This window comes from Mauremys mutica, chromosome 2 (genome assembly GCF_020497125.1).
Source record: "Mauremys mutica isolate MM-2020 ecotype Southern chromosome 2, ASM2049712v1, whole genome shotgun sequence".
In the NCBI taxonomy this organism is placed as follows: Eukaryota; Metazoa; Chordata; order Testudines; family Geoemydidae; genus Mauremys; species Mauremys mutica.
The window spans coordinates 187,403,829-187,475,917 of NC_059073.1; the positions used below are offsets into that span (position 1 = coordinate 187,403,829).

Sequence of the window (72,089 nt, forward strand, 5' to 3'; positions counted from 1 at the left end):
TCCAGTCTTGATATGAAGACATCAACAGATGGAGAATCCATCACGTCCATAGTTTGTTCCAGTCGTTATCATCACTGTGGGGTTTGTTTGTTTTTTTTAAACAAAGTCAATTTTCTAATTTTAATTTGTCTGGCTTAAACTTCCAGGTTATGTCTACACTAAGAAATTAGGTTCAATTTATAGAAGTCGATTTTTTAGGAAGCAATACAGTTGATTGTGTGTGTCCCCACTAAGCTCATTAAGTCGGCGGAGTGCATCCACAGTACGGAGGCTAGCATCGACTTTCGGAGCGTTGCACTGTGGGTAGTTATCCCACAGTTCTCGCAGTCTCCACCTCCCATTGGAATTCTGGGTTGAGCTCCCAATGCCTGATGGGGCAAAAACATTGTCGCGGGTGGTTTTGGGTACATGTCGTCAGTTGCCCCTCGCTCCATGAAAGCAATGACAGACAATCATTTTGCGCCTTTTTTTCCATGCTTGTGCCATATTGCTTTCAGCAGATTGTGTAGTAGTACTGCTAACCATTGTCATTGAAAGATCACTTCCACTGCCACTCTGCTCTCCTGCTGTGGCCTCAGATGGTGCAATAGGTTGGAAAAACTGGTCTTCCAGCCACCGCTTCTGCTGCCACTCTGCTCTCCTGCTCCTGTCTTGATTGATAGTGAATTTCTCCATGTTGGCTGTCATGGGCTCCCGCTTCCGCTGCAACTCTGCTCTCCTGCTCTCATGAATCCACCTCACAGGTCCTCTCATCATTCTCTATAAATATCTATTCTCGTGGCATCCGTTATCAACCACCATTTCTGCTGCAACTCTGCTCTCCTGCAGACACCATACCATGGCAAGCATGGAGCCCACTCAGATCACCGTGGCAGTTATGAGCATTGTAAACACCTCACACATTATCCTTCAGTATGTTCAGAATCAGAACCTGAAAAAGCAGGCAAGGAGGCAACAGCAGCGTGGTGATGAGAGTGATGAGGACATGGACACAGGTGTCTCTCAAAGTAGCAATGGGGCAGGCTCATGCTGTGGAACGCTGATTCTGGGCCTGGGAAACAAGCTCAGACTGGAGGGACTGCATAGTGTTGCAGGTCTGGGATGATTCCCAGTGGCTGCGAAACTTTCACATGCATAAGGGCACTTTCATGGAACTTTGTGACTTGCTTTCCCCTGTCCTGAAGTACAAGAATACCAAGCTGAGAGCAGTCCTCACAGTTCACAAGCAAGTGGTGATAGCCCTCTGGAAGCTTGCAATGCCAGACAGCTACCGGTCAGTCGGGAATCAATTTGGAGTGGGCAAATCTACTGTGGGGGCTGCTGTGATCCAAGTAGCCAACGCAATCACTGAGCTGCTGCTTCCAAGGTTAGTGACTCTGGGAAATGTGCAGGTCATAGTGGATGGCTTTGCTGCAATGGGATTCCCTAACTGTGGTGGGGTGATAGACTGAACGCATATCTTGGGACCAGACCACCTTGGCAGACAGTACATAAACCGCAAGGGGTACTTTTCAATGGTGCTGCAAGCACTGGTGGATCACAAGGGACATTTCACCGACATCAACGTGGGATGGCTGGGAAAGGTACATGATGCTTGCATCTTCAGGCCCTCTGGTCTGTTTGAACAGCTGCAGGAAGGGACTTATTTCCCAGAACAGAAAATAACTGTTGGAGATGTTGAAATACCTATAGTTATCCTTGGGGACCCAATCTACCCTTTAATGCCATGGCTCATGAAGCCGTACACAGGCACCCTGGACAGCAGTAAGGAGCAGTTCAACTATAGGCTGAGCAAGTGCAGAATGGTGGTAGAATGTGCATTTGGACGTTTAAAAGCGCGCTGGTGCAGTTTACTGACTCAGTTAGACCTCCACAAAACCAATATTCCGATTGTTATTGCTGCTTGCTGTGTGCTCCACAATATCTATGAGAGTAAGGGGGAGATGTTTATGGCAGGGTGGGAAGTTGAGGCAAATTGCCTGGCCGCTGATTTACGCACAGCCAGACACCAGGGCGATTAGAAGAGCACAGCAGGGCATACTGCACATCAGAGAAGCTTTGAAAACCAATTTCATGACGGGCCAGGCTATGGTGTGAGAGTTCTGATTGTTTTTCCTTGATATTAACCCGCCTCCTTGGTTCACTCTACTTCCCTGTAAGCCAACCAACCTCCCCACTTTGATCACCACTTGCAGAGGCAATTAAATCATTATTGTTTCAAAATCATGCATTCTTTATTAATTCATCACACAAATAGGGGGATAACTGCCAAGGTAGCCCAGGAAGGGTGGGGGTGGAGAGAAGCACTGGGTAGGGTGGTAGAGGAGGGAAGAACAAGGCCACACTGCACTTCAAAACTTATTAAAGGCCAGCCTTCTGTTGCTTGGGCAGTCCTCTGGGGTGGAATGATTGGGTGCCCGGAGCTCCCCACCCACCCCATGTTCTTGGGCATCTGGGTGAGGAGGCAATGGAACTTGGGGAGGAAGGCTGTTGGTTACACAGAGGCTGCAGCAGTGGTCTGTGCTCCTGCTGCCTTTCCTGCAGCTCAACCATACACCGGAGCATATCAGTTTGATCCTTCAGTAGCCTTAGTAGTGCATCCTGCCTCCTCTCATCACGCTGCCACCACCTTTCCTCTTGCTCCCGCCACCTTTCCTCTTGCTTGTCCCTCCTGTCCTTGCGTTCATTTTCTGCTTTCCTGGCTTCTGCCATTGTTTGCCTCCATGCATTCTGCTGAGCTCTTTCAGTGCAGGAGGACTGTATGAGCTCAGAGAACATTTCATCACGAGTGTGTTTTTTTGGGGGGGTTGTTTTTTGTTTTTTTTTGCCTTCTTAGCTGTGCTAGCCTCTGGGATGGAGACGATAGGGGGAGCATTGAAACACTTGCAGCTACGGGAGGGAAAAAAGGGAGAGTATTCTTTAAAAAGACACATTTTAGAGAACAATGGGTAGACTCTTTCACGGTGAACCAAACTGTTAACATTACATAGCACATGTGCTTTCAGTACAAGTTTGCATTTTGCCTCTTCTATTGAGGGCCTGCCGGTTTTCGGAGGGGCTGCTGTTTTCGGGTTAACGTGCAGCACAAACCCAACTAATCCCTCTCGCCTGCCTCCCCCCGGGATGATCGCTTCACTCCTCCCCATATTGCGTGTCTAACAGCGGGGATGATTTCTTTTCAGCCACAGGCATACAGCCCAGCAGGAACGGCCACCTCTGAATGTCCCCTTAATGAAATTTCTCTATTTCAACCAGGTAACCATGAATGATATCACTCTCCTGAGAATAACGCAGAGAGATAAAGAATGGATGTTGCTTGAATGCATTCCAGTAGCTGTACTGGCCGCGAATGCATCCCAAGTCGTCAGGGTTAATTAATCATTAAACACGCTTGCTTTTAAACCCTGTATTATATTTACAAAGGTACACTCACCAGAGGTGCCTTCTCTGCCTTCAAGGTCCGTGAGCCCACCTTGGGAGGGTAGGAAAGGTATTGGCTCCAGGGTGATAAACAGTTCCTAGCTGTCGGGGAAAGTGGTTTCTCCGCTTGCGTGCTGTGAGCTACCCTCCTCCTCCTCATCATCATTATCTTCCTCGTCCCCAAAATCCTCATCCCTGTTGCATGAGACTCCCCCCTTACAGGAGTCCATGAACAGGGGTGGGGTAGTGGTGGAGCACTCCCTAGAATTACATGCAGCTCATCATAGAAGCGGCATGTCTGTGGGTCTGACCTGGAGCGGCCGTTTGCATCTTTGTTTTTTTGGTAGGCTTGCCTGAGCTCCTGAAGTTTCACGCAGCATTGCTGCGGGTCCCTGTTATAGCCTCTGTCCTTCATGCCCTTGGAGATTTTTTCAGATATTTTGGCATTTCATCTTTTGAAACGGAGTTCTGGTAGCACGGATTCATCTCCCCATACAGCGATCAGATCCCATACCTCCCGTTTGGTCCATGCTGGAGCTGTTTGGTCACCTCTGCTGATGATCTCTGCATGGTCACCTGTGCTGATCAGTTTGCCGGGCTGGCCAAATAGGAAATGAAATTCAAAAGTTTGTGGGGCATTTCCTGTCTACCTGGCCAGTGCATCTGAGTTGAGAGTGCTGTCCAGAACAGTCACAATGGAGCACTCTGGGATAGCTTCCCAAGGCCAATACCGTCAAATTGCATCCACATTACCCCAAATTTGACTCAGCAGGGATGATTTCAGTGCTAATCCCCTCATCGGGAAGGAGTACAGAAATCAATTTTAAGAGCCCTTTAAGTCGACAAAAATGGCTTTGTCGTGTGGACGGGTGCAGGGTTAAATTGATCTAATGCTGCTAAATTTGACCTAAACTCTTAGGGTGACCAGATAGCAAGTGTGAAAAATTGGGACAGGGTGTGGGGGATAATTGGCGACTATATAAGAAAAAGCCCCAAATATCAGGACCGTCCCTATAAAATTGGGACATCTGGTCACACTAAAATCTCTCACTAGAAAACATTTTCTCCAGCCCGCAAATATTTGTGTGTTGCTTTTTTCAGTAGCCTCTCCAATTTCTTAATATTCTTTAAAAAATGTTGATGCCAGACTGTATGCAGTACTCCATTATCAGTCTCACCAATGCTGTGCATAGAAGTAAAATCTCCTCCCAGGCCCTACTCCTACTTACTACTCCCCAGTTTATACATCCAAAGATTACACTACCCCATTTTTGGCACAACATCACACTGGAGTTCATGTTGGGTTGCTTGTCCAACATGACCCATAAATCTTTATCAGAGTCACTGCTTTCTAGGAAACACTCCCTCAATCTGTAGGTATGGCCTGTGTTCCTTGTTTTTAGATGTATAACTTTGCCTTTGGCTGTATTCAAATGCATTTTGTTTACATAGGCTAAGGTTACCAAGTGATCCAGATCCCTCTGTATGACTTTCCTGTCCTCATTTATTTACCATTCCTTCAATCTCTGTCATCTGCAAATTGTAAGAGTGATTTTATATTTACTTCCACATCTTTGACAAAAATGTTGAATACCATCAGACTTAGCACTGATCCCTGCAAAACCCCACTAGAAACACCCCCATGTGATGATTGCCATTGACAACTATTTTTTGAGATCTGTTTGTTAGTTAGCTCTTATTCCATCAAATGCGGTGCTTTATTCATATCACATCGTGCTAATTTTTAAATTAGAATGTCATGCAGTACTAAGTCAAATGCCTTACAAAAACCTCAGGATATCCCAACCATTCAGTTACCTTTAATAACAAATCCTGTAATCTCATCTAAAAATAAAATCAAGTTTGACATAATCTATTTTCTATTCTCCATGAAGCCATGTTCGCTGGTGTTAATTATAATCCTATTCTTTATTTTTTTTCATTGAATATCATTTCAGCTTTTCAATTATTTTTACTGGTATTGATGTCAAACTCAAAAGCTTATAGTTACCTGGTCATCTTACTTACTCTTTTTGAAAATTGGAATGACATTAGCACTCTTCTAGTTGTCTGAAATTTTCCTGGCATTCTAAGATGTATTAAAAATGAATGTCAATGGGCCAGAAACTGTATGGCTGAGTAGATAGAGCATTGGACAGGGACTCCAGTGACCTGTTTTACAGTGTCAGAATGGTCTAAGGTGCAAGACTCTGTCTTGCTCTCAAGTGGGTGTTCTGGTCTCTGGATTGAGGAGTGGGTTCAAATCTTTAAAAGGCAGCAGGTTTAAAACAAACAAAAGGAAGTATTTTTTCACAGTATTTTTTCACACAATGCAGAGTCAACCTGTGGAACTCCTTGCCAGAGGATGTTGTGAAGGCCAAGACTATAACAGGGTTCAAAAAACAACCAGATAAATTAATGGAGGATACGTCCATCAATGGCTATTAGCCAGAATGGGCAGGGATGGTGTCCCTAGCCTCTGTTTGCCAGAAGCTGGGAATGGGCAACAGGAGATGGATCACTTGATGATTACCTGTCCTGTTCATTCCCTCTGGGGCACCTGGCATTGGCCACTGTCAGAAGACAGAATATTGAGATAGATGGACTTTTGGTCTGACCCAGTATGGCCATTCTTATGTTATGTAGAAATCACCTCAGCCAGCCCTTTTAGGACAATTGGGTGCAATATCCCTCATTTGAGGCTGCTGTTTTAAACAATGTTTATCTCTAGTAGATTTTGTTTAACATCCTCTTTGGTTACCAGTGGATTGGAAAATATTTCATTTCCTCATGTGATACAAATATATCAACTTTCTTATTTACAAATACAGAATAGAATATTTATTAAAACAACGAAGAGTCCAGTGACACCTTAAAGACTAACATTTATTTGGGCACAGGCTTTCATCAGTAAAAAAACACGTCTTCCGATGCATGGAGTGAAAATTACAGATACACGCATAAATATATATTGGTACATAAAGACAAAGGAGTTCATGTGCCAATATATATTTATGCCTGTATCTGTAATTTTCACTCCATGCATTGGAAGAAGTGTTTTTTTTAAACCCATGAAAGCTTATGCCCAAATAAATCTGTTAGTCTTTCAGGTACCGCTGGACTCTTTTTTTCTTTCTTACAGACTAACACGGCTACAGAATATTTATTGAACACTTATGTCTTTTTATAATTATGAACAATTTTACCATCTCAATTTAATAATGGGCCTATCAGTTGTGAAGATTCCACCCCCATATACTTTAACATCTCCTTTTTAATGTCCTAAGCCCTACCAGACATGTTTTCCCCCTAATGTCTTTTGCTTTCCTTATCACTTTTCTACACTTTGTAACAATAAGCACTCATCACCATAGTACCTAAGTACTTCCCAGGCATTAGGTCTGCATGCTGAAGCACCTAGTAAATAGCAAGAATCTTTTCCTTTCTCTGATAGAAGAATCTCTGCTTTGCATATTCATGTTTTCTATCTTCTGCTGATGTAAATCCAGAATAACTCCGCTGAAGTTAAATATCAGAATTTAGTGTTCTTTATCATTTGCTGGGAAACTAGGAAGTGAAATGCTAATACTATTTTAACCATTTGTACTAGTCATTCTGTAATACTCCTCAACTTAATTCCCAGGTTAATTAAAAAAGAGGCCAGCTCAGTATACTAAAATCATGATAAAATATCTGAAATCATTATTATCTGTGCTAGTAGACACACAGAAGAGGAGTATATTGAAACAGAAGGTTGTTTAAATCATTAAAGTTTGTCTGTTGAGTGAACAATTCAAGCAAACTTCAGTTTATGAACAGCTAAAGGTGACCTGCAGGTGTGTGTAAAGACTAACACACTTTCAGTGCTGAGACATAAAATGATATTTCTGAGAGACAAAGTAGGTGAGGTAATATTTTTTTTTATTGGACCAGCTTCCGTTGGTGGAAGGATTGAGTTTTTGAGCTTCACAAAGCTCTTCCTCTGAGAAGGTAACCAGAGTGACATAAACACAAGGTAAGACAGATAGTTAAACATAAGGGGTTCACACATGCAATAGGAGACCATTTAAAATAAAGTGGGCAATTAAGGGTAAGAAAGCAATAGAGTGTGTTACAAATTGTTGTAATTAGCCAGAAACCAATTTCTCTGTTAAGACTATGTTTTTTATTGTCCAGCAGAGATATAAATTTAAGTTCCCAGGCTCATCTTAAATTCTTTCTAGTATACATTCTGCCTGGTTCAGAATAACTATTCTATCACTGCACAGAAAGTCCTGGGATAGATGTCCAGGGAAGTACTTTGGCAAGGCTAACTTATGTTCTTCAAAGAACCTGAGCCCAAATCTCCAAAATGGCTTAATTGCTAAAATATTCAAAAGCGACAGAGTCCTGTGGCACCTTATAGACTAACAGAAGTATTGGAGCATAAGCTTTCGTTGGTGAATATCCACTTCGTCAGACGCTAACACGGCTACCCCTCTGATACTTAAAATATTCAAGACATTCAGAGAGTTCAGGACTGCATGAACTCTTAAAGTCAAACATTGATAAACTTATTGCCAAATAACTTTGTTTAAACACTTTTTAAAATGTCTCAATGTTAGTTTGTGTAACAATTGCCATTTCCTTAATCTTAAATTTAGATACAATGCACATATGAGAATCATTACTAATTCACATTTACTTGGCTCAATAGAATTTCTATTACCTCCATTTCAGTAGTGCCATTAAATATCAAGTTGCTGCATTGCTAATTTCAAATTAGAGCTGAGTTAATAATGAAGCTTCTTTTCTTAATTATATTTATTAGAAATTTTGAAATATTGGAGTAATAGCATAGCAATGAGGCAAAAGAAAGTACAGCAGGCATTTACATAAAGGGAAGGGAGTGTGTATAAGTTAAATATAAAAAGAGGCATAAATCCAGAGTCATAACTCCATAGCTGAACAATGAGGTACAATTCCACTTTTATAGGTCAGTGATCCTCACATCTTGAAGGAACTGACAGGTAACTCAAGGGATATTATTTCGTTATTACTATAAATACACTGCATGAGTAGTTGCAAATGGGAATAAGCTCCTTCCCTCTGTGCCCTCCTGTAGAAGCACAGCAGGGAGCAGCAAGGGGAAACAAGTCACTGGCATGCTGCATCACCAGCATGTGACCTCCCTCAGGAAGAAGAGAAAAGAAAGAACACAAAGGTCTGCCTTCTGCTCCCACTGAAATCAATGGGAGTTTTGATGTTGATTTAAGTGGGAGCAGAATAGAGCTGAGGGACTTTACAGTAAAAAATATCCTTTCATCACACCCTGAGATCCGATTATCTCCCACTTCTTTGGTTAATGGTTATTGCCTCTGCCTATTCTAGTCATATTCTCTCTTCTTTTCCTGTTCCTGTGACTCGGCCAATCCCTACTTATGTATCAGAGAGAATCTTTTATTCACTCAACAGTGAAGGTTCTTCCATATAAAATTGGTGCCACTTGAACATTTTTGTACGAAAAGTTTTCCAAATAATCCACATATGTGGGGACCATCTGGGGTTGTGTGCAGATCCTGGTAAATTTTATATTAACTTAAATGGATATTTTAATCATCAAAGTTTCATAAACAGTTGTTTTCAGGCTTAGAGCTGCTGTTCTACCAGCCTATAAAGGCAAAGAATGGGAAATCCATCAAAGCTACATCCTGTGACTGTTTTATTGTATCAGGATCTTGCATCAGGGCATGATGATGTTTTGTCATAATGACGCCATATTGAAAAAACTTACAAGCATGTGCAACCTATGGTTCAGTATGTGTTCTGTGTCCCTTTCTGTGACTGATCCACAGGGGAGGATTCTGATACAGTTCCCATCTATGTGCCTTTCAGCCTAGACCCTCAGAAGGAGGACATTAATTGGTGTTTCATGCCTGAACGCCTGTGCAGATCTGAAATTGGTGACACAAACATTTTCCAGACCTTAGTCTTTTAGCTCAAGATGTAATGGATCAGGCTTTTTGCTCTAGATGTCCCTAGTTCCAGCCTGGGGATGGCCAAGACAATGTAATTGTGTATACAAACCCTCCCATCAATATGGCAAAAATATTTCTTAACATTATTTGAGAACCCGCCCAAGGTTTTGTAGCTGAGAATCGGTACAGATATATTCACATGCCCATCTGCAGTCATGGAAGTGGGTACTAGGTCCCACAACCCCCGTTCCCTCTTTCCCCCCTTGCTTCCATATAACTGCAACAGAACCTATCCACCCAGCAGAGAGCTCCACCTGCCTCCACCCAGCAGGCTCAGGCCTGCCTTTCTCCTTAGCGCTCTGTCTCCACAAAATCATAGGTGCACTTGGCTGCTCACATTTAGGTGGTGATACACATGCTAACATCGGCTTCTTTATAGTCAGCATATATTTATCCTTTGATCTGAAGCCTCACTTGTAAATCACAGTATACTAGCTGAATCCAGCTGTTTTTTTGTGTATACAAAGGCTGATCCAATGCCCAGTGAACTCAACAGAAGTATTTCTATTGATTTCAGTGGGTGTCAAATGAGCTTTTGTCCTATGGCACCTAACATCTTTCAGTTTACTCACTTTTTCTCATATTCAGAAATTGGCCTTTCTTGTCTAAATACGTTCAATAAACTCCAGCATGAACCAGTACTTAAGAGATAGTTTAGCATTAGAAAACTCTGAAACACCTGTGAAAAACTTATTGAAAAGGTATATTTAGCAATAACAGCCAATTATCTTCATTACAATGTCTCTTAATATTTTCTGTTATTGCCTTTTCGCACATTAAATCACAGTGCTTGGAAGGAAACAATTGTTTCTAATTTCTGCTACATTTCATTTCTTTTTAGGCAGTTTTTCAGTTAGAATTCCATTTCCCAGGAAACAAACATTAATCAAGTTTGTGTAATGCCTCTTTCTTTTCCTGTGCAACTCCTAGGACATGGAATCATTAAGATGATAAATCACTTGGTTTTTTTGCCAAACAAGGAGCAGTGTTGTTGTTTTGCAGTTGAAGGGTACAGTTAAAATTCCGTTTTACATCTAGTTAAGGAGAAATAGTTTATATGTTTTTAATTATTATTACTCTTCAGAGAAAGCTGCTGATGCAGCACAAGCAAAATTCTTTTTGAAGAGCCTCTGTTACATCTACCCCTTATTATATCTCTTTTGAAAAAACATAATAGAAGCGTTTGATATGCTAGTAAAAATATTTTATAGTGAGACATATAGCCATATATTGGTCTTCATTGTCTGCAGGTGGGGTTTCCATTAAAATCACAAATGCAGTGAGCTGTAATTATTGGGGTTATTCTGTACCCCCAAAACACTGGGGTGCAATAGCATATCTGATGTACCACTTCTCAGAGGCTAGGCATTGTAGTTGCTAGCCCTGCTAGGTCCCAGTAGCCACTCAGATACATAGCTAAGGGAAAGGATTTTGCTAGGGCTGGAAGGAAAGAGGAGAGGTTGCAAATACTGTAGGTGCAGAGGCTTGCACAGTTACAGGTCAAAGAGGGTTATAGTAGATCTTTTTTTGGTCTCTGGGGCAGTCCAATTGACAGTCAGGCCTCTTCAGGGCTAGTGCCAGGGTTTTCCAGGCCCTCTAAACTAGCTCCCTGCCTAACCACTGCTGCTCCCCACAAGTCCCACGTAGGCCTGCACCCAGAGCCATCCCTTGGGTAGGGCAAATCGGGGTGACCACTCCAGGCCCCGTGCTTTGGGGGCCCCCATGCTTCAACATCACGGTGTCAGATGGGGTGAGGAAAGAAGCTGTTTGTCATGAGCAGAGCAGGCAGAAGCAGCCAGTGAGCAGGAGGCAGTGTGGTGTGTCCAGCCCCGCCACCCCCGCCACTGCCAGGCCAGCTGCACCCACAGCTCCCCCACCCCGTGTGCCCACCTCAGCCCCACAATTATTCAAATGCAGAGGCCAGGGAGTGGGGGGGTCCTAGCCCAGGTTGGGCAGGAGGCAGCATACTGGGTGATTTGTCCAGGCCTCCTCACCACCCTAGGGATGGCTCTGCTTGTACCAAGCTGTAACATCCAGTGCTCACAGCCTGTTCCACACATGGATCTGTGTCTGTTCCTGCTTCTAACTTTTTTCCAACTCTCTTCTTGCCATGCTGCTCAGTGGCTGCTTCTTTAGCTTCCAAACAGACCCCGGCCACTTCCTGTTCAGGACCTTTTCCCTTACTTGTCTAGGGCTAAGGGTAGTGCAGTGGGGAGGTGGCTGATGGGACCTGTCATTCCCTGCTTTGCAGATTGTTATATTTGTTTAGTGAGGAACACATGTAATCACTCAGTGGCAACAATAAACTTTTTTCTTTTCTTTTTTTTTCAGGAGCAGGACACAGATGAACTGTGTAATAGCCAGGAGAACGCTGAACTCTTTTCCTCTATAGACAACAACTTGTGGTACTAACAGCAGCACGCCTGGTGAGCACATTCATCTGTGTGAACTATAGCACCCCCAATGCATACATAACATACATCCCTTCCCTCTTAGCAACACAATCATCCAACCATCATAGGTGCTCTCACCTGCACTGTGTTCTCTCTGCAATGCTCTCTGTAATGCATGGTCTTTTTTTTACTGTGAGTCAACATGGACCTGTGGTGAGATAGGAGAATTGTCCCCTCTGAGAAGCACCTTCAGCAAGCTCAGAGACTAGAGGTGGCACTGAAAACAAAGAATCCATGGTTGGCTCTAAAGGAGACACATCTGAAGGATCCTCTGGAGTAAGGTTGCTCAGAGATTAATGTTTTCTTAGCAGGTCAATGTGGCTATGCCAGACTTATCCATTTGTGGTCTGGACCTTGGTCCAGCTTTGTAGCTTTTAATGAAGCATTGAAAAATTCCAGGTGCAATGGAAATTCCAAACTGGAGCACTTAACTCGAAATGCTCTTCGATGAGACAGAATCATCTGGACATCTGTAGCATTGTTGTCAACTATCAGTTATTGATATGCTTATGAAAGGTCAAGTTTTGCAAAGACTCCTCCTCCAGCAAGAACAGGGTAGTTGGTTAACAAAAGGCACTGAGTTAGGGTGCTGTCTGAGTGCCCAGTTCAAAGTGCATTTATAATCTCCACAGATTCATACATTTCTGTTTGGCTTGAGTATGGGTACTATCGGCATAGCCCTTTTCATATGTGTAACAGAATCAAAGATTCCCTGTGCAAGGAGATGCTCTAGCTCTGCATCAATCTTTGAATGTAGGGCAGATGGTATGTTCCTGACATTCATATGGATTGGCATGACTGCCGAATCCAGATGGAATGACACTGGTGGTCCCTTGTAAGCTCCCAGTCTTCAGAAAACATTTGAGGGAGTTTGTTGATGATCTTTCTTAATTGCTATTTGTTGAGACCATGGATGCCATGCACGCTGACTTTCAGTGATGTGAACCACTTCATGCCTACAAGGTTTTCACAGTGACCTTTCTTGACAATGAGAGGCAATCTTTCACAGAAAAAGCCGTAGCAAACATTCACATCAGAGCTTCTGATGAGGTCGACATTTTGTCCATTGTAGTCCCGAAGGCTGTATGATGGATGTGGAAACTTGGGAGGACAATGTGGAAAAAACAAAAACAATGTGTCCTCATTGTTGATTGAAACAGAGTCAACTTCTATTCTCACTCAATGCCATTGATGGATTCTGTCACGAACCTTTTAGAAACTCAAGATTCCTTGTCGTGGATGCTCTGAATGGGATGAAGATTCTTGACATCATTGTTGAATGAAGTATAGAGGTTGTTTGATTCTTGAGAATGAGAATACTTCTTATGGTTCTTTTGCTTCACACTGTTGACCTTTGATAGCCTCATTCAAGGTGACCTTTCTTCTCGCAGAAATAGCACTTGATGTTTTTGAATCTTCAAGCAAAGTGTTGATACTGTCCTCATCAGCCTAAGCAGATGTTCGGACAATTAATATTGTCCAATGACATTAATGTGATTTGAGTTCCTATTGTTTCATTGAGTTTGTAGAAAGATGATCATCTTTCTGATCCTGATGGACAGCATTCACATTGGTTGCCACAACAGGAATTTCCTTATTTTTGGTGGCCAAAGACTTTTCCTGTGCAATGGAAAATGTTAAATTCAGCTCAGCAAGGAGACAGCATTGAAGTTCTTCATCTTGAACTCCACAGACAAAGCAATCTCACAGCATGTCATTGAGAAAATTACCAAAGTTACAATGTATGGCGATGTGACACATCTCGGCAATCTAGGCGGTGAAGCCCTCATGAGCTCATTGATTTCATTTATGAAATTGAAATAGTTGAACACTGACAGATGGCATAGGTTACCCCGCTCCTGCCTGGAGGGGTTAAAAACAGCCCGGGAGAGGGCTGTGGCTGGGGCAAGCAGCTCCAACGCTGATTGGGGAAGCAGCCTCAGCTGGAGTCACACCCCAATCAGGGCCCAGCTGGCCCTTATAAGAGGGCAGTGGGCCAGGAGCAGAGAATCTCTCTCTGCCTGTAGAGAGGGAAGGGCCTGGCTGCTTAGGAGCTCACAGGGTAGCTAGAGTGGAGCAGGGCTGAGGGAAGGCCAGAGGAGCTGGGGAGCTCTGGCCTAGAAACCGCCCAGGCTGCAGGCCTTGTTAAAGGCCCAGAAGGGTACTGGGGTTGCAGAGGGCAGCCCAGGGGTAGGCCAAGGCAGCAGGTCCAACCCCCCATTGCCAATAATGAGTGGCCTTTACAGACTGCAGTCTCCCCAGTGAGCGGGGGCTAGCTGGTGACTGGCAGTAGCCACTGAGATGAGGGGGTGACAGGGGCTTGGGGGTTCCCCTGAGTGGGGAAACCCAGATTGGGGGTTGCTGCAGTGGGCAGAACCCCATGGTAAAAAGCACCAAGGTCCAGGAGGGACACGGGGGCCAACAAGCAGGACACCAGCCTGAAGAGGGTGCTCCAGAGCTGGAAAAAGAGTTAATTCCCAGGAATCCAGCAGGAGGCACCTCAGAGGTGCGTCTCACACTGTTACAGCCTTCAACAAAGTTATGATTTCATCGTATGCCTTGGTCTGGGGCAACGCAGGTGCAATGAGTGATTGTATAATGTTGAATGTCCTGGCCTTGCAGATGATCAAGAGACCAGTCCATTTATGGTTGGAGTCGATCATATTTGCTTCAAAATAATAAGAATGTTTTTCTGAATAAGAATTCCATGATTCAGGTTGACTTGCTTCAAAGTTCTCCATATGTACCAACATGGCCATTTCAAGTTGTGGGTTAACAACGTTGGTTCAGATTCCAAGACGGCAGCCTTCTAACTAAAATGTTTGCTGTTCATTCTTGAGATTATGATTTTCTACTGGGTGTGGTTCCAGAATCTTGCTGCTTGTCTTTAATTTTCAACAGTATCATATCCTTGTCACCAGAAAAATTATTTGTGTAGTGAAGGACATTACAGTCAGCAGCAACAATGAACTCTCTTATTTTGGTTTTGTCAGGAACAGGAGAAATACAGACACACTGCCCACTAGGCAGGAGGAAACTGAATTGGACTCAAAGTGAATCCTTTCTTTTCTAGGCAACAACTCCTGGGTACTAACAGCAGTGCCCCGGTGAGCTCATTCACCAACATAAAGCACAGCGCCCTTTACGCAAACATAACACAGGTCAGACTCAGAGCTTTCTTCAAACTAGAGATTTTTAAAAAAAATAGATGATACACTAAACTAACCAATTCATTGTCATAGAGCATTTTCAGGGGATTCTGAAAATATGTATGAAAAGCAAAATGACCACATCTTTCCTATAATAATTCATGCTGGAAGTCCATTTTGTATGGAATGCATTTCACCTAGTATTTACAATAAGGCAATTTACCTAGTAGTTACAATAAGATCTCAGACTTATCCTATAACTTCAATGCCATGACAAATTTACCTTTCTTAACATACCCATTCCTCAGACAGGTGCCTGCAGTTCTAGTACGTAGCGGGCCTTATTCCAGATTACACATGTTTGATGCTGTTGTAACTCCATTGACCTCAATAGACCTACTTTTGAATTATACCAGTGTAAGTGAGAGGAGAATAAGGTCTAATATTTTTATGTATTTATTAGCTATTTCATTCTCTTCAAAAGAAAAACTTACAGAACGGGAACATATAGGCCTAGAAATTCTCTTGTAATACTGTCAGCAGACCCTCCCATTCCTAAAAACCTGATCCTACAAAGTCTTACTCACATGCTCAAAGGCACTGAGTTCAGTGAGATTACCGATGAACACAATGTTTCGCATGATCCTTTGCAAGATCTGAACCTTAAACCTGGTCAGAGTGCCGAACTCAGTGGAGAATGGGAGTTGAGCTTTGTATTTTCAGTTTATTCCAAAAGTTGATGTAGAAAAAATTGAGTGATCTTTTCTTCTCCATATTAATAATTGTACAGTGAGCTAGTCCATTATTTGTGTCACTGACTTCCTTTGTACTTTGCACTTTCATCATTGCCATGTTGTTTACCAATAAATCAAGGAAAGAGCTCATTTTGGTAATATAAGCAGCTTTATAAACTCATTTTGGAATAACAGTTTGCAAAATAAATAAATACATTTTAAAAAAATGTGTATTCCAAGTGCTATTTGTTGGGATTAGTCATGGAATGTTTGGGAGCTTTTTGTAGTAATAAAAACTAGAATGACACTCACAGGAGAGGGCTTGCAAGGTGATCATGTAAGACAATTTTACACAGGGAAATATTGAAAGAAGTTTTGGGTGGAGGGAAGGAAGACCACAATATGCAATTCTCCTAAGCAATAATAAATTGCCTATATAGAATTAATGATCTCCAGACATTTCTTTTAAAAGACTTGAAAAGAACTAATTAATGGAGCACATTTCAAGCTAAGCAAATTGCAATGATAAATGGCATTACTGGAAGCTATAAATGCAATTTGTAACTGGAAGAAAGGAGCAAAACATCACTCAGAACATTAAGGAACACAATTAAGCAAAACATTTGGAAGCACTTAATTACATCTGCAGAGGATAGTTAAGTGAGATCTGGTGTCTTGCATTAGTAGCAATATCAACCCTTCAGTAAATTGCTTAAGCATAAAGAAAGTAGACTATTTGCTGTCAAGATAACATTTGATTTGGCACATAGGCAAAATATTCCTGTATTGATAAATTGTGCAGACCTCTGAGAAAGATAAACAGATTCTTAGTAATTATAAAGTTTAAATCATAGGAAGAAAAGAGGACAAGAAAACACATACATGTTTTGTTTTCTTGTTCAACTAAATGTCGGTAGGAATAATGATTACACACCTAACCTGAACCAGTAGAAGGAATATGGAGTAGATTCTCACTCAGTTATGGCTTCAACCTGCAAAGTGCTAAGAAATCCAGCCCTAATCCAGGCAAACACTTAAACACATGGGTAATGCCACTGACTTCACAGTCACTTGTAAATACTCCCCTCCCTCCATCAGATTGTCTGCAGGAACTAAACCTGGGTACCCAAGAGGCAGTATAAAACTCATAAACCTTGCTCTATGTATGGTCTCACCACCAGAGGGGGACAAAGAGCCACATTATGGCAGTGGGAGTTAACTCTTTTCTGGTTTGGAGGCAGAGTAAACCTAGCAGGATCCAGCCCTTAAGAAGGTATAAACCAGAAGTTACTCTATTGAAATCAGTGGGTTTATGCTAGGGCAAAACTGGCATGAAAGGAGATCAGGCCCTATGTTTCCGAGAACTAATGGAGTGATGAATGGTATCTTTCTGTTTCTGGATGGTATCTTTATTAAAGATTGGCCTTTAATGGTGGTTGATCATTATAATTCTTTGTCCTATTTTATCAGTGACGGGGGAGTGAATTTATTAGCACATTGTATCATCTCATAAATTCTCTTTCAATTTATTTTTCTTATTTAGGGATATTTTCAGTTAGTACACAAGCTTATGTACAAATATGGGTTTTAGTTGGTCAGTTATATGTACAAGTCATGAGGGCCTCCTTCCACAGGAAAACTTGGTGAAGGGGACTAAGAGGGAGGAAAATTCCAGGAAGTTCACCTTGTAGCGTTTTTATCCCAATTGTTCCAGTGAGGAGCTGAGATTCCATTCCCCACTCTATAGTGCATAACACGCTGTTTGGCCAGCCCCAGACCCCACAGGATATTGAGTACATCTTCACAATGGCTCGGTGGGAAGCAAGTCTATTGAGTAGATGCCTAGGCGATGACTTGTCTTTTCACTGTGTTTCCAGTTTCTCTGCCTATATTTTCTACCCCCAAGTTATGACTCTTAAACTCCCTGTTAGGAATGGAGTTTAGCTGCTTCTTGATGTGAATGTCATTCTAGGAAGAAGTCAGCCAGGAAATCCTGTCCACGGGATTCATTGCCAGTAGTTTTTTACAGAGATATTTTTGTGACATCTATTACCAGCCTTAAAATTAGAATCCTAATTCTAGTTCTAGTTATGAATATCTCTGACTGATAGTATTGTTAAAAGAGAGAGAGAGAGAGAGTATCCCTCCCCCCCTTCAGATTGTAATGATTGTGAAAGGTACTGGTTTGACATGAAACATCCTTTGTGTAACCAGGCTCAGAAGCAACACAAGTGCCTTTGCAGCAGCTTGGCAGTATGACTCAGTTCCTTTCTGGAGGGACCACATACTAGGAGCAGTACTGACAAACCAAAGTGTTCAAAACTCATGAGTCACCCCCTCCAACCCTCACCCCCCAAAATTCTGCTGAGATTGGCTTTAATATAATAAACTTTTTTAATACACATATTCTGCCTACTCAAAAACATGGGTGCCAAATTTTGAATCTCAGATACTGTCACTGATTTATAGAAGCCCTTTGCGCACTTTCAATATTGAGTATTTTGAATCATAAGTGGACTCTCAAATAATGGTAATTTGTGAAGCTCCTCCCACACACATCAAAAAGCCAAAGTTCACCTAAAATTGTTTAGTGAATGCCATACAAGCAGTTCAGTAGCCAAGCAGTTAACAGCATACTGTCTAATCCTTGCTTCTCAATCTCCAAATATTTACTTATTGTTTTAACATCTTCCATTAAGTGTCTAGTGATTTTGCTTTTATCTGATATAGTGATCATTTTGAAAATATCATTGTTCCCAATACTGGTCTTAAGATAATCAGCTGATCAACAGGGATAAAGCTGGCAATGTATTTTGCTTGCTTAGCGTAATATAGTAATATTTCTATTATATTTTATTCTCCATGGGAATGGATGTGACCTGTGCTCATACTGCATTTTATATTATGCTGCAATTGTAAACGTATCTTTTGCAGATTGGTAGAGAGGGAAACCTGTAACACACTCACTAGTGGGCTACACCTGCATTGGGGTATCGTTCCCCAGCTAGATACATGGCTCATGGGACCCTTTTGTACCACTCCTGTCCTTTTACATGGCATAAAGGGGCCAGAGCAGAGGTGAGGCTCTCACCTTTTAATGACATCTAGTCAAACCCACTTTCTGATACACAATGCTGCCCAATGGGAGATCCATATTAGAATCCTGATGTTTGCAACTCCAGATTTCAGCAGTGCTTGTGAGGTGATGCTTTTAATTCCAAGAGATTGGAGGGAGGGAGGCAATGTTGTTATAGTGTCTAACCCTACTGGCCAGATTAGAAGAGAAGCAGGTGTTTGAAGAGGACCTGGTTCCTTACCACTGGCTCAGAAATGTTGACCTAACATAGGCTTAGTACAGGAAATACTCTTGCAAGTGAGTGGTTGCTCTGAAGGAGCAGTTATTGGTTGGAGAGAGATATATTTACAGAAAAGCAGAAGATGGTTTACAAAGTTAAACTATCAAACAACCCCATTATCCGGACCTTGAAGTATGTCTATACTCCAATGTAAGACCAGGATTAGTAGAACTCGAGTTAGAAGACCCTGAGTTTGTTAATCTAGGGCTTGAGCATCTACCCCATTTGTAACCCCAGGTTGAGGATTGTTGAACCCTGAAGCCCCAGTGTCTACACTGCATTATGCGGATCTGAATCCAACCACCCATATCCCAGACTTCCTAGTGCCATCCCAAACTGTGGGTGCTCTAGCCCTTTGTTTGTGGTGCAGTGTGGGAAAACTTGACTGTTCACCAAACTTGACTGTTCAGGGGAGAAAGAAAGTCAGCCTCTGGGATTGTAAGATACTTTTGGCAGAGTCCCAGAGCACAAATCCAGTGGAGCTGTGTCTACATTGCAAAGCAATAGGACTTGGACCCTGGGTACCAGCTTGTCTCAGGTTTGATTAAGTTTGAGCCTGAGTTTGAACCCTAGGCTTACATAACCGTGTAGACATGCCCTTGGATGCTATAACTGAAATGTGTTCTATTGTGGGAGACCAACCGTGGGAGGAAACCAAAGAGCAGTTGGAAATTCTCCCTTTTAAAAAAATGAATAGAACTGTCTGTTTCCTTTGTTTCCAGTTACTTCAGGTGTGATCTTGGAGTCTGGAGAAAGAAACTAGAGATGAAGGTCCAGCCCAGCTGCCTCTACTACAAGCATAAGTAGAGGAAAAGAAGGACAGGAGCCCATGAAAGTATTGGAGCTGCCATCCAGCTGTGGAAGAGTAAAGTGCAGGGAAGAAAGCCACTCTGCAGTATATCCAGAGGAGCAGAAGGCAAGAGGAACCAGTGGGATGCATCTTCAGAAGTTCATATACTTTGCATAAACTTTAGGTAAGCTTTCAAACATTTACAGATTCTTCCAAATATGATCTGAACTTTGAACCTTTGTGGGTTTACCTGCTTCTATGTAAAGTGCCCCTACGTCAAATATAAAATAGCTGCTGAACCTGACACCACTGTGCAATGACTGTTGACTTTTTAATAGTGGCCACTGTAAGATAAATATCAAGAAGCAGAAAAAGTGAATAATGTTGACTAGGACCATCACATTATTTAAAGTAACTTTACTCAATGACTAATGCTTTAAAATATTTATTTTATAATTATTCTATATATTTACATTTAGTACATAATTATTTTTGCAGATACAAAAAAAAAGACAGTGGAAAATATAAACAATCTGATGCATAAGCTTTACATTAGCAAGTCTATCCCACATCTTGGGTACCGTTTTAATTTATTAATTTATTCAGATTTCTAAAATATTTTTGACAAGTTGCTGTCTAAAATTCCAAGCATCTTTCACATAAACTGCAAAAACAAATAATCTGGGGTTTAACCTTGGGCTATAACAGTAGGTTAGGTTCAAAATGCTACTGCATAACTATATTTATAGCAGCTTTATAGGATTTTATAGTGATTAAGACACTTGATTGAATATTGTTGTCCATGCATTTCATAGATCCTACAAAGTGATGAATGCCCATCAGATACAATTTACAATTACTGTGTATTTTCTTCTGTCTGAGTCATGTAGGATTCTGTAGACTTATTTGGAATTATAGAAAAATTACATCAGATTTGTGTTTTATTTCAAGTTGTTTGACACAAGCAGACAGGATCCAGGTCGACAACTTGTTTTAATTACTTATTAAGCTAATTATTGATACCCTGTGTTTACTTTCATGGTTTTAAGGACTTTGAATTGTTTTCATTTAGAAGTTTAGGCAGCCTGAAGTTTCTCTGAAAGTTGTCATAAGTACCAGCTGTCATGAGCATTCATTCTCTTCTCCCATCATTTTAATAGCTACATTTATAGAACTGGGGTTTAGCTCTCTGGTTCATCAAATTGGTATCATAATTCACAGCCAATCAACAAATTAGTGCTTCCAGATTTACATTTAAAATCATGGGAAACTCTCATAACTATAATGGGATGAAGGTTTTATCTGTTTTAGCAATTATATTTTGTAATGCTGAACTAACAATAATTATTCTCTCAAAAGAGTTCACTTACTTGGGAAGGAATTGCAGATATTAAGTTGCGTTCCAGTTAGGGCTAAATCACAGATGAACTGGTCTTGAAAATTCATCCTGTCATCTCCATCCTGACTTTGGTCCATGCTGATGTTTTGAACGCTGTAATTCTCCTTTGTTTGCCCCACTGCCATATGTTACCTCCACATCCTACTACTCCAGTCAGTTCAAAATGCTTCTGTCTAGACAAGTATCAGAGGGGTAGCCGTGTTAGTCTGGATCTGTAAAAGCAGCAAAGAATCCTGTGGCACCTTATAGACTAACAGACGTATTGGAGCATGAGCTTTCATGGGTGAATACATCCGATGAAGTGGGTATTCACCCACAAAAGCTCATGCTCCAATACGTCTGTTAGTCTATAAGGTACCACAAAACTCTTTGCTGCTCTGTCTAGACCAGGGGTCGGGAACCTTTCAGAAGCGGTGTGCCGAGTCTTCATTTATTCACTCTAATTTAAGGTTTCACATGCCGATAATACATTTTAATGTTTTTAGAAGGTCTCTTTCTATAAGTCTACATATTATATAACTAAACTAGTGTTGTATTATAAAATAAACAAGGTTTTCAAAATGTTTAAGAAGCTTCATTTAAAATGAAATTTAAATGTTGATCTTACGCTGCTGGCCCGCTCAGCCCGCTGCTGGTCTGAGGTTCTGTTCACCTAGGCCGGCAGTGGGCTGAGCAAGGCCTGCGGCTGGGACCCCAGCTGGCAAGGGTCCATCACCCAGAACCCCAGACCAGCAGTGGGCTGTGCGGGGCCAGCGGCCAGGACCCAGAGGGCTGGGGGCAGAGGGCTGGAGTCAGGGCTGGGGGCTGAGTATGTGGGGGGGTGTAGGTGTCAGGGCAGAGGGGGGAATGGGTATGGGTGGGAGTGCCAGAGTCAGGGCTAGGGTTGTGGGGGGGGGGAATGAAGGAGTGAAGCAGAGGGCTGGGTGTGTATGAGGGAGGTACAGGGCTCAGGGCGGGGGCCTGGGGTGTGTGCAGGGCTCAGGGCAGAGGGCATGGTGTATGTGTGGGGGGGTCAGGGGGGCAGGGCTCAGGGCAGAGGGCTGGGTGACTGCCCCCCTAAGAACTCCCAACCCCGCTGCTCCTTGTGCCCTGACTACCCCCTCCTGGGACTCCTGCCCCCAACTGCCCCCCAGGACCTCACCCCCTATCTAAGCCTCCCTGATCCTTGTCCCCAGACTGGACCCTACCCCCTACCTGTTCCCTGACTGCCCTGACCCTTATCCACACTCTCGTCCCCAGCCAGACCCCTGGGACTCCCATGCCCCATCCAACCACTCCCCGCCCCCTGACAGGACCCCCAGAACTCCCAACTCATCCAACCCCCGCCTGCTCCCTGCCTGCGCCAACCCCTCTCCACACCCCTGCCTCCTGACAGGACCCCCAGAACTCCTGACTCATACACCCCCCAGCTCCTTGTCCCCTGACCACCCCCTCCAGAGACCTCCCCGACCCTAACTGCGCCCCCCCAGGACCCTCCTTGCTTCTGGTTCCCTGACTGTCCTGACCCCTATCCACCCCTTGCCCCCTCACAAACCCCAGGACTCCCATGCCCCATCCAACCCCCCCTGCTCCCTGACTGCCCCATCCAGAGACCCCCACCCCTAACCACCCCTGGGACCCCACCTCCCCATCCAACCCACCCTGCTCCCTGTCCCCTGACTGCCCCCACCCCTATACAACCCCCCAGCCCCAGACCCCTTTCCATGAGGCTCCACACAGAGCTAGATACGCTGCTCCGCAGGACCACACAGCCCCGCCCCTCCAGTTGAGCGGGGAGCATGTCTGCCTCCCCACAGAGCCAAACGCTTCCCCGCAGGTGTTGTCAGAGTTGTTGTTAGAGTGGTACCGGTGTGGTGCTCTGCTCTCTCCAATGTTGATATCACTCGGCTGCGTGCGTGTGTTCCCTCTGTGTGCTGCCCCAGCTCTGCGCAGATAGCTGGCACAGCAGACCCGACGAGAACCCCCAATAACCACAGAGTCCAGTAAGATGCAAAGCCACGTCGGCTAGGTTTATTGTGACCTCGGACACAATTGCAGATCCCTGTAGGTTTCTTAGCCTAACTCAGGGCATACTATGAGAAAGTGCCTCTTGGCAATGGACCCGGCTCAGTCAGTGGCGGGACTTTCCACTGCCCCCTAGGCCGGACAAAGACACCGCCCCAGGGATGCATTCTTATACACAGATACAAACAAGTTACACATCACACCTGACGTATGCTTCCACGTAGCAAGGTACAACCCCTCTACGTATTAAGGTGCCGCCTTCTACCTTGTACATGTTGGTTCGATCAAAACAACTCTATCCATCATTTTACCCTTTTTCCCCTATCATTGGGATGGGCCAACCTGTTCTTTATTATCCGTGTGGAATGTGCAAGTATGTGAAAGTTCAGTACCTTTTAGGTACATATCAGCCCTTTCCTTGCCAGCTTCTGTGAGCAGGGCCTGCCTCTGGCTCACAGCTTAACTTTGCTTTATGTTAGCAAAGTCTTGACCATTACTTTAGTTCAGGCCTCAGGCCTCATACCGGGCCTCTGATACCAAGGTTTATATCTTAGGGCCTCCTCTTACTACATTCCCCCACTTTTTGTCTTTTTATGGGGAGGATGTTTACCCATCGTCCCGGAAAAGCATAATGCATGGACTAAAAATAACCCAGTGGGCTAAACACTGTTATGTGGTTACCTTATTTTACCATCCATAAACTCATGCCCCATCTGTCTGTTTAGTCTGCACATTCCCTCGTACGACTGGCAGACAGTTTTCATTATCCAATTCATTTAGGCCGTTATGGTGGGCCTGGGAATGTTAGGCCCGGGACCATGACTGAGGAATGTAATATTATGATTGAGCCTTAGAGGCACTCCCAAATAATTAATATATATGAATTATATGGATATGCCATATATATTTGTAGTGTGTATGGGCATATATGTATAGTATGTATGTGTATATATGACCCCACCTTATATCCAAGCATAACCACGTTTTTCCAGTCTGCTGGTGTACTTTGGCCCTTTTACTTTTGTGACACAGATAGAAACACACTCTTATTAGGGCAATTCCAGTGACTATCTCTCTTATTATTAGTAGTAGGCTGAGTGTTTTGAAATACTGGGATCGGGATTATGATAGTGTGTCCCACAGTGTATATGAGAAGTAAAACAGAAATTTGGAGTAGTTACACTACCACTGAGGCCTTTATATATGAATATATTGTAATTAGTTACTACACAGTACTGTCCATTCATGTTATAGGTTATCCTTAAGGCTGGTTGTTACCCTCTGTTTAGCTTTACCGGGCAGGAAACAGAAGTGGGTAGCTTCTCTGTTCCATTGGTTGATGTAGATCCAGTTGTTTTTTATGGATGCTGTCTTCCAGATAACCTACTGAATGGACAGTAACCAATTTATCAAATATTGCTGTGTCAGGATTTAATATTGGTACCCAGACACTGAACAAGATTGTTTTGAATAACATGTGCCTCAGTTAGGATGCAGTGTCACTGACCTAAATTATGACTGGTACTAAAAGGGAATTTGTTTACCCAATTTGTAGTTACTATGTAACTTAGTTTCTTTACGAATTTTTTTTTCTTGCCTTCATGTTGTTTGCTGTCATTCGTTTGTTGATTTGTACCTGTGTGTTGGTTAAACAGTTTAGCAGGTTATACACATTGTACATGTTGTACAGCAATGATACAATACAGCAATAATATAGCAGTACAATGATAATACAGTAGTACAGCAATAATACAGTTGTTTTTACACAGTAACCAAGTTGAAATTAAATGACAGTTTTCCTGGTCCAGCTAGTGGTTTTTAGCTGATTGTTAAATTAATTGTCCATATATGGTAGATAGAGGTGTATTTGACCAGTCTCGTATTTATAAAACACTTCATTTTTCTTTTCTTGATGCTTGGGGGTTTCTTCACTGTATACAGATATGAACTGGTGTCTTCAGGGTGTGATATTTTCTGGCATCTTTGGTCTGTGGGATGCAACTTAAACAACTTTTGTTAGTTAACATAGTAAAGTTTTTTGTTTGTTTGTTTGTTTTCAGTAACCCAAACTTAATACACAGTTTTAACTTACTTTGTTTACAATGTAATAAGAACAATGTAATAGGGACCGAGCCTTTCATAACACAAGCTATACTTTTGCAATTGTTGTATAGACATTTATTTTTATTTTGGGTGCATTACTAATATTTAATACTAAATGTAATGCTTAATGGCTAAAATAAATGTTCATAATCTTCCATGAGAAGGTGTATTGCTTTCCCATGCTGAACACTTTGTTTCAGCAAAAGAGTTAGTAACATAATTTTAACTAGCTTTTTAGAGTTAATTTGCTTGTGATACCAACTTCATTCTTGTTATCTGTTTAGAAGCACAAACCTTAACAACCATTGCTTCCCATTAACACAACATAACAAAAGAAAAGCATATAAAATTAAACCAACTATAAAATTAAACCAAAATAAATTTTAAATATAGATACATGCAAATACTTTGAGGGTATTTGAGGGTATACTTTCATGATGCTCTGCTATGTTTGGGAGCCAAAGGTGGAAACCTGTTGAAACTGTGAAAACCTGTTGAAATTGTTTGGTTAGCTTTATGCATAAATTGTTATTTTAAAACATTTTGGTTATGACATTCTTATAACTATATTTAAAAGTGCAAACAAGTTTATTAAAAGCCTAAACAAGAAATTGACATTTTGTTAATATTTTCTTTACCTTATCTTTAATGTTGAGGTTTCCCCTTACATTTTTTCTTTGAATAACAATTTAAAAAAAAAACTTTAAAAAAACAAAACTGTGATTGATAAAAGAGAATTCTTTTTGTTTGCAATTGTTGAGGCAGAAATATATGTACATATATTTGTAACTGAAACATTTTTGAACTTTGCACAAAAATTGGTGCTAATACTACTATGATAAAATTGGCTCACCTGCCATCTTTGGCATGCGTGCCATAGGTTGCCGACCCCTAGTCTAAACAATCTTTCTTTACCACCATTTTGATCATGGTCTCTCCTCCTGATACTTCTTCACTGGCTCCCACTTACCTCATATGCATAGATGTCTATAATTCTCCCCCTGCCTGCATCTCCGTTCTTATATGCTCCTACAGTCTCTCCTATTTGCTACTCTCTGCTCATGCTTGTCACCTCCCTACTTCCTTTGTCTTCTTTATCCACTCATACTTCACTGCCATCGCTGTAATGGAGTGTGCTGAGCCTAATAACTCCTTGGCTAGTGGCACCCACCCTTAAAGCAGTGGTTCTCAAACTTATTTGATCACTCCCCCACTTCTTTGTGTCTGTAGTAGCTTGAGCCCCCTCTGGGCTCCCAGGCAAGAGCCGCCACTCTCCCGCTGCCCGGCTCTTGAAGGCAGAGTGGAGAGCGGCAGCTGCTGGCTGGGTGCCCAGCTCTGAAGGCAGTGCCGCTGACAGCAGCAGCACAGAAGTAAGGGTGGCAATACCATACCATGTGACCCTTATTTCTTCGTTGCTGCTGGCAGTGGCGCTGCCTTCAGAGCTGGGTGCCCAGCCAAAAGCGGCCGTTTTCCAGCTGTCCAGATCTGAATGTGTGCAGTGCATTTTTTCCCCCCTAAAGCTTCTCATGACCCTGCCCCGAATTCATTCCATGTCACCCCAGAGGGGCATGCCTCTCCCCCCCAATTTCATAAACTCTGCTTTAAAGGGCTCAACATGCTCCACTACAACCCCATCCTTCTCATTAATGTACTGCAACCTTTGTCCATCTTCATTTTGGAGAAGCCACTGAATCCTCCTTCATGAAGCATTCGTGCACTAGTAGACACTCATCACTCTGTGTATGGCATATTTAGACTTACTTGTTCTGCCATCCTCCTCCTGTTATACTATAAAAACCCTTTGGGGAAGGAATCTGCTATCAATGTGCCACTTTCCCGGCATTGTAGGCACTGTGTTGATTTGCAGTTTTCTATACATGCATTGATATAATTATTTAACAATGATTTTTATCTTTATAGGATTAAGTATTGTCAAGTGTTGTACATGAGAGCTAAAGTATAAAAACACACATTTCAAGCTACAATGTGCCTCATTGTTAATAAAAGGAAATACTCTGAACAATGGTTATCTTGTACAGATAAGAGATTTACAAATTGGAATATTTATTTACACTTCCATTAAAACAAAATTCAGTGCATAGAATAACGTGTTGATCTGAAACCTATGATTTGGTAAGGAAATGTAAACACAAATTATATCATATAAAATGGTATTTAGTGCTTTTGAAATGTGTCAAACTGATGACATTTCATTAGAACATGCTGCAAGTCTAATTTAACATTTGGGGTCTCCTTCCCTTGTTTTTGCACGTGCTATCTTTCCCTTCCTCTTACCCCATATATATCACATTTTGTACCATTAAGGAATTGATCCCTTTCTCTGTGTCATATCCGGTGCCTGTTGAAATCAATGGAAAATGTTGCATTAACATCAGTGTTGCAGGATCAGGTCCTTTGATGATGGGCTTGTTCTGAGAGCTGTCAAATTTCTTTCTATGGTCACTTCCAGGGTTCAGTCTGATTGAGCATTTGAACTACTTGTGGTTTTTTGAATTATGTGTATTTTGGTTTTTACTGTATGATGCTTTGAGGCCTTATAACAGACACCTTCTAAATTAATAATAAAGCATTAATGACTACTCAGTGGAACATCTTAGTTAGTGGCAGAACAAGGGATACCCTTGTATGTACTGACATATCAAATTGAAACAAATATCTTGTATTTAAAAAAAAGAAAAGGCATCAAATTCAGTAGTACTGAGCTAATGGAAAGAGCTAATATGATTGATTGTTAAATGGCTGAAAGGTTTGCTCCGAAAATATGAATAATGACAAATTATAAGGACTTCTTTTGTAGTGCATCTTGTTATTGCAGTGATTCATGCTGAAAAAATTGTTCGCAGGCACCTAACAAAGCTGCTGCTTGCTTCTAGCTTTGAGTTGGTTTACATTTTTTCCACATACTTGAGCTTGAAGTAGAAAATATGTCACTGGTCTTTACAACTTGGAAAGTCTGTTTTATTTTTTTACTGAGTAAATATTGCCTTGTTTCACAGAGTATATCAGTCAAGCATATCATCTGATTTTATAACAAAGACTACACCCATTTTCCTGTTGGCATTTTAGGTTGAAGTTCATTAACATTTTTATAGGTACAGTAATTAATATTTTATTTACTGAATTTCCTCATCCCTTATTTTGGCTTCACTTCATTACAGAAGATGTACATGGTAAGTTTACAAAATTTTGGGACAGAGGGAAACCATGAAATTTTCATCTTCAATTTAAGGTCAAATCAAAGTTCAAAAGCTTTACTGAACTACCAGATTAGCACTGAGCTCAATTTAAGGGGGAAAAAAACTGAAGGAAACCCACGATGCCAGAAAAATGTGAGACACTCATTATAGGACATAACTAATAAATGTTTATTTTACAAACAATACACCTAAAAAGCGAAAGAGGAACTAAGGGCAGAACTTTTAATTTCAAGTCTGAGTGTCAGGAAATAAAAAGCTAATGCTCTATCCTCCCCTTTATATTAAACAAAAAGAAAGACAGTAAACTGTGGAAACTGATGCTAACAAGAGAGGCGTTAAGAAATGTTTTTTCCATCTGTAGAAAATTTCACCATTTCATCAAAAAAAGAAAAATGTCCCCACAACTACTGAAAACTGAAACATTTTTTGCAGAAAGAAAACAATGCAGTTTTCAGCCAATTTTTTTTAAAATGTTTATCAGTTTTCCAGTGAAAAACTGGAAGAAATTCAAGGAAAGCAAACACTTTTCACAAAAAAATTAATTTAGTCAAAAATTAAACTCATACAAAAAAATTAAAACTAAGTTTTCCACCTGACAAGTAATATTTCATAACATGAAGCTATTGGACACATGAATGTCAGTGTCTTCACCCATACCAATGGGAACATCACTTGGGGACTGAATCTCATGGACCAAATCCCCTCCCCTCCCCCAAAAGCGACAAGACTTCCAGCAGTAGCAGCATAATGCTTAAGGCATCCCTCTAGATACAGCTTCTTGTATTATAAAGCAGAAGTATTTTAAAAATTGTTTATTTTATTTGAACCCAATTCTGCAGCGCTTATTGATGAGGAGACATACCTGCTACTATGCAAATAGTCCCACTAATTTCAAAGGAACCACATGTGTAGTAAAATGCTATTATTTTGTATTAGTTATATTATATTGTAATAGTGGCTAGAGAGCCTGATCAAGATCAGGATTCCTAATGGAGGGGAAATAAATTAGAAATGTATATCAAAGTGTTACCATCCAATGTGATGATCTTAAATTTATTTTGACTACAGGAAATATCATATTATTAAAGATACTGGTTTGCAAATGTCCACTGGGTGATGGCTGTTCTCCTTTAAGGCCTTCCCCATTACAACTATTAGTTTCTAAATCCATCTCTTCCAAATCCCTGGGTCTTGGTTCATTTTTCAGTGAGTAATGCAGTGCCTAGATGCTGTACATCCTCTGCAATACATCTGTCCTCACCTGATTTAAGAGGGGAATGGTCTACATGGAGAATACTCTTCTTTTCTTTAACCTTTTTCAAGCAACTTGTTCTCTTTATTTTACTGATAAGGTAAAAATGCAAAATAAAACTGCAAATATGTTATTATCCATTTAAGACTTGAAAGTTGTAACCTTCATCTTACTGGAGTGTGGAAGGTTTGTTTTGCTACATTTGAGTATGCAACTAGCATGTCTATTATAATCTGTTTTACCTGATAGAGCCTGAACTAGCAGGGACCCAATATGTGTAGATAGGTGCAGAAACTATGGCAGTAATGGACACAATACATTTGCCTAATCTTCTAGAGAGGTCATATAAAATGAAGCATTATGGCTGCTAAACTACATAGGTTTGAGGCACTTTCAAAGCTGCAATTTATGTCTCCTTTAAAGTGCCCTCACCGAGTGAAGCTTCCTTTCTCATAAGCTCCAGCAGGGCCAGAGAGGAAATAAATGGAAATTAACAGTTGATGAAAGGGGGCTATGATATATTATTGAACTCAGTTTCCTTGTGGAAATGCTGCAGAATGAAAATCAATATTCCTTACAATCTTACTTTATAGGTGACATCTATAACTTAACTTTATGTGGAAAATGTGCAAAAAGTTAAGCTATAGGTGTCACCACTGATAGTACTGGGGTAAAATATTCCCTTACAAGCATTGACAAGCAATTGGAATTTTGGAGAACTGAGCTATTTCATCTTGTTTATCCAAGTTGCAAAATCATCTCAAAATGTATCTTCTGAATAGGACATGTTGGACAGATAATACGATGTCAGGAGTAAATCAATGCCAATAACAAAGAACAGTGTACATGTAAGAAGGAAAACTAAACCTTTAGTAAAACAAAGAGAAAATATCATCAGTTACAAATAAAAAAATAAGAAGGGGGAGGGGGGAAAAAACCAACCCACCAGTGGTCTAATGCATTCCCTAGAGGTTTTGTTGTGGTTTACAATAACAATCTTCCATTTTCCTTTGACCTTACTTTCCATCAGGAGACTATAAATGGAACTCTAATAGTTTTCCTACATCTTCTCTTTGTGAAAAAGGGACATGAAAGCTGGTATATCCAGTTATCAGAAAACACCACTTTAAAGGCATTCAGTACTTTCAACCAGCAGCTATTTAAAGATACACATTATAATTATGTTTTTCTTTTGTTTTACACTTTTATCAGCTTTACTAGACTTAGGAGCATCAGGTTACAATAAAAAAACAAACAAAAACAAGTTGCTGATCATTAATATCCTTACAAAATCCAATTGGGATAATAACAGTTCTTCCCGGAAAGTAAAAGGCAAATACTGTATGTTCTCTGAATGGCCTTACTGTGGCACCCATTCATAACATGTCAGGTCTTTTTCAAGGTAGTTTCTCCACAAAAGCTAATTCGCTGATTTCCAATAAGGTAAGTGTGAATTTTATTATGCTTTCAGAGATGTGGCTGAGCACATTATCATTGCAATCTTTTTTTTTTCCACTTGCAATTTCAAATCTAATAGGGCTAGGCATAGTAGTTATTATTATCATTATTATTTGTGTTCAAGTAGTGCCTAGAGGCCCCATTTTAAATCAGGGCTCCATTGTGCTAGCCACTGTACTAATACATGGTAAGTGACAGTTCCTGCCCCGAAGATCATTCAGTCCAAATAGACAAGACAGACATAAGCTTGGAGAATAGAAGTATATCCCTAATTTACAGATGGGGAACAGAGGCACAGAGGGATTAAGTAATTTGTCCAAGATCCCACAGGAAGACTATGGAGGTGGGAATTTAACCTCAATCTCCTGAGATCCAGGGCACTGCCTTAACGACCATTATTCCTCTCATAAAATAGTTGAATGATAACCTCATCATTGTTCTTAGTGATACCCACATAGTTGCTGGTAATTATGATATTGCAGATAGGGTGATCAGATGTCCCGATTTTGGGGGCTTTTTCTTATATAAGCACCTATCACCCACCACTCCCATCCCCATTTTTTACACTTGCTATCTTAAACTAACTGGTCACCCTAACTGCAGAAGTTGTAAAGCTTTCATTAGTGACATCCACACTTTCCTCATTAAAAGGAAGGGGCCAATGGAAGATAATTCTCCATTACCAAGCTTACGTTATGTATGACCTGAATAGATCAAGAGAATTCTCATCACAATTTGTACATTGCACTGCTGAACTGTGATCTCACATTTTGCATCTTTCCTGAAGAGCAGAAGGGAAGCACAACCGAACACAAGATCATAGTGCACATGACAATGCTGACTAAAGTAGCCAAACTGTCATCCATCAAGGGACAAGGAAGGATCTAGAACAGCTGGCTATGAGGGGAATATAAAGAGTTGACAAATTAAAAGTTGTCTCTTTAGAAATGAGTTCTAGTGTAATTATCCCATTAGGACTCTGGAATTGAAACAAAAGGAGAACTGATGTGAAGAAACAGATTTTACAATCATTTGCTTTCTTATGTAAGAAAACAACTTGAATTGTCACCAGTTCTGTTTACCTTTAATTAAGGGGGGAAAAGGTAAAATATTCTTAAAACAAGTTAGTGTTTACTTCCTGTAATCAAGACTGAGTGCAGAGAATGACAGGTTGTGTGTGTGTTTGTGTGTGTGTGTTCTTTTTCAACACATCCACTCTCTTTGGAATCAATCCTGTATTCCTTGCACACCCAAAGCACTCACTGAAATCAGTGGAGATTTAGAGGCTACATGGAATGCAGTCCATGCCCCCTAACTTCCTATCTGTTTACTTTACTAACCAAACCAAGTTTCCATAACTTTCAACATTGCAGATGCATGACAACTCTGGAAGTGTGAGATAAATTCTTTCCATATTCACAGTCAACAAAATCATCATCAACACTAAATTCCAATAGCAGAATCCTTATTGTTGGTAACAATGTGAGAGCCAGCTTGATTTTCTACTCAAAAAAAGCACTTAGATAAAATAAGACAAAATTAGAAGGATTTTTTTTTATATATATAGGTGCTTATCAGTGTATTATCTAGGCACCTTCCAAGCTTTTTATTCCATTTCTTCCCACGTGGTAAAGCTGTAAACTGAGTAAGTTTCTTCCAAAAGTTATTGACATTATCTCATTATAACAGATCTATTTCTCCAACTACAACCAAGCTTTACTGTTCCTTTAATCAGAGTATATTCAATATATGGCCTGTGAAATGCTGTATATTTAATATATAGTTGGATATTGTATTTGCAGCTATGGGTGATACCAGAAACGCTTATCCTTAGTTCATTAAGTCTAAAGGCATTTTAATGGCCCTTTAAAGTCATGCCTATAATGGTTGTAACAACATTTCTGGAATTTATACCTTTTAGCTGTAGAATGAATCTGCCTCATCTAGCTCTGTGTATAATTCTCTCTCTTCATTTGCTAGCGATTTCATTTTTTAGTTAAATTTCCTAATAAAGTTTGTTTGCTGTAAATTGTCAGTTATGTCACATCATACACAGAAAACTGCAGAGCAGGTCACATGGTTTGTGTGTGGAGGGGTGGGTTTGGGGCTGTGGGCTAGAAGAGAATATTACATATGCTAAAACTAGGACGTGTATAATGAAACTTCTCTTCAGAGACTAGTGAAAGGACTGATGAAAATCAGCTGCTTAACATAGGGTGTCTTCTAATAATGTGCTGAAGAAATCACCTCAGTAAATTGGAGGGTATTTTGGGCTAACTCTTACGGCAGGAGTTTGCCTAATAACAAATAATAGTTCTGTTTCATCTAGGTAAAATAAATCTCTTTGAAGGAACAGAGTCCAAAGAAATCAGCTGCTTGTATAGGATTTGTTATGATTTATACTGTTACATATTTTAACCAATGCTATTTTAGAGTAAAAGTGTAATGTGCAAAACTATGTTCCCTAATTCTAAATGATACTCCAATAAAACATTAAAAGGTAGATATATTTTACTACCATTGATAGGGTAGAATGTATATTTTTTCTTCTCGGGCTGCCTGTATAGAAAGGGTACAACAAAGACATAAGAAAATGTCACCATGAAGTAACAGTAAAAAAAGAGTGCGATTCTTAAATGTGCTCTGTGTTGTCCCAACACTTCAGTTCATGTTGAAGTCAATGGAAGTTTTACCATTGATTTAAATGGGAGCAGAATCAGGTCAATGCTGAGTACTTTTGAAAATCCCACCTCAGCATTTTGCAAAAAGCAGAAGAAACAGAGTGATGGGATAAATGGGACTTCATTATAAACAGCAGAATAAATTAGTGCAATTGTCCATTCTATCTACAACATCAAAATACAGATAATTAAAATGCATAACTGTGGTCTGAATCAGTTAATCAGGTAACACAGTGAAATATTGTCTTTTAATATTAAGCCTTACTTTTAAAAAACATAGTAACTCAAAGCTACCTAGAACTCCACATTCCCTGAACAATGGACACAGTACTATTCCTGTGTCTGCTACACAATTCCTTTGTGACCTGAGGCAAGTTATTTAGGGCCACTTTTCTAGTAGCTGGCACAATTTAGCACTGCCAATTATTTGTGCCTGCAAAAAAAAGTCATTTGAATGTTATATCCTTTACCTCATTTCGACCACAGAGAATGAGATAGCATATGTTGAAATTATAATAAACAGAAGCCACCATTCTTAATGATTTATGACATAAAAGAACTAGAAGAAGCATAAAACCCACCAGATAGCCATAAAAGCCCTATAATCCTTAGCAGGAGGCTTCCTCTGATCCTCCTGCAAAACCAAACCCAGAGAACAGGATTTAAATGATCCCAGATCACCTATCACTTCCTCATATGGGGGATGAGGATTTACATTAGGGATACCCTATTCCTGTAGTGCCTGATATTGATGCCATACCCTGGCCCTGCAGGTCACTGCAGGGGGGCAGTGAGGTACAAGAAAGGCAATTCCCAGGGCTGCAGTGGCAACTCTGGCCCCTCTGCTACCTCAGTGAACCCATGGGGAGGCAAAAATTGTAACACTGTCAGATAACTGCCAGGCGCAAAACCCACCCTGCTGTCTGGCAGTTATGCAAAGTTGAAAAAGTCCTTCCTGGCCCCTTGAAAAGCTAAAGCTAAAAGTTGAAGCAAGGTGGGGAATCTAGCTTCAATTAACCAAACTCAAAAGAATGGCAGGTGCAGTAAGAAAAAACGGGTGCAGAACGGTGACCCATGCCATGGGGAGATGTATAAGTTGGACCACTAAGGTGTTCTTGGGGCCCAGGAATGGACCAGTTAGACTATAGAGGTGGGGCTAAGAAGACTGAAGCTCCTCCTGTTTCCAGCACAAGGCTGACAGAGGTAGGTCATTGTTCCTACCCCTAAGGGCCAGACTTAGCATCTTTATTTCCTGCTACTCTGACCAATAACCCCTCATCCCCATGGGTGTAAATCTGAGTCTGGAGGCGAATGGCCTCTATGTTTATAATCAAACCAAGATCCTGAATGTAAATGCTGCCAATCTTTGTGGGTGTTCAGGATCTATATCTGGAGCAGAAATTTGCAATTCAAGTATTCTGAGCTATCAGTAAAATGCATTAAAAAAGGACCATGTGGGTAGTAGACGGTGGTACTGTCTCTTTAAAATTAGTCATGCGTAATCACTAGGGGCACTCTCACAGGATGCAGACACATTTCAGTTCTGCATGTGCGGAGTCTGCAGGAGCCATCTTGTCATAATAAAAAGAGTGGTGGTTTAGGCTTTATATCCCTGTTCTTACTCTGGCTCTTGAAATACACGGGCTGCAGCATATTCACAAAGGAAATACTCTTGGCTGCTTCACCATTCTAGAAAGAATGAAAAGGTTGTGCTGTGTATTGCCCTTTGGCTATAAAAACCAAATTGCTTGATGATAAACTTTAATACACCATTTCCATGGATGAGTTTGGAAGAATCAGTTTGTTTGTTTGCCTGTCTACCCAAAAGCCTGTCTCTGGTCTTTCTTTTTATTTTTCCTGCAACATTTATGTGCTTATTTGTTGAGCAGTACCTCCTACATACTACCTTCCATTGATAGCAACACATAAAGAGAACCAAAATTGCAGTCCAATTAACCTACTAGGACTATAATAATGTGACTCACTGATGCAAATTCCTGTTCACTGCACTGAAAACCTCTTGACGTTAATTGCTCTATGCACTTTCTGTTGGAAAACAAGTTTTCATTAGTGTTGTGGTTAAAAAATAAATTAGAAGATATTCCAGTAATAGAATTGAAAATTCTAGATTTTAAGAACTACCTTTAAAATATTTATTTATAGATATAGATAGATATAAGCCCATATCATATTTATGTGTGTGTATACTGTTCTACAGGTTGGTTATATCTCTGGACATCTCTGTCTGGTGTAAGTAGTAATATTATCGACTGTTGTATCCCAAAGCAGCAGTTTAATCATCTCTTTCTAGTTGGTTTTCCCCTAGCATCTTGTTTCTTCTACAGCTGGTTCTTTGTGAATCCCTCGGGTTCATGAGATATATTATTTGAAGTAGTCTGTACACAGCATGATATGATATTATACACAATTGTAACAATTGCTGTAGAGCACAATTTTGGCAACATGAGTTAAGTGATTCCTTCTGACACAATAGAAATGTAAGTCCTAGTGGTATATCTGAGAATTAACTCATTGCCCATGTAAGTGCCTGTCATCCACAACTGGGATGTAGATAGCTGTCTGTTACTGTAAATCAGATGTTTCTTTGGTATTTACATGCTATCAAGAGATAATCCCATATTCTGTAGAGATTTATGATTAAGAAGAAATCATCTCTTGATGCCAGCTGTTCTCTTGATCTTGCCAGCTATTACCTACTCTTTAATGTTTTATTTTTTTGGTGAAGGTGGTTGAGAAAGTTGTGACAAAAAATAATTCTGCTTGTATAGCCTAGAGATTGGGCTAGTTCCATTGATTGATGACCATCTCATTAGTATGCAGATAACATAGAGCTCTGACCTTTTTTGGCAAATCTGTTCCCTGATTGATGCTGTCTCTGTGCTTTGCAGAGATATAGCTATGGATGACAAGTTGACTGATGCTCAATCCACACAAGTGAGAGTTGATGATAGGTCAGAAGACACATCTAGAGGATGTAGCCAGGATGCAGACTGTCCATTATTGAGTGTGTTTTTTCCATTTTTTTCCTCAAGGAGCTTCATAAGGTGAAGTGCTTCTGGATTCCTGGTTCAGGTAGCATTCGAAGCAAGTAGCTCTTTTTTCAAAAAGAGATTAATCTGAAGGAGATCAGAACCAAGATGGCAGGTCTTTCAATACATCTTAAAGAGAAGCTGCAAACATCATTCAGTAAGGAAAACATTCCATTTTCTTAGTGCTTCTATTTTTACCATCTGTTTAAAAAAAAAAACCATGTGGCGATTCAGATTAAAACTGGCTTGTGCCATTCCAATCCCATTTATGCAAAAATTACTAGCAATAATAAATAAATAAATAAACAAACAAAAAAACCCTTTGTCAGAGGGAACTTTCAATATTCCTTGTTTACTGCCCTCCATAAGTTTAGATAGTCTCATTGTAGGCTATGGAAACACAATAAATAGTCTTAATTTACTCTGCATGACCTTTTCCTTTTTTACATATTATTTCCTGTGGGATTAGATCATGCAGCATAAAAAGGAAGGCATGCCTGTATGTGACCCAAGCTAATGTTTCTTTTTTTTTCTTCAGTATTCCATGGAGTTCATAATGCATTTAAAGTAAAAATAGAGGGTCAGTTTGATGCCTTAAAATGCTGGCTGAGAGGAGGGTCACCAGGAGGGGTTTCTGGAGGAATTATGGCTGATTCTGAAATGGTGCCGCATGCAGTAACTCATATCCTGACGCTTGTTGCTCCAGAGATAGGGCTAGGTCTGTGGCCCTGTTCTCATCCTATCTCTACTCCTTCGGAAGAGTGCAGCTGTGACAGCCACTCTAGATTAGACCAGACCTGGCACTTCCCACCACAGTCGTGATTGGGTGCGGACTCAGGGATTCAAAGAACATAGAAACAGCTATACCAGATCACAGCAGCAGTTCACTTGATCTTGTATCCTGTCTCTGACAATGGCCAGTACCAGTGGTTTCAGAGGAAGGAGCAAGAAACATAGACATGGTCCAATATGAAATTACCTGCCCAGAGAGGAAATATTTGTCTTATTGACTTCATCATAGGATATCGTCCAATGCTTTTAAGTGGACCTTACATGCGTAACACAAGTAGTTTCTTAATGCAGGTTTGTACTAAACTCAGCGCCATCCATCTGAACAATCGAACACCTATGCTTGCATATAGTGCACTCTGTGGAAAAAAAATGTTCAGCAATTTCACAAAGAGTACAGGAAATATATAAAATATTTATACATATTGTAGATTCAGGTTTAGAGAGACTAGACTGGGCTCCTTTATAATTGCTTCAATGGGCTCCTATATAGTTGGATTTGCTTTCAATAATCCTCATCATTCCTTTCATTTTATATTATGCTGCACATTAAATGTCCCATTTATCCTTTTCGGATAATAAGAGTTGTTTCATTTCTGTTTTTATGTTATATTTTTCATATTATTTACTTTTTTTATTCCTTTTGAACAAACTATGGCAGAATTTGCCATCTGTTATGATTTTGTGTTAGAATTTTTTTCCCCTTTGCAACTTGTTAATCTCTCTTATCTCCCTTTATGGAAGTTTCATCATTTTATTTGTCTGCTTCAAGACTGGGAAAAAAACAACAACTCAGTTTGCATCTCTCTCCCACCACCAGTCACTATGTGACCTTGGACCTGTCACTTAACCACTCCATGCCTCAGTACGGCAACTTGTAAGGTGTGTATCACAATAATAGCTGCCTCTGAAACATTCTGTAAGGTTTAATAAACTAATGTTTATAAGGAATGTGCTGAACAAGAGTCTATATAAAACGCTTCCCCTGGAAAGGTTAAATGACTTCACTTAGGGCTTATCTACACTTAAAATGCTATGGCAGCATAACTAGAGGAGGGGTTCTCCCATCAGCGTAGGTAATCCACCTCCACAGGTGGTAGCTAGGTTGACAGAAGAATTCTTCTGTTGACTTAGCGCTGTCTACACTGTCAGGAAACTCTGTGGAGCAGCGGTAGATCTGGGACTGCAGTGGTGTGCAGAAGTCCACAAGCCCTTTGGCAGACTCTGGAAATTGCTTTTCCTCTCACTCCCAGTTAGCAATGTTTGGGGTCCTCCTGAAACCATGGAAGATGAGTTAAATTTGGTCTAACAGGTTAGGACTTCATCCTATTCAAATTTATTTGAATTTTGGTATTGGTTTAATATTACCAAGATCTGTCCTTCAATTATATTTAACCTCCCCGCCCCCAATTATTAAGACTGTCAATTGTGTGTTTCATGGCATTACACTTAATAATCCACATTCTGTGTGGCTGTTTTCCTTTGATTCCTATTCACTGCATTAAAATTAGGGCATGATGTAGGGAAGTGATCAGTAGGATAATTGTTTTTAATGTATGCTGAATTAAAAATGAAGAGGGGCTATTATTAATTTTCTTTTAATTTACTAGGGCACAATAACTGTTTTGTTATGATAAGCATTTTATACAAATTTATAAAATTATCATGATTCTGATGTTCTGTTTGATATAATTAATAAGTGTATTTCTTCTAAAATGAATAATTTCCCTGCCCTGAAGGAAGAAGTTTCAAATAGCATGCTCATTTTGTATGCTTTTTATGACTGTGACAAAAAAGCTGCAAATTAAACTTTTGCATACATCAAAGGCCAAATTCTCACCAACCTTCCTCTCTTTGAGTAGTATCTTATTCCATGGGTAGTTCCGTTGCAGTCAAAGGCTTGCGAGAAGACTCCTATTGGCTTTGGATCAGTTCCTGAGATCCAGATCCTCAAAGATATTTAGGCACCAAACCCACTGAAATATTTGGGAGTTAGGCACCTAACTACCTTTGAAGATCTTAGCCTAAGTGCTTGCCAAGGTGAGTAAGGGTTGTACACATAAGCCCTAAATCAGTATGATTTTATGTGGAAATTATAGTCAGTGGAGCTACTCCCGATTTACAAAGGTGTAGCTGAGAACAGAATTTAGCAACCCCCAAACAGCTTGTAGGATAAATTTAGAACTATTCTCAGTTCATCAGGAACATAAAGGTGAGTGACAATGAGAACATCAAATTCATTTTGTTGCTGATGTGGCTATAGACATTTGAGAACAATGTTCGGTTTTGTTGCTTTCTGATGCATATAATATCTTCTATCTGAGAATGTCAGAAAACTCAGATGAGTGAATTAACTCACAACATCCCACTGAAGTAGGTAAGTATTTTTTATCATCTCCATTTTACAGATGAGGAAGCTGATAGCAGAGAAAGCTTTGAATAAATTACCCAGTGCCACAGTTAGTGACAGAGCCAGGAATAGAATCCATAGTTCCTGACTCACAGTCCTGGACTTTAACTGCTCAACACAGCATCAGGTATGTCATATTCCTCACACTGATTAACAGTGACAATGCAAATGAGCATATCCAACACAACAGTGGATGAGTGCCTCTACAGTTACCATCTTCCTAATTCCTCCAAATATTGTGTGGAGATGTTGGGAAGCATTCCCAGGTGTGCCCAGGAGAAAGAGAGTAAAATATGTTACTATTTTAATTCTTCTTGTGAAAAAATCACAGCTGCCAAAGCTTTTTGAACCTCAAAAAACATTTGAGTTTGGTTTTGAGTTTTGGGCATTTACAATTATGATTATATCAGCCCCCTATATTATTTGAAATTGATTGAAGAATGAGGTTAGTAACATGCATATCTATTACTTGTTATAGACACATATGTTATAAATGGTCCCTGCTTTATATCAACCCTTTGATTATGGGGAGCATTTTCTAAAGCCCTGTTTCCTTCTTATATACAGTATGTCAATGGAGGCAAAATCCTAATGAGTAAATTGCATTCTAGGTAAGAAGCTCTAGGTGGCATGAGTCATTTTATGGGTATATCCATCTGTTCCGTACATTAATTATAACTTCAGCCACAAACATTATTTACAGTCACATCACAAGAAAGTTAGCTGGAAGTGATTTATATCCATGTGTCCTGTATGTTCTTTATTCTGCACAGCATGCAGCTGTTACATTTGCTGAACGTTCCAAATTCAAATTGGGGGCAAAACAGTGAATTTCCTGAGGTTATTTATAGTAAACCAAGGATGGCATGTGTGGTTCTACAAAGATAGAGAATCGGCACATTTGGAGAGCTGTTTGAAGGACAGGATTGAAGACAGAATGCATTAATGCTGATTTGAAATCAGCTAACAATTATGGGTATGCAGATTTACTTTACAAAGTATGTTACTGTGTTTTGTATAAAAATGTTTTATAATCAGTATCTTTATAACATTTTCCATTTGCAATTTGTTTAATTGTAATTTGCCTAATAGTGTTAACATTTAGACAATAACATTAAGAGTAATGAAGCTTTTAGTTAGAGGACCACAGAACTTCTTACAAAATTGGACCTTTTTCACAATTTGCAGCTTGGGGAACAAAGGCATAAAGAAGTTAAGTAATTTGTCCAATGTTACAAAGTGAGTCAGTGGCAGAACTAGTGGTGCCCACACCCTCATAACCACTAAACTATGATACCTCCCTTTAAAAAATTCTAGACAATCCACTTTATGAGCCTATAAGATATATCTGTAGAATTCACTTTTTTAATAATCAAACAATGTACATAACAAACCTTTAAACTTCTAGGGCCAGTGCTTAGTGCTTAGCTTCCATGATTGGAAATAGATTTTCAAGGGCTTCCATTGGATTAAAATGAAGAATAGGCCTTTTTATGGCCCTCTGCACAGAGGTGATTTTCATCCTCATCACATAAAATATTTGTTTTTAAATATGTTAATACTCATGCAGAGGTGTTGCAGCTGTGTTGGTTCCAGGATATTAGAGAGACAAGATTTGTAAGGTAATATTAGATCAACTTCTGTTGGTGAGAGAGGTCTGCATAAGCTCGAAAATTTGTCTCTCACACCAACAGAAGTTGGTCCAATAAAAGATATGTCACCCACCTTGTCTCCTTAAAATTCTTTAAAATGAGAGAAATTGCATCTCCAATATCAATGTTTTGTAGGAGATAATAGCCCAGCAATCTCCTTCATTTTGTTGCCCTTTGTTGCCCACCCTTGTATGTAACTGTACTCTTGATATTTATTCTTCTGTACCACTATATGTTGATGTGGAGGCTACAGACATCATTCCTAAAGGTTTTATGCTCAACATAATAGGTCAAATTCATCCCTAATGTTACTTTACTGAAGTCAGTGGGATTACACCAGAGATGAGTTTGGACCATCATATCTAACTTTATTTTCCCCTCTTATTGTTTCCAGGTGAAAACTTCCAATCCATTTTGCCTCCTCGTCTGATTATTGCTTGAGAGGCCTCAACATTTTATGACTCATTATTTACTCTGTTATATAACACATCACCAGTTAGATTCAAATGATCACTGCAAAGAATTTCAAGTCTCTCTTTAAGCATATGTTTGGTTATTATGCAACTTCTTTTCTTACGTTTACATACACATTGTCATCCAAGCATGCAATAAAAACAACTCTTATTGTATAAAATCAACCTCTGTGTCGAGAAAACTTTTCTTCTTAGTTGACTCGTAGTTGGATAGGCTGAATTGTCTAGTAGATAAGACCAAAAACATTGAAATAAATTTTTATACAAAATGGAAAAAATATACTTGTGACAGGCATGGCAATTTTCTGCAATATCTTTGTAAGACCTCATTGAAATAAGTTCAAGTATTTTGGGAGTCCATTGTAGTAAATGAATTCGTAGTATATACTATTGTGGGCTAAGATTGCATGGAACCTCTTAGGAGGGAGGATGTGACAGAAGTGATACTGAGGTTCAAAGAACTATATTGAACCATATAGTTCATAGGTTCAAGTTCACAGGGGACATCCTGCCCACTGTCAGAGAGTCCAGTAGATGGGAAAATCTTGGAGCCAACTTCCTGGAGGGAAGAAAGCAAGGAAGAGGCTGATAGAGGCAGCAGCCCTGTCCCATGGGGATCTAATGCACCACTGCAAAAGGAATTGCAGACAGATTGACAACTAGAACAGGAGGAGCTGCAGCTGTAAAAGAACAGACTGTGTCTGGAAACTCATTTGCCAGTAGATTGGGAGCGCCAGCACCAGTATTAGAGTGAAAAGAAGGAGAACCAGTGTCTGCATGAGGAGAGATGGCACCAGCAGAGCTGTAGTCTGGTAGGTGAAGCCTGACCCACTGTACCTGTCTCAGTGGGTGGCCTAGACACCAAATTATATCCTTGCCTCTGGGAGGTTGTTGATATGAATGTGTTTCTAAATGCTTTTGAAATGGGGTGTGAATTGAACAAGATGGGACAGGAGGACATGTTAGGTGTTTGGTTCCACTAAGGGATAAAAGCCTTAGATATTTTCACATTTGTGGACAGAGAAAATTAAGAAGATTATGGGCAATGTAAACAAGCTCTGTTGCAAAAGTTTAAATTGACCCCTGATGTACATAGGAGAAGGTTTTGGGAGTTCAGAAAAAAAGGAGATGTGACCTACCTATGCTGAGGTTTCAACTTAAGTTAAGGAGTTACATAAGAAAGTGGAGAACTGGTTGGGCGGGGGGGGGGGGGTACCACATTTAGTGAGGTCTGTGAGTTAATGGGCTTAAAACTATTCTATAAATTCTGACACCCTGACCTGAAATTATGGTTAATGGGTAAAGATCCTAGAGATGAAAATTGGCAGAACATTGTGTAGAGAGTTGGTCTGGGTTTGATAGAAAACCTAACAGGGAAGAAATGGCATCAGAGGGCAGGGATTGGGCCCAAGCGAAGACCCACTCCCAGGGGGGTTGGAAGCTACCTCAAAGAAGCCCCAGGAAGGGTGGGGAAAAGAGGGGTTCCATATGTGGCTAGTGGAATCACTTTGCTCAGGACTGCTTCCTCTGCTCACTGGGGGCCAGTGCAGTGATAGGAAAGCCAGTTGCACTCCAGCCTCACAGAGTTAGCTGTGTGACTGAATCTCCAGAGGGGAGGAGTCACACAGCCAGTCCTCCAATGGCATAGAATGTTCATGCTGAGCCATTCACGCCCCCAAAGCACCACCCACTTGTCATGCTTACCCTTTTAGATGGAGATCCATCCAGTTTTCAGTGGGAGCTGAAGGTAGTAGTTAATGGGGAAACAATCATTGGCTGAATAGATACTGGTCTGCTAAGACTATAGTTAAGCACCATGTTGTGAAACCCAGTCAAATGCTCCCAGAGTGTGAAATTTGAGTTAACGTTCCTGGTGTAAGAGCCTTCGCTCTACCTACAGCACTGATGTCTATACAGACCCAGACCCAGGAGGCTTCAGTCACTCCGGATCTTCGGCGACATTTTGGCAGCGGGGGGCCCTTCAGTGCTGCCGGAGACGCGGAGCGACTGAAGCCCCCTCTCCCCACCCCCGCCGAAATGCCGACGAAGACCTGGACTGCTGCCAGGTGAGTACAAGCACCACAGCTCCCCCGCTTTGCCCCAGGCCTCCTGAATCCTCTGGGCGGCCCTGCTTGAAGGAAAATTTTGAGTCCTGAAGCTCAGGCCAGGGAGATAAGCTCTCTGTATACCCTTGCCAGGGAACCAGGGGGAGTACAGAACGTGGTGATGGCAGTGACTCCAGGCAAAATAAGTGACACCAAGGAAACTGCAGTGCACTGCCAAATCTGTGACACCCATCCAAGAGCAAGAAATATCTAAATGAAGTGTCTGACAGTGGCTTGGGAGATGACAGAGGTAACTGACCAAGAAGGAAGGAGAAAGTCTTCCTTTAATCTCTGACTGCTTGATATTCTGTGAAAACATAAAGGACCCTGACCTAGGTGGGAGAGGAAATTCTGCTCACCTTGACTCAATGTGCCTGGAACAAAAAATCAGCCCAGTGGAGTGTTCTTAATGGGCCATCAACACATAGCTCTCTGACCCAGATGCAAATCTATCTGAGCCTAATCATTTCCATTAATCCTAATCTCATGTATTGTACCTAGGGCTCAGTTCTAAAATTCAAACTGAAACAGTCTTATGCTGCAGTATACTCAGAAATGTCATTTTACGTCATCACAGTTTTTCAGTTATTCAAGAGGGAAGGAAATCAGTTTAAAGGTGGCCAGTGTAAATTAAGGTAGTTTTGAAAGGATAGCAGTATTAGGAGAGTGAGTCCAATTTTTTTTAAAACTAGGTTCTAAACTTAGGTTCCTAAATCCTTATTTAGGCACCCGAGTAGGTGGATGTATTTCAAAATTTCTGAGCACCCCACAATTCTGTCTCTTGACTTGAGTGGGAACTGATGGATGTTCATCGCTATAGAAAATTAACCCAGTTAGGGTCTAATCTTGGCATTAGGCTGCATTTACACTAAGGCTTTTTAGAAATTATCCCATTTTGGTACGACTCCACAAGAAGTATTAGGGGCATGGTGCTAAAAAACAAAAAACAAAAAACCACCAGTATTTGGTCTAAGTTAGCTGTCCCACAGTTGCTACCATAGGTGACGCTTAGGAGGGTATGCCCCCTCCCCCAATTTCTGCTTGGCCTGCCAGGGGAGAGGAAGAGGGGCTTTGTCGTTCTCCCACTGCAACTGCCCCGTGGCACTCTTGTCCCTTTGTCCCTGGCAGCCAGGCCCGGGTGGGGAGTGGAAGTGGTGGGACTAGCCTCTTCTCATGCAGGACAATCCAAGTGGCTGCTCTGTGAAGTAGGCCGTGGTGGGCTGCCCCCAACCCAGATACTGAGGACAGGGGTCCTCTCTGCTCCCAGCACATTTCCGGGTCACTCGGCATCTGTCCCCGCAGCTGAGCCCCCATACTAGACCAACAGTGAGCACATTTCTTAAAAATCCACAATGCAGACCAGGTCTTGTTTGACACACAGTATACCAACATCATTTTAAAACACAAAACAAGCAGCTATTGAATAACACTACACAGCAAGTCAGTGGCCTAGTAAGGAACAGAATCTAGTTTTGCTGTTCTACTCCATGAACCCTACAATTTGAATTCATAGATTATGGGTCCTATCAAAAAAGCCAAAGGACAGACAAATTACATTTAATCCATGTAATTTGCCACATTATGTCTTTCTAGTGCACAAGGTACAGATCGCATTATGTGTAAGTTTCTCTTTCCTTTGAAACTCTAGACACTAGTTACTACAGAGCAGTAGAAAAATCCATACCTAGATAGACCCTTGGCATGAGCTCATATGAATGGAGCAAAGGATATTGATAAACTAAGTCAATCCAAAATGATGATATTTCTGTAGGTTTTTTTTTCCTGAAAACGTAAGAACATTTAACCAAACTGGCGGGGGGGAGGGCAATTATACAAAAAGTGTTGCAGAAATATATTCTCAAATATAAGTAGCAAAATAAATCCTTTGGTATTTGTGGTGTCAATATTTACTATTCAGGAAGATTAATACTTAGGCAAATGTTCAAGAATCTCACAAATGTAATGAGGTTTTGTACAAATGAACATTTGATTGAAAAAATCATGTTGGATGTGCATTATTTGCTGGTCATTATTTCTCATACCTCACTGTCCTATTTCAAAGGTTTCGGTCACGCATTCAGGGAGTAGAATGAAGGCCATGTGCCCCATTGCACACCATAAAAGATAATCAATAGCAAACAATCCAAGGGCACATTTTATGAACAAATCACAAGCAGAAATGCATTGGTAATTAAACATTTGGAAAATGTTTATACAGCGAATATATATATATATATATATATATATATATAAAAGTGAAAGATGAAAAAAGGGCTAAATTTATACTGCATGTTATTCACAAAGAATAATTTGACCGGCTCTGACCTACACACTGAATTATGGAAGATTTTTGAAGAGATTCTCAATATAAGAGAAAAGAAAAAATCTCTCAGGCAACCGGGTTTCCTGCAGACAAAAGGAAAACTAGTATTTCAGGTTAAGTGTTGTACTAATGGCCAGGCTGGTCACAATGCTGTAATTACAGTAATCAAACACTATTTATTTATACCATCTCTCTTTTGCACTAGTCTCATGCATACTCAATATTTACAATTCAGTCTGCAGTTTACAGCCTCACATTGGCAGTGACTTCTTTGAATATTTAATAAACTACTCCACTTAGCAACTTATATTTATACATCATATGGGAATAATGCAATAAAATTGCTGGCAATTACACCACCTCCTGTGGTACTTCTTTATTCCAGAACAAACCTGACTGTTATTATTGCAATCAGTTTTATAATTGTATGCAACATTTGAGAACGTGCAGATTGTTTTTCCTTAGTTCTGTATTATGATTAGCGATGGAGTCGAGGCTGGATACACCACTCCATTACACCAGTTTTCCTGGAGTTTCTGTGTAAAGCTGGTGTAACATGGTGGAGAATCAGGCCATCTGATTTGGCTCATGATTATATTTTTGTTCTTAATCTGCTATTTGAGATGATTTTATTAAGGAAACTATGACCAAGTCTTCCAGTTTAAAAGTGCCTTTAAAACAATTTGGGGAGTTTTGGGATTCACCCAGGCCAGGAAGGGATTTGGTCACCGTTTGCCTTGTAACTGAAGGTGTGTTATGCCTGTGCAGCCGTAGTGCAGAGCTTTGACCTGAACAGCCTGCCAGCAGCCAACAAGCCTCACTCTGGCTTTGCCTAATCTGGTTACTCCTTGCAGGCTTCCAGTCCTGAATTTGAATCAAAATTGTACTGCTGCAGCAACCAGTCCCTCTCACTGGACCTTCATAGAGAAAGTGTTAGGTTTACTGCCTAAAACACTCCAACCTGTTAGCTTTCTAGAAGCACACACTTTACTCAATTTACAAAACACTGATGATTTATAATGAAAGCAACACAATTTTATTAACGAAAGAGCATGGTTTAAGTGATACCAAGTGAAAGAGATAAAAGTAGAGATGGTTTCAAGCAAATAAATGTGAAAACAAGCATCTACAGGTCTAAAACTTAAGCTAGCAAGATACAGTCTTTGTTCAAGGTGGTTTCTCGCACCTCCAGTCTCCTTTTCAGCTTTTTATTGGTCAGCCTGGCTAGGACCCCTCCCAGAGAACAAATTGCTTAGTTTCTTTGTCTCCTAGGATGAAGGATAAAGATGGAGACTTTCTCTGTTCCTTATATCTGCAAAAGGATGTCTTAGGAAAAATAAGTGACAACCTTTCAATCTTATTTGTTGTTTTTAAAGCTATTTTTGCAAGTAACAGTTGCCAAAACTTACTTAACCCCCCACCCCAGCAAACAGCTGAGATGAGTGTTGATATGTCTAAATCCCCCAGATCATAACATTTTCTGAAGCTGCATATTTCTTAGGCTCCTAAAATCAGTTTTACTTTTGAATAGAAAGCACCATATAAATTAATACTATTGTTTAGCAGAGCTAGTTTTAAAATGGAAACATTTATTTATGAATAGTTTAATGAAAAAAATCATCCCTTTTTCTGTTGAAAACTTTTGAAATTTGGAATTTCTCCTCCAGCTCTATTGCTAATACTATAAAGAGCAAGAAAGAAATGTTGCTGATTGTTACAAAGTCTCTTTCTATTACAGATCTCGCTCTCCAAGAGTGATGACTTTTAGCATTGGAAATGATCCTTCAGTAAGTTATGAGGAAAGTTTAAAGGGATTTGTAGACTCTCCATATATTTTTCACAAGACATTAGTACTTTCTAAAAGAATCATGAGCACAGAGAGGACCAGGAAGACTTGTAAATGAACTCAGAATAATTCTGTTTGTGAAGGGCAAAAAGAAACACACAAAACAATTCAGGGATTTCTTTTCATCTTTATGAACCAAGGAAGGCCTATAAATCCATTAATGCACAAGTTGAACAGTCTCTGTTGGCTAGAACACTATTATAAGGTAATTTAGCAGGACAAAACTCTTTCTTTAACAGATATAAAAACGTTTTCAGTTTTTTTTCCAATCCAAAGGACAGATGTTTTGAGACATGAACAGAATGTTGAGTTTCATTAGAGACTTACACAATAATGAGGCTGTTTCAATAAAGTAACTCTTAGTCAAATTGACCATGCATCTCTTGTTTCAGCAATGAGGCATTTGGGGGTTATGGCACTGTTTGTTTCTAACAAATCATTAAAAGGACATTCTTTCCACTTTGTCAGGAGAACAAATTTCCTTTTCGTGGTTCATTTTCTGTCAGCTTCTGGCTCTCTTCCTTGGTCAGAAGGGATTTGTTGGGAACTTAGTGGAAGCCGTTTCTTTGGACCCTAAAACTATGTGAAAGTCAGCAAGGATTTGCAAGAGGGATGTACAAACCTCTATTAAGGTTTAGCATGCATGATTTTTCAAGGCTAAACCACAGAAATCAGGTTTGTCTAGATATGGATTACAGGTCTGGCCCACCAAATATCTAGGGGTCAGCCATGACATTTGGATAACTTTCCAAACACTAGAAGCATTCAGAGCCAGGGTTGCTGTTCAGGCCTTTCTCTTGTTTTGTGTTTGAATGAACTCAGAAGCTCTGAATTTGACTTGGTTCCAGTTTAGCACCATCAGTCACCCCAGGCTCACTCAAACACTGGCCCATGTTTGCTTGATTTTCAACCCACATTCAAGAACATTAGCAAATGTTTGAGCAAACCTTGTCTGAGTTTTAGAATTGCAACACAAAGTTTTCCTTGAATATAATATTTGTGTAACAATATTTGTAGCTTTAGCCATTTGTGAAAGGCGCAGAAAAAATTACAAGCACAGGCATTGTGCGTATTTTACAGAAGGTTAAAATGTTATGCACTTGGAATTATGTATACGGTAGTTCTTGGACAGGTATTCCCCCTCTCTCCCAATTTTAAATGCACCCAAATAATTTGCCGTGTTTTGGAAATTCTAGCTTTACGTTGTCATTTGTTAGAGAAAACATCCAGGGTTAAATTCAGAGGTTATGCCTGGCAATGTAAAATGCTTGATACAGGGGTAACTGGGTGAAAAGTAATGGCCTGTGATATATTGTAGGAGGTCAGACCAGATGATCCAATGGTCCCTTCTGGCCTTAAACTCTATGAATCAGATCCTTGCAGATGAATTTAAAGACTTCTTGATACTCAGTGAGATATCTTTGGATCTAACCTCACCCACTCACCCATGTCTAAGAAGTGTAAATTGGAGTAACCTGCACACTGGGAAACCAGAAGACATTGTACATTAAAATAGAGTGGGGTATACTATGATTTACACCTTTTTACATCTTCCTTTAGCTTTTTTTTCTTGCATTACTCTTTTCGTCTGTCTTGGTTTAGGAGTGAAACCAGCTTTGGCTCCCTTACACTGAGACTGATTGAGCCAACTTCAGAATTGGTGTGTACGTTACATATTGATAAACTGATGAAAGTTTAAATAAGTGAATAAGTCTAAGGGAGCCCGTGGGGCTCTAAAGACAGTGTAGAGGGAATTTAAATTAGTGTAATACTGTATACACATTAATGAGTTGGAAGAATGTACAAAGTTACACTAATTTAGGCTCCTTCTAGATTCCTTTAGACTCATTTCTTAATTTGGTCCCCAGTGGGCAAAGTTAATTTAAGAAACAGAAAAGCTCTCCAGTTTCCTAAACAGAAGGAGAACACAATTAACCTCCCTTACTAAATGAGCTTGCTGCTTTTTTTGAGAGTGCATTCCACTCTTACAATGAACGAAGTACGGGGTATGCACATTGTGAGGTGCTATTCAAATACAGTTCACATAAAACTAGTATACAAAAAACAGCATTAACACTTCTATTGGAAAAAGCCCACCATAATGTATAGTGACAACTATTGTAGAGCTGGCATTTTTTATATATACCATGCAGTTACCACAGTTATTTCCTATTCTGATGAGTTAAAAGGTAGGAATCTGAAATCCTGCTTTAAGATAACCATTGGCAAATATTCACTTTATAATGTTGGTTCCTGGACCTGATATAGCAATAATGTGTGTGCATATATATATTTTAAAAAGCTCCGGTTTTGAGTGCTGGCTGGCTCTGTGGATTGTAATGGGGTTATAATTTTTCAACTCTTGGTTACTACTTTCAATCTGGCTCAGAACACTGGTGGCTGAAAATTGTTAGTATCTGATGACAGTTCAGTGATTTATGAGAAATGAGTCTTAGTCCAGATCAAAGCTGGTAAAAATTATTTTTCACAAATCTGGTAAATTCTAAATTGCTTTTAGATTCAAGGCTATTTTGTTTGTGGCTCTAGAATATTCTAGTGAAAGTGTTTTTGTTCACATGACTGCTGTGGAATAGTTGTTTTTCATGTCAATATCTTTGTGTACATGAAAACCAGGGTACCTGAGTGTGACTAAGTAGTTTACCATTTGTGTACAAATACCCACTGTTTTATATAAGGCTTCAGTCATGCAATCAAGGAGCAGAAACAGTACCATGTGACTTAACTGACGTGTGACATACCATCTGCAGCAAAAAGTATATCGTCACAGATGCAGTTGAAACAAACAGTTTGCAACAGCTTCTAAGCTGAAAGGTGTTGCATAAAAGCATTTGTTGAGCAATTATGAAGAACCAATAAATGCTTGAATGTTTAGATTAGAAACCTGTTTGGTGAACAGGTTCTGAAAAAAATTGTAACTTTCTTTTAAAATGTTATAACTATATGCTCTGCAGCAGGCCTGCCAACTGATTAGCAGGATTAATTTTAGAATGGTAAATTTAAGAGGATCTTGATGAAATGAGCTTGCTTTGTTAACAAATGTGCTTTTAAACCAGAACATTTTACATGTCCCACAAGAACTTCTAAGAAGCAGAAGCCAATAGGACTGGCATATCAACTTTATTAGAGGTTCTAGCTAAAATCTACTTTAGACTCCTGGGCCAAAATTTTCAAAACAAAGCCTCTAAATGTAGGCTTCTAAATCTATATTTTGGTACCTACATAAGTGACCTACATTTGGAAAGTGTTTGATACCTAGAAGCTCCCATATTACAAATGCAGCAGCAGTTTGTAATTAGTAGGGTTTCCTGCTTGTCACTTCACGTTTCAATGTGTTTCCTCATGAGACACTGGAACAACCCTACTGCTAGATTGCTTTTTAAACTGCTTGTCAGTGTTTGTATTAACACAATTGAAATACAGTGCAATTACTATTAAAAATTCATATTTTATGGGTGTCATCATTGCATAACGCTATTGTTACAGCAATGTACATGAGTGGCTCTCTTTCGATAATAGTTATTGTGTTGAAAATATATTTCTTCTCCAGCTACATTCTATTCTCCGCAGTATTTAGATTCCTAACTGCATTTATGGAAAGAAGATTGTAATACATATACATCACCTGAATAGATGGAAGGATATTCTAAAGGACTGAGATTCAGGAGACCTGGATTTAGTTCCCTGCGCTGCCTCAGATTTCCTGTGTGATGCTGGGCAAGTCCTGAGGCTTACCTTGTGCCACAATTCTTCTATAAAATTAAGATATTTCCCTATCTCCTAGCAGTGATGGGCAGATGAACTCCACTAATGATAGTGAGGTGCTCAGATGCTAAGTGATGTAGGAAATTTAGATGGATATTATCTTCCCATGTCTAAAATTATGCTTCAAATAGGACTTAGCTTTAGAAATTTCTGTACCTCTTCTTTGTTCATTTTTAGCTTAATGAACAAGTACATGGTGTTTGTCTGAATTCAAATTAATATAATGTTAAGTTGTCAAAACACACTGAAGGCATTTAGAAATAGGTCCTTTCATTTTAAAATATATACACTCCTGCTTGAAAGCTGCTTTGAAAGCTGATGAGATGGTGCATCAGAGCAGGGGTGGAAATATACTTTATTGTATGATAGGTCTAAATAGGTTTATTGTACTGACTGGAATCAGTATTCTGATGGCTAAACTTAAATTGTGTAATAGTCTACCCTTCATCTACCTTGAATAAGATTTCTTTGATGGCTGTGTTGGAGTGGGCCCTTCATCCGGACACAAAGCTAGAGGGGAACTTGGACTGTAATTAAGGGAGAAATTTAAACATTTTCAAATATTAGTTCAGTCTGGATAAGTGTCCAAGAATGTGTATATTAATTTGAAGGATACCTGAACCTCCTGGATCAGAAAACATGCTGCAAATCTCACAACAGCAAGATTTTTGTTTCTGTTTGTTATAAGAAACAATTTTTCATTCATTGACAATATTTGCAGCGGGTTTAGTAAAACATAAACATTTTGATTACAGACAATTTAAAACTCAGAACATACATACTTTGAAACATTTATGTATCTTAAAACAAATAAACAAACAAAACACTACAATCTAGTATACCCTCCACTGCTACTAGTGCAGGAAATGGTATTCACCTGATCCTGGCCTGGAGAACTTGGAAGGGGAACTGTTACCTCCACCACATCATTCTCTTCTTCCCTAAACCCTCAGAAATCCTTCCAAAGGATCTCTATATTTTGGCTGTGCTGCTGAGGGGAGAAGGTGAGCCAGGAGTTCTGTTAATAGGAAGACTGCTATCTGCAGAAGCACGGCTCCACTCCCCCAGCCTACAGAGTTTTTGCAGGCATGTTAATGCTAAGTCAACAATCATTTCTCCACAACAGATTCCCTCTCCACAGATGGGAACCCCTAGGGCTCTTTATAATTTACGTTGCCCTCTTTTGGATTATTTCTGATTCACTGATGCCCAAAATTCAATGTAACACAAATAGCCTAATCCCAGCCTCCCTTTTTATGCTCACAATTGGCTTCTGTGAGAGATGCACAATTATTTGTGGGTGAAATTCCACTATCTTGTGTGAAGTTAGTGCTCATGAAAGCTGCTAGATCTGTATCCCTGGGAGCTGAAGACTGCTCAATCTGTGGGGTATGTACAGCACAGAAAGGTGCAACATGAGCTTCCATTTGTGATGCTACATTTTTGTCCACTGGACTGAGGCTATATGGCTGGCACATAGGCCTTTGAACAGCCATCAGGAGGTAATTACTTTTAATGGCTGAAGACCTAGGACTCGATACAGCCCCATAACCTGATTTAACTCAGGGCCAAGGTTATGTGGATTTGGAAAACCTAGCAGGAGGTTCTCACAACCTCTGCTCTGTGGGAACCATGACCAGAGTACACAAGGGATGCATTAACTCAGTCCATTCCCTGGGCATCTTCTGGCAATCATGCTTCTTTGGATCCCTAGTTGTAATTTAAAGCTACCCTGCCCTGCTAGAACTCTGGGTAGATAGAACTGTGGCACAAACACCACCTGCCTTCCCTTGGGGGAAATCTCCTTTGAAGTGAAAACAATTGAACCATCTGATAATATTGTAGACATCCATTGTACAGCCTTGATTAATACCTCAACCTTTTTTTTTATCTTAGTGCTGTATGCAAAGAGAGACAGAAGCTTTGTGTAAAAGTCATTGTTTTTCCAAATAAAATACGTTAACATATGGCCAGATTATAACTTTTAGGTTTATGAGTCCTGTTGATATTGTATTGAGAGTTAAAATACAGTAGATTTCTCATTTCACTGGTTTCTGAAGGGGAATATGTAACCCTGAATATTACCATAAAAATGCACGATTAAACTCATAACAAAGTTTCAGTTGTGATCTTCATAAATCTAGTCAACAGAAGAAGAAATAAGAATAGTAAATAAATAAAATGGAATTATAAAGCTCTGTATGTCATAAAATGCATAGAATAGAAAAAGGGGAGACAACTCCAAGTGTGTTAATATATATAAAGATAGAAAAGAGTCAAGCGGCAGACAGACAAATCTGTCAGTGTCTCATTAAATACTAGAAAAGGGCAATGCCAAAAAAAGATCCTGCGCACTGAATTTTCAAAAAGCAAACAGGATGTGTCAAGTGACTCCCACTAAAATCAATTGGGTTCACATAGCTAAAATTCCCCACACTACACTGAGAATGTAGCAGGTGTGGAGGAGGTTACTTTCAGCTGAAATGTTTTGTGTGTAATGCCATTTTCAGCAAATGTCTCTCTCATCTCCATTAGTTCACCAGAAAGGATGGGAACATCTCAGGCTGAGACATTAAAGCTTCAAAAGTACATGAGCTAGATTAATTGCTGGCCAAATTCCATTGCCTTAAGTGAAACTCCATTGACAAAGGCATGGATAACTAGCAATGACCACATCAGAGAGAAAGAGCTCATGCCATCAATGCAAGAAAGCACTCTTGACTGCTAATTAAACATGATCCCAAAAAAACATTTAGGGACCCATATAGACCAATAGTCTGGGCAAATTAGTCCACAAGTATCATCTCAATTTTAGCAGGACTGAGCTTTGTTCTGTTAGCCCAATTCATCCAAGCCCCAAGCTCAACCAGACAAAGCAAGATGAAAGACTCCATAACCTGGATGTGGAGAAAAAGAGATGCACAGTTGAATGTCCTCAGCATATTGAATACATTGCAGCCTAATCTACCTCTTTAGCACATCCATCAGCATTTCATATACAATAAACAGGAACAAGTTTGGACCAACATGGAGAGAAAATTCCCAAAACAGAGACCCATCATGAAAATCTCCCTGCTACCAACCTCTTTTCTTCTAAACAGAGGGGGCATTGGCTATAGCCCCATCCATTGGTCTTAATTATGGCAGTATTGCTTGGGGCAAGAAGGAGTCAGTTTGCAGGCCATGTAAGATTTTTAGGTCAAAACCAACACCAGTGCAGAATACAGTTCTCACTGAGATACTCCACCAAACAAAACAGGAGGCTGCATTGCCCACTTGCCAAATTGTTTTAAGGTTCCAATTTGTTTTAAGGTTTAGCTTTATGTAGAAAGAAAACATGCAGTAGTCTAGCCTCAAACTGACAAAGATACAGATGATGGTGAAGCCATATCTTTTAGAAATGGACAGTCTCTTAGCCAAACATATATGGACTGAATCAGTCTGGGTCTCTATTGCTATCTGCTCATCACTGAACAGCTAAAGAGGCAACAAGGCTCCCAAAGTACAAACACATGTCAAAGGATATGCTCCTTCAAATCAAGTGGGACGTCTCCCACGTCTCTTCCAGTGGCTTCCCCCAACCTATCAAAATGACCCCAGTCTTATGTAGATTAAGCCTCAACCAGTTGGGTCTTATCCATTCCACAGACACTGGGGGGATTCAGACAAGATGGCAACATAGATCTGATTGTTGCCTACATTTCGAAGGCACTGAAGTCCATGTCTCCTCTCTAACCATCTTAACCATAGCATATGAACACATTGAGCAAAAGAGGTAGGATGATGGTATTGTGTGGAACCCTAAAAGAGACTCTCTTCAGGACCCAAAACAATTGCACAATAAAACCTAATAGGATATCTCAGCAAGGAAGTAAAAGAATTGATCAGAAGGATGTTGTCCATCCTCGCTAGTCTACAGGTGAGCCAATAGTACCTTCGGCCAAATTCTCCTGGGCCAGCCATGATGTTCACATCTAGATCCAAACTGCTTCAATTTTCCAGGATATTTGGATAGAGGATTTTGCTTGGACCAGTCTTTAGGCTGAAGTTCAGTCATATGACTGCAGAAAGCAATCACAGGAATTGGCCAGCTATCTCTTGTGAACATACCTTTTCTCCTCTCTGCGATTAGCTCTCATTGATATTGACTAGCTAATAAATGCTGTTGAAATTGCAATTGAAATAACAGAAGCAATTTGAGATATAATTTAACACAGCCCAATCTGAGACAGAAAAATAGAATACTGTTAAGAATACTGTCTCTTTAACCACTCTTCAGCCCTTAGAATATCTATTGTAATGAATGACAGAAATACTTTAGGTTGCTATCAGGAAGCTTTCACAAAATATCAAGTATCAGGGGTAGCCTTGTTAGTCTGTATCCACAAAAACAACAAGGATTCCGTGGCATCTTAAAGACTAACAGATTTATTTGGATATAAGCTTTTGTGGGTAAAAACCTCACTTCTTCAGATGCATGGAGTGAAAATTATTAAAATATCAAATTATTCTAAATAGTCTATTCACTACAAACTTCCTCCTGACCAAAATGCATTATCATTATCCTATTACAGCTACTTGTTTGAATTTTCAGTATTGGTTTATGAGTACCTAGATATTTGATGTGAGTGAGAATCATGAAATATATTGTTAGTGAACTGGTCAACATAACGTACTGTGTAAACAACAAAATGACCAGTTTTGACATTACATTGAAATTAAATCTGAGAGCCAGATAAATCTTTAGATAGATAACTGAACTTATGATACCCGGAAAGCTCTCAGAACATTCTCCCCATATTTGTATAAATCTGGTGTTTATTATTGTACAATGCTTGTAAATGAAGGAGATATTATACAGTGCATTTCATTAAAATGTATTGAAGTCTATAGAAGCTGACGAAAAATGAACATATCTGTGCTAGACAGAGATTGACAGATATCCCCATTCTCTGACTACCTCTGTTATTGTTTGGATAATTTAACTAATCTCTCACAATTTCCTGAATGAAGAGAGGAATGCAGGAAATGTACCGAACATGGGATATAAAGTATGTGAGCACTACAGCCCATCAAATATCAAAAAGCCTTTGCTGGGGTAACTGTCATTTGTTTTATGAATTACAGTAAGCCTTTAGGTTCCCAGAATACCAAAATGCTGAGCTGAAAAGACAATTTATAAAGTTAGCTTGATAATGCTTATCGGAATCAGATGATTCCCTTGATCTGTTTTTATGAGTAGGGCTGGAACACATTCAGTGCATAGGAGTTTCAAATAATAAGTGCCAGCATAACTGCTGTTGCTGTGTAAATGGATGCCCTGTCTTTAGCAAGAGAAACAAAAGTATTTATTTTGAGGGTGAGATAGTCGAGCCATAGAATATTATCGACACAATTTCTGGGAAAAGTGCCTGACTGCATGCAAAGTAGGCTTGTTGTAATAATCCAGTGACCAAAAGGAGGCAGAATATTTTAATCTCAGGATTTCCAGACTACATGCTGCTAAATTAACAGCTCTCATAGCTCAAGGAGTTTAAAAAGGGGATATTTTGGAGCAGGTTAGCTATTAATTTATTAATGTATCTTCCACACATAGCCCACAGATAAAAAAAAACAGAGGTTTGGTTTGGTTTTGTTGTTTTGGGGAGGGAGTTGTTTTGTTTTGATTAGCTCAAAGAACATTGTTTCATGGATAAAGGAATTTGTTCCAACAGCTGGATACCAAGCTATAAAATGTCATGTCCATACTATGCAGTGATATTAAGAGGGACCAGGAACAGGCCCACTGGCTCATCCAATAGAGATATCTAATAATAAATAATCAATATTTAATCATAAATAATCATACTTTTGTTGATAGAGTACCTCACAGATACCCTCATCCATGGTGCTTATTGCAATTTAAACAATTTAAAATCCAAATCCAGTACAAATAAAGAATCTAGAGACTGATGCCACCATTATATCTTATTTGTGGCATTACATTGCAGAACAATCCTATGCAGCCACGGGACCAGCGGACCCTCCGCAGGCACGTCTGCGGGAGGTCCACCGGAGCCGCCTGCCGCCCTCCCAGCGACCGGCAGAGCGCCCCCTGGGGCATGCCGCCCCAAGCACACGCTTGGCGTGCTGGGGCCTGGAGCCGCCCCTGATCCTATGCAAGAACTGAAAGGAATAAAAGTGAAAAAATCTCAACAAAATTGAATTGTCATATACAGATTTTAAAGCTGCACTTTTAAAAAGTACTAAGGGATGAACAGATGTTTATACTAAAGCAGTGTGTAAGTTCTACACCCTAGTTGCTATCACAGCAAAAGTACAATTACCTGCTGATCTAACTTGCGCAAGCATAATATGTAAAGCATGGGTGGTGAGCACAGATACTCAAGACATAGCTCAAGGTGTAGGGTCTTGAATATAGTCACGGCCTACACCATCATGGACTCTAAAACCAACAAAGCCAGCTTCATGAAGAGCCAGTGTACAGTACTTAATATGTCCATAGATCATGGTGCTCTATTGTCTGAGAAGTTGTGGAACGGTTTCCTGCACCAGCCGCAAGCATCAGTAGAACCATACCAAGAGCCATACAATACAAATATTTCACCTTTCTGATAATGAGGTCTTGGGATGCTGTTTCAAGAGCATTATGGAATAAATAAAGACACAGACTCAACCAACCACACAGGTGAAAAGGAAAAAAACCCAAAACTACCCTACATGGGTTTTCACAGAAAGAACATCAGAAATAACGGCAAGAGTCTAATGCACAAGGGGAGAAAGAACCTTCTTGCACTAATTACTCCTAGCCCTCAGTGAGACTCCTGTCTTCCTGACTGAAGACAAAGCCTCTATAGATGCACTTAAGGTCAGGAGTGGTCTTTTGCTATGTCTTTTTACACTGCCTAGCAAAATGGGACCACTTCTCTGAAAAGTCTGAAAATATGCAGTTCTGTGAATATGACTTTTGCATGTACTACATTATACTCATGCACAAAACACCCCTGATTTCCAAGGTGCAGGCAAAAACAACAAATCCTGAGGGCCTTTTGATGCTACCACAATATAAATAATATGCCATAACTACGGTAATAATAATGATGATGTCCAAGCATTCCTTTATAACTAAGCCAGGCTAATAGGGTCCACAGGACAAAGAATGAAACATTGTATATTATCAGCATACTGTGCCTTGTGATTGGAAATGATCTTGCCAAGAGACCTCATGTATATTTATTATGTAGAGTATCCTTGCTCATTGTTAATTTAGACCCCCAATTCAGCCAGCTACTTAAACATGTGTTGCTATAAGCTTCAATGGGACAACTCACATGCTTAAAGCTACACACCTGCTTAGGTAGCAGCTTGCTGAACTGGTGCCACAGTATGTAAATATAGGGAAAGTCCACTTAATATGGATGTTCTGGGCATAGATGATCTATGACTTAAAAGCATCTAATTTGTCCTTCTCATCTGATAGTTGTTCTTTTGTAAATGGTTCGTTTTTATATTAAAAGACATTTTACAGGTAGGTGCCTAAAACGATTGTTAATAAGGTGCACAGGTTGAAATCCACACACAATCAAAGATTGCTACCTAAGTAAATGTTAGATAAATGATACACTGACTCTTTTGGTACAGTTGCTAATGTTATATACAGTTTGGTACATAGACAACTAGGGCAACATTATCATGTTCCAGTATGATCTGGCTCTATGGCACTGGGGTCATGCTGAGCATACTGTATAGAACATTTTCATCATTTGTATTTATTTAAACATATTTTAACTTGGATACATTCCAGATAAGCAATCAAAAACATGCATAATTTTAATTAGTTCTTTAAAATAGCACTGTTGATGTGGAGTAATCAATTTTTTATGTGCCGGCAAAAGCACAGAACACAATGACAGATGGTAAGTCAGAATGATTCTTGTAGCTAAATACTCACTGTCATTGTTAACCAAGAGAATGACAACTTTGGTGTCATTTTGTACAGTAGGTGAGAGTTTTCTTTTCGATAAAACTAGCTGTTCAAAACTGCATGACTGACTATAGTGTGGTACATTTGAACATGAAAATATCTAACTGACATATCAATGTGATATGTCCTATAAATACTCCAATTTCAACAAGACATGACATGAGATTTGAGGCAATGTCACCATGCAATATCTAACTTGCTAATCAGCTCAGCTCGCACATATGTGTGTTCTTATCATTTCAAGAATAAACCATTAGCAGCCAGTTAGTCAGTTCAAACTCAGGAGAAATTTTAGTTACCCAATTATGAGAGGAAAGAGAACAATTCTTCCTGATAGCTCTGCTTCACATTCTAATCAAAGTAGCCTTATATAATGGCTTCATTTTTAACATTGTCCTCTTTGTTTGGTAGATTATTTCATTTTATAAGTATGTTTCTATTAGAACCTTTTCAAGCAGCAAAGACCTTTGTTTCAGAAAGGCCAAGGGAAAATTACACTTCAAACTCACAAGCCTTGATATGGCTATAGCATTATAAAACAGTGCACATTTTATTTTGAAGTCTCGTGCAGTAATCTAATCTACTACAAATATATGTTATTATTTCATTCTGGGAGCCTGAATGGCTTAGATGACTGGTAATAGCAAATGGAGCCTGTCACATGTAGGTTACTTGTTCAACACCAGCCCACATTGGTAGACATTGAATGTCATTATCCTCTGATGGCTAATTGATGAAGTGCTTAAAATAAGTTTGGTGCCTTCAGTCTTTTTGCTGGACAGGTGTGCACATCATTATGTCCCCTGGCACTATCTGTAGCCATACTGAATGGGCATTGAGAAAAATCACCCTTCTCATCCCAGAGGTGGTCCTTCAGGTGGCTCAGAAACAGCGGGTGCTCATATGATATACTGGCACCTCTACTAAGTTGCTATCTTGCACCATAGAATCTCAGCTTTCCTTTAAAAAAAGTAAATCTCTAGCTGTCATGGTGACAATGAAAATATGAACCAAACGTAACTGATGCAGAGATGAGTCTACAGAGAGCCTGGAACAATAGATAGCTCTGAGAGTATCTCTACACTGCAATCACAGGGTGTGACTGCAGCTTTAATCTATCTAGTTTGGATAGCAGTGAAACTAGGAAAGCCATGGAAGCTTGCCCTGAAATCATACTGCCACTGCTTCACTGCTACTAATACCTGAGCTAGATACACACTTTTTAATCAGACCCTGGGATTGCAGGGTAGCCATCATCTGAGAGGTATGAGCTGCACCATCCATCTTAGAGTGGTGTTAACTCAGATGCTCAGTGATAATTTAAATATTAACCATTTCATTCCTCATGTAAGAAAGGAGATGGAGGAGCACAGATCTGCGCAATTTACTGTGAGTGAAGTCTTATTTTGTTGCCACAGGTGGGTAGAATTTGAGATATATCACTTTTTTACCTTGTATTCTATAAAGAAGCAAGCTCAAGGCGCTTAAGAGAACCCATGGCTAGAGCTGAAGGGGTCACCAGATCATCTAGCCTGACCTCCTGTATATCACAGGCCACCAACATCACCCAGAATCTGCACACTAAACCCAACAACACAAATCAAACCAAAGTATTATAGCCCATAGAAGCCTATATTATTATGTGCCACAGGAAAAGAATGGGCGGGATCGAGGTGCATCAGTTCTCCAGGCCCCAGGAAATGATTAGGTGAGCTATACCCAGATAATCCTGGCAAGTGAGCCACACCCACACTATGTACAGGACGGTGACCCCCTCCTCCCCGGGTCACCGTTACATGTGAGTATTGTAATTCTGCTTATTTACCTATATATTAAAAATACATTACCAGCAGTCACAAGGCCTTATGGTGCATGGAGTGACTGCCTAACCTTTCCCAGTCTCCAGAAACAATGACATTTCCATGTTGCTTTTAATGGTTTTGTAACATGAGACAACGTGGTGGGTTTTTTTTTAAATAAGTGAGATTATCTGAGGCTCTTTGTTATAGTATAATAGAGATATTGGATTGTGGAGGCAGAGGGTTAACATCAGAAATAGGCAAAACTAAATAATAATAGATGGCTGCAAAACAAAATATAATGTGGACTTCCAAAACATTTTCCGGACGTTTGTCTGAATGGTTAATAAATTATTCTTTTCTCTTCATTTAGTATGTGGTGAGAGTCATACACAGTACTAGCTTGGACAGAAGTGGAAAAGGAACCAAAAATATATAAAATGGCACCCGGGGCAGTATATTATTATTCATGCTGTTTTGATAAAATGTTTCCAAATGAACAAAGTGGCCCCAACATATTTTCTCCCTTTTTCCCATTTTGGAGTAAGTCACCCATATACTGGTCACCAAAGGCCAGATTTTCAGAAGTGTTAAACACCAATATTGTTAGCTAAATACAGTGGAAGCTGCACTGATGAGTGGGATTGGAGAAAGAGGGTCAGATTTGGGGGGACCATCCTAGTTTGTTGAGGCACCAGGGACTCGGGAATGCAAGCCAGAGCTAAGCTGGTACTAAACCAATGTTGGAGCCTCAGCTTGTGTCATGTGACTGGCCTCTCAGCAAGCTTAATAAAGTTCTATTTCCTGCAAGTCTCTCTGCCTGCCACATCACTTATTGCTAATGAAACTCTCAGCACCTCTGAAAATCAGGCCCTGAGGTATTATAGATGCTGATTGCAGAAAATGAGAGCGCTCCATACTGTCTTCGCAATTCCCAGACTTTAAAATCACATCAAGCTTCAATGAAAAGCCTGAAAGTAATAATCTGTTTCATGTCAGACTTTTCTTTTGAATGTATTTTACAAAACTATCTCAGGATGTCATAATTAAAGACATAGATAATCATAATGAAAAGGGGACGATGCCCCTGGAATAAAAGCTGTTAGGTTTATCAGAATATTTCCATTGTATACTATAGTTCTCATTATTAATACTTGCATGCGGTAACCACATATAAAGCTTCCAGTTCTACCCCCCAGCTGGAGGGAAGGTTTGGCAATTTCCTTGGTTCTCCTGGAGATCACCTCCTCTTTAGACACTGCTAGGGGATGATGTCTAACTTTGCGGGTCATATAAATTACATATGCAGAGCAAACATTTTACTTAGGCATTTGCCATAGTGCACCAAAAGTCAGATAGATCTACAAATATATCCGTGGAAGGTATGAACAATTGACACCCCTCACCCCATTTTAAAATGCATAAGTTGACAATGGTGTCACAATCAATACATTTAATATACTGTTCAAAGAGAAAGTATAAATATTTCTACTTTTGCATTTGCACTTCAGCTTTGCTCTCAAGAGCTAGTTTTCATTCCTTGAGTCTAAATGATAATAATTGTTACTATTTTAATTTATTTATTCATGTATATAGCTCTGTAAATGTGAATGACTCTTTAACGATAAAAAGATGACGTGTCTGCCCTGCAGCATTTACAACTGAAAGTATAAAGTAAATGCTTTTGTTTAAATGGCAAAATAAAATATTAGATTTCCCACATTTCACCCCTCCTTTCTGCAAGAACATACATGCCTGAAATTTACTAGATTTGTAAAGTGGAACATTTTTATGAAAGCCCCTTTTTTAAATATTGGCAGCACATTACTGTCACAGTGGTTACTGAGAATTCAGTTTTTGCCTTTATTTGACTAGGAAATAATTGTGGAATCAAATACCAGGTTGATACCAAAAATGTTACAACTGTTGAGTTTTTAATGGCAACCACTTTTTTTTGAATGAATGGGTAGCACTTCCCTCTACCACTATCATATGAAACAGAAGAAGTCAAGCAGGTAGATACTGTCCATGGATCTTTTTCTAAGACTTCTGTATAAGCCTAGGAAAATATGCTTTATCAACTTCTAGCAGTCCAGCTTTTTAAAAAAAGGTGATAAATAAAGCAGTTTCTGAAGGAATAAAATATTTTCCTCCTACTCATCCAAAAATAACAACTGGGTTTGAAGACAAATTCATTTGATCTATACCCCTCCCCCCAGCTTGTTGATGACTTTGTTTTTTACAGGTTACTTAATCTGCTACACATTAAAAAAAAACAATAGCTTCATATTTTACCTTTAGCTACACAGTGCTTTCCTCTATATATCTTCTTGTCAGACAGAATGTTGAGGAAGTGATAAAGGGTGCTGAACTTAGATTAGTATGTTTCACAATGTAGATGTGTTATAAGAAAATGGCAAACAGGGCAGACTGTTCTCTTGCGGAGGACTAGACTGCCTTTAATTTTAAATTTGGCAAGTTCTTTCAGCTGACCAGTGTTGCGGGAAAGCATTGTCAGTCTGCAAGTTTTTTGCGTTGGAAGGAAAAAAATGCAGTTAACATAATGGAAGGATAGTTACCAAACTTCTTCTAGGCTAGATCTCTGTTGGTAGATAATTGTACAAATAGACTTGAAGGTAATAGCAAAATAATGACTGCAGAATATGAACAAGTCACATGAATTTGGATGAATTTCCCGAATCTTCCCTTACACCTACGTGTGTGTATACATCTATCTCATAGAACTGGAAGGGATTCTGAAAGGTCATTGAGTCCAGCCCCCTGCCTTCACTAGCAGGATCAAGTACTGATTTTGCCCCAGATCCCTAAGTGGCCCCCTCAAGGATTGAACTGACAACCCTGGGGTTAGCAGAGAGAGAGAGAGAGAGAGACAGAAACATAGACAAGGTCCATTCCAGAAGAAACACAGACAAAATAAACATTTCAGATTTCCTAGGACTGCTTAGAGCAATGTTTTGCTGCTTGATTTATATCTGTCTCTGATGGCCTAATGGCATCCTGTGTCCTTGGGTCGTGAGAATTACAAGACGCACAATACAGTAAATCTATGGGACTGTTGTAACCTCTAGTTTCACAAAATATTAATTGAAAATTGAACATGATTTAGGGCTCAGAGGTCTATAAAATATGTAATGTTAGAGGTCTGTGGAACTTGTAATGATCATTGGAGTAGACTGGACCCCAGAACCTACTAGGAGATAGGTATATGAGGAGGAGAGAGGGACAACTAGACAGGCAAAATATGTGGGTCCCTGAATGACTTCCTGAATGTTTTGAATAAAGGAATATTTGGGTTCAGTTAATATCATTCAAACTTGGGATGTTCAGTATAAATCCAAACTATTTATTATTTTATTAATTTGTATAGAACCTACCAGTGAAGCAACTACTGTTCTTGTATTACGGTGAATTTTATATTTGTCCCCAACAATACAATACCCTCTTTATTTTGGGACAGTGATCTCAAAGATAACATTCTGACGAAGGGCAAGTTGGATGCCAAGATGTTTTTTCACAATTTGATCTTCATCATCCATGCTCAATTATTTTGGTAAATACAAATAATCTTTTAGCAAATTAAGTATCTTTTTCACTCATTGAATGCAGAACATTTTCCATCTGTTTTATCACAGAAACAGAATCCTTCGTCCCAATTTTCAAACTTGGAAGTGGCCAAATCAGTATATAAGCACCTAGGATAACATTTTTCAAACATGGGTAGCTAAAGCTGGGTGCCCACTGGAAGATTTGTAGAAGTTCAGCACCTCTAAAAATCAGGTAACTTTTATTTAGATGCCAGAATATGGGTTTATTTGTCTAACTTTAGACATCTAAATGTGAAAAAAATAAATAAAAAATGAGCTGGGTGCTCAATACATATCTGGATGACTAAATGTAGACAATCTAGTATGAAAATTAGGCCTATTGATTAGAACTAACTGAATATAAATCATCAAATACAAAATATGCTAAATTTGGCTAATATTGTTTTTTTATCCTCATGAAACATTAGGGTTTTTTAATATATTCAGCATTAAAATATTCAAAATATAGTACAAGGGGATAGAGTCATAGAATCATAGGCCCAGAAGGGACCTCGAGAAGTCATCTAGCCAGTCCCTGCACTCATGGCAGGACTAAGTATTATATAGACCATCCCTGACAGGTGTTTGTCCCACCTGCTCTTAAAAATCTCCAATGATGGAGATTCCACAACCTCCCTAGGCAATTTATTCCAGTGCTTAACCACCCCGACAGTTAGGAAGTTTTTCCTAATGTCCAACCTAAACCTCCCTCCCTTACTGCAATTTTAGCCCATTGCTGCTTGTCCTATCTTCAGAGGTTAAGAACAACAATTCTTCTCCCTCCTCCTTGTAACAACCTTTTATGTACTTGAATAATTGGCAGCCTGTGGACTATTTTGGTATATTTCACGTAAGCATTTCCTTGCCACTGCAGGATCCTTGGGCATTGGTGCACCTTAGTCGCTCCTATTCTAGAGCCATGGCACATAAATGTTTAGTTTCCTGTGGGCTATAATACCTTTCGTATGATTTCAGTAGTTCTGTTTAGTATTTGGGCATGGGTTGATGTTGGTGGCTTGTGATATACAGGAGGTCAGACTAGATGATATGGGGGTACTTTCTCATTTTAGAACTCTAATCATTAAATGCCCTGTGTTTGGTATCAAGTATCAAAGGGGTAGCCTCTGTTAGTTTGGATCTGTAAAAGCAGCAAAGAATCCTGTGGCACCTTATAGACTAACAGACGTTTTGCAGCATGAGCTTTCGTGGGTGAATACCCACTTCTTCGGATGCAAGTAGTGGAAATTTCCAGGGGCAGGTATATATAAGCAAGCTAGAGATAACGAGGTTAGTTCAACCAGGGAGGATGAGGCCCTATTCTAGCAGTTGAGGTGTGAAAACCAAGGGAGGAGAAACTGGTTCTGTAGTTGGCAAGCCATTCACAGTCTTTGTTTAATCCTGAGCTGATGATGTCAAATTTGCAGATGAATTGAAGCTCAGCAGTTTCTCTTTGAAGTCTGGGCCTGAAGTTTTTTTGCTGCAGGATGGCCACCTTAAGATCTGCTATTGTGTGGCCAGGGAGGTTGAAGTGTTCTCCTACAGGTTTTTGTATATTGCCATTCCTAATATCTGATTTGTGTCCATTTATCCTTTTCCTGAGAGACTGTCCAGTTTGGCCGATGTACATAGCAGAGGGGCATTGCTGGCATATGATGGCATATATTGCATTGGTGGACATGCAGGTGAATGAACCGGTGATGGTGTGGCTGATCTGGTTAGGTCCTGTGATGGTGTCGATGGTGTAGAGCCAAGCACTGAGGCATCTGCTCTAACCCCGCAGACAGAGACCAACACCTAGAAAATCTCCACCAAGCATTCTCAAAACTACAGTACCCGCACAAGGAAATAAGGAAACAGATCAACAGAGCCAGACGTGTACCCAGAAGCCTTCTACTGCAAGACAAACCCAAGAAAGAAACCAACAGGACTCCACTGGCCATCACATACAGTCCCCAGCTAAAACCCCTCCAACGCATCATCAGGGATCTACAACCCATCCTGGACAATGATCCCACACTTTCACAGGCTTTGGGTGGCAGGCCAGTCCTCGCTCACAGACAACCTGGCAACCTGAAGCATATTCTCACCAGTAACTGCACACCGCACCATAGTAACTCTAGCTCAGGAACCAATCCATGCAACAAACCTCGATGCCAACTCTGCCCCTGGAAATTTCCACTACTTGCATCCGACAAAGTGGGTATTCACCCATGAAAGCTCATGCTGCAAAACGTCTGTTAGTCTATAAGGTGCCACAGGATTCTTTGCTGTGTTTGGTATTCAGTGTTCAGTTTCACCTGAATCACATGGCTTTTTCCCCTGTCCTCCGATTGGATTAACACACATTTATAAAGATTACTAGGTTAAATATGTGTAGCTGACATCAAACGTGTATTTAAATAAAGTAACCCAGGCTATATGAGCAGTGTGACAAATAATCACGAGTTGGAATACAATTACAGTAGTGTTCAGCCCCATCTATTCTCTAGTGGTTTAACAAGAGTTTATCAAAATTAGAACCCGTAAAATGCTACCTGTTAGACAGAATTCTGCAGTTATTCTCTTCCTCCCACCCCATCCAGAGCACTGAGGCGATGAAGCATGATAACATCATTGAAATATTTTGTGCTAAAGTGTAGCATCACAATTTTTCAATAATGACCTCTGGTGGGAGTTTAATACTTATTGGCAAACTAAAAATGCTTGTCCTCTTCAAGTGCTTTGTGAATATGTATGTGGTAACCTTGAAAAAGGGTGTTGCCCTCAGGTTTTTACTACTTGTTCTAGTAACTAATAAGCTAAAGAAAAAAATAATGTTACAGAATTTTGAATTCTAAGAATTACAAAAATAATTAATGATATAATTTTCTGAGGTCTTCTTGAGATAATGTTGCAAGTCTACAAATACACTTTTATATCAGCTACCATTTCTCCTGCTATACATTCAAATACCAAGGAATGGTTCTTTCTGTATGGTTCTTACTGTTGATGCTCGAACCAAGTGGCTGAGAGCAGTTTAACAGCAGACACTTCCTGAAAAATCTAACCACGTATTTTAGTCACTGCAAACTTGCTTCAACAGCATATTACTTTGTTAATGCTGTTGAAAGATATTGTTTTTCTTACCTAATACATTTCACAGCTATACATTTCACAGATGCTGCACTTTTGTCTCCTTTTGAAATACGAGGGTTTTTTCATTAAAGGAAAATAATGGCCACCAACAGATGCTACTGTGGAGATGTAGCCAAATGTAGTTCCTGCTGCTTTAAAAATATTTTTACAAGCATATTGTGGCTTTTTACTACGTGATCAATTCTTCAATATGGTATTTATCCAGCTGTGCATTTGGTTAATTTGGGAATATCTAAACTTTGCCTGTATTTTGATAAACACCTGCAGATATTTGACATTTTTCTTTGTTATAGTATAATATGATAACAATACTAATAATAATTCTCTTATTTATTAGATTTCATCTAAAAATCTTAAAGTGCTGTACAAACTTTAATGAATGGTGCTTCACAACATTTTTATAGTACAGGCAAGTGCTGTTATTTGAAGGCACTTAACACACATGGAAATGAAGTCACAGACTTGCTTTAGGTCACAGTGAGTAGCAAAGCTACGAACATTATTTAGGATTCTTGAGTTCTAACCATTAGTCCAGACCCTCAGATTATGTGTGGCTGCTGCACAGGTGTTTGAGGGAGGGATTTGACATAAGTAGCCTCTTTGCTTTTTTTGATGTCATCATACGGAGAACTGTCACAATTACTGTTCAGCTGGCTGCAAAGATTGCTCCTGGTCAGCATTGCTATGGCCCTGCCTGCAGGCCACAGAGAGGAGTACCCACTGCTCCCCTTTGAAGGGTGGCACAGCAGTCACACTCCTGTGTGCAATGGGAATTGCCAGAGTCATCGGGTGTCCTTGAATTGCAGCTGCGTTAGAATGGTTCTGCATTGCCCCTAGGAAAGAGCTGTACCTTACTAGTATAATTGAGGCCCATTTTTATGCATACAATTCATTGCAGGAAACACTAGAAAAAATACACTAATGAAGAAAAAAGAACAGGAGTACTTGTGGCACCTTAGAGACGAACAGATTTATTTGAGCATAAGCTTTCGTGGGCTACAGCCCACTTCTTCAGATGCATAGAATGGAACATATATTGAGGATATATATATATACACACACATACAGAGACCATGAAAAGATAGGAGTTGTCTTACCAGAGGCCAATTGAGAGGCCAATTAAGTAAGAAAAAAACTTTTGAAGTGATAATCAAGATAGCCCAGTATAGACAGTTTGATAAGAAGTGTGAGAATACTTACAAGGGGAGATAGATTCAATGTTTGTAATGGCTCAGCCATTCCCAGTCCCTATTCAAACCTAAGTTGGTTGTATCTAGTTTGCATATCAATTCCATGTCAATGTACATTGGTCAAACTGGACAGTCTCTATGCAAAAGAATTAATGGACACAAATCTGACATCAGGAATCATAACCAGTAGGAGAACCTGCAGTCTGGTCATTCAATGACAGACTTGTGGGTGGCAATTTTGCAACAGAAAAGCTTCAAAAACAGACTCCAATGAGAAACTGCTGAGCTGGAATTGAGATCCTATAGGTAACTACAATATTTATTTTACAGATAGCGATGACGTGATTTTTCTACAGTCACATGACAAATCTGAGGTAAGGCCAGGACTGAAACCCAAGTGTCCTAATTAGCAGTCACCTGCTCTAACCATCATCCTCAACTCCCTCCCGCCCCAAAAACTTCATATGAGGTATTAAAAGGAAACATTTTCCCCTTTAAGTTACACAAGCAGCTTTCTTCCCAACAGTAACAAGATCCTGATTCTGACTTGCACTCCGTATTTTCATGCAAACAGCAGCAAATGATGGGGTGAGAATGTGTCTCATGACACTTGATCAACAGCAGCTGGAACAGCTATCAATAGCCAGAGACTGGAAATAAGAAGATGGATTTGTTCAGAAGGTTTAATAATTTCCTCAGTTACCTCTGTCTTAACAACTCAGTAAGAGTGTGAGTATTATCTGACAGAGATGCAACTAAAATTAGCAAAGAGCTGGAACTAGAAAGTAAAAAAATGCACTGGTTTCTTTGAGAGAAAAGTTAAATCATTAGAACTGATATAAATATATATAATGATATAAATGGTATGCCTGGGCTCAAATGCAATGGTGACAATACTAATGCATTCTGATAGCTAGATTTCTGTATGCAAAACAGGAAAACTGTTCCAAAAGAGGTCAGAATTCATAACATGTTGTCAGCAACCATTTGAGTACTACATTCTGGAACTGCACTAGTGGCAGAACTTAGAAAGTAAGGTTTTTGTTTATTTGTGTCTTTGTTTGTTTGTACGCCATGAAACACCAAGACATTACAAGGCATGTCTGAAGGACCATGTGATTGTTGCAAATTCTTTGACTATAGAGTCTATGTTGTATGAGCCACCCAAGTGAGTTAAAAGCACACTGACTGAGGTCACTTCAGCCATGAATACAAATTCTATACAAACCTCTAGTGCACAGGAAATGCACATTTGTCCTGAGTGCCCTGAAAATGATTCCCACATCCTCTTCTCAATCTGTTCTCTTTTCAGGAAGGGTGCAGAGCAGACTTCATATATTATAGAAGATGAACTGCTGACATAAAATACCCCAGGGGTTTCCACACAGAAAAGCTATTTTTCACATCCTGTGGTAAAATATCATTTAGTGTTGTTCTGAGCTGTGTAAGAAGGTTCCTTTTTCCACATGGTGGGCAAATCTCAAAAGGGTTGAACAAGTATACAAAATGTCATATGCTTTTCTGAAACTTAACCAAATTACCTCACATTTTGTTGAGGGGCCCCCAAATGGTGCAGCTTTCCCCTCTAGTCCCTACACCAACAAGTTCTGACAACAAGTCACCTGTTCCTCTTATGTGGTAGTAAGTCTTTTTGTGATCTTATTCTCCATCTGAGTCTCCTTTGAATGCTCGTTGACTGCTGCTTCCTCCTTTAACATTAGGAGGTCAAGTGAGGGCTCATTGTGTCTACTTTTTTTTGGGGGGGGGCTCCTCCTTGGACCTCTAGGCTCACTCCCCTGATTAACCCTTGTCTCTTGTCATGACCAGTGTGACAAAGTTCCTCCTCTACCTTGGTGGGTCCTGCGCTTATTGGCGGATTTGCTAACCTCAGTGATCTTCCCCTCTGGTGGA

At 39.9% G+C, this 72,089-nt stretch overlaps 1 long non-coding RNA gene across 1 annotated transcript; it reads left to right on the top strand.

Moving 5' to 3' along the window:
* The first annotated feature begins 37,128 nt into the window (after positions 1 to 37,128).
* On the top strand, positions 37,129 to 42,429 carry LOC123365039. The gene is made up of 5 exons (XR_006577404.1): positions 37,129 to 37,241; positions 38,618 to 38,755; positions 40,282 to 40,410; positions 41,057 to 41,259; positions 42,330 to 42,429. It is a non-coding gene; the product is annotated as an uncharacterized LOC123365039 (long non-coding RNA).
* Positions 42,430 to 72,089: the final 29,660 nt, after the last annotated feature.